The sequence below is a fragment of the Zingiber officinale genome, chromosome 7B (genome assembly GCF_018446385.1).
Source record: "Zingiber officinale cultivar Zhangliang chromosome 7B, Zo_v1.1, whole genome shotgun sequence".
NCBI lineage: Eukaryota > Viridiplantae > Streptophyta > Magnoliopsida > Zingiberales > Zingiberaceae > Zingiber > Zingiber officinale.
Genome location: NC_055999.1, coordinates 6,550,050 through 6,622,138, shown reverse-complemented (window position 1 = coordinate 6,622,138; position 72,089 = coordinate 6,550,050). Strand labels below are relative to the sequence as shown.

General features: G+C 39.5%; 2 protein-coding genes across 2 annotated transcripts; both read left to right on the top strand.

Annotated features, from left to right (window-relative positions):
- The first annotated feature begins 36,714 nt into the window (after positions 1–36,714).
- Positions 36,715–48,164, top strand: LOC122005195 (exocyst complex component SEC6-like). Its single transcript, XM_042560143.1, has 13 exons — positions 36,715–36,872; positions 36,992–37,132; positions 37,202–37,381; positions 38,472–38,555; positions 38,635–38,721; positions 38,864–38,908; positions 45,486–45,564; positions 45,984–46,053; positions 46,596–46,683; positions 46,785–46,874; positions 47,007–47,123; positions 47,290–47,352; positions 47,772–48,164. Exons 1-13 carry the CDS (start codon positions 36,783–36,785, stop codon positions 47,904–47,906), a joined length of 1,269 nt encoding a protein of 422 aa, XP_042416077.1. The 5' UTR covers positions 36,715–36,782; the 3' UTR covers positions 47,907–48,164.
- A 23,010-nt stretch (positions 48,165–71,174) lies between these two features.
- On the top strand, positions 71,175–71,825 carry LOC122003445 (the record flags this gene model as incomplete). The annotated part of the gene is made up of 1 exon (XM_042558548.1): positions 71,175–71,825. A coding segment is annotated over one exon (651 nt), but the record flags the coding sequence as incomplete, so codon positions are not given.
- Between the last annotated feature and the right edge of the window lie 264 nt (positions 71,826–72,089).

Below are 72,089 nucleotides of genomic sequence, written 5' to 3'. Positions count from 1 at the left end.
ACCCCACAATATAGCCCACATCTTCTTCCTCTAGGGTGTATATCTATTTTTTGGGACCAAGTTCTACAAGGTTTTCGATTTCCTCTTCATCCCTTTTTTCCTACTGTCAGTATCTACATTAATATTTCCCTTAATTAATTCATCTCTCAGTCTTTTTCTATCCTTATGGGTTTTGTCGGGGTGTCTAAACTACTAGATTTTCCCCTATCCCCTCGTCTTTTCCATCACTTCTTCGTTCCGCGCCAAGTAGATATCGGTGTCTTCAAATTTCAGTCTCGTCTTAAAGCTATGTTGTTCAACCAAATTCTTCCTCAAGGGGAATGACGTCACAAATTTTGCTTTATGGGTCTCCCTTTTTCTCCCCCTTTTCCTATCCAATGGATATATGATCTTCCTCCAGTTCCTGGTACTGACAATCTACTCAATGATCCCTCTATTTCTTTCGCTTTATCCAAACTGAAGGGGGCAAAATTCAGCTTACCATCCTTGATTATGGAGGGCTTGATGTTTCCCTTTGGAATAAGTAACATTGACACTCCCCTGGATGTCTCTTTTGGTATGTCTAAACATTTTGAACTGTATTTATTAATTGGTTGCTAACCGTCCTCTATGATGACACACAATTCTTATGTTTCAGCTGATGCTCTTCTTTCGGCTTTCATGTACAAGAACCCTACTATGACTAAATCTTTTTAAAATAATCTCGGAGAAAAATGGCTACAAGCTCATTGAGCTAATCTTACTTCCTCTACCTTGGGTCTGCTGTCTAAAGAAGAGCAAAAAGCAGAAGCTGTTGCAGCTATGGAAGAGGAAGAGGAAGAGGAACAACCTTTTATTACCTTAGTCAAGAAACCCAAGCTTACTTAGGATGTTCCTTTTAGCGACCTCTTTGGTACCTTTGTACAAGCTCCTCTCGTTCCAGCGCCTATTTCTTTTGAGAAAGGTAAGACACCCATGTCCCCTACCCACATTATCTCTAATCTTTCTCTTAGGATGATGAGACTGGCTCTACTCATCCCCTCCTCTTCTGTTATTGTTTCAGCTTTTTCTGCTTCTAAGATGACTGTTATCCCCTCTGTATCCTCTCAGCCTCTTGCATTGGCCTTGCCTCCTCTGGCTTCTGGGCCACGAGCTAAACGAACACCTTGCCGGAGATCTTCTCCAAGTCCAGGGCCACCAGCAATCCGTGTTTCAACAACTGAATCAACTCTTCTTGCATTACCACCTTTCGTCCCCTCTAGTTCTTCTTTTGCTGCTCTCATTTCCACTACTTCTTTCCCTTCTAGCTCATCCTCTATCATTCCTGGTTCTACTATTCCCCTTATTTCTCTTCCTTCTTCTTCCACACGACCTTCTTCTCCTTCTACCTCCACGCCTTTATTTAGATAGACTATGGGTCTTCCCTCTCAAATGGGACAAACTTCTGACCCTCCGAGTTATGGCTTTTTACAACTGCAAGGCCCACTGTCTGAGTCTTGGTTGCATAGTCAAGAATTATTGAAAGGCACTAGTATTTCCAGCCGTGCCGATCATCATAGTCGCCAAGTTGTTGCTGTAAGTATTTTTCATTATATATTGTTAACCTCTTATTGCTTTCATTAAATGTATTATTGTTTTTAGTTTCTCGCCTCAAGTCTTCATCTGGATCAGTTAGTCATTGCCTTAGAAAGGGAAAATGGCAGGTTAAAGGCTGAGGTAGAGACATTACAAGCCAATCTCCCTCCTTCTCACACTGAGCTCACTCAATTACGTAAGAAAGTAGCCTCACAAGATCAACAAATAGAGGCTATGAAAAATAATTACAGGAATTACAACAATTATTGAAAAACAAAGAGCTCGAAAGGAGAACCTTAGAGTTACAAGTGGATCGATTACACTCTGGTCTGCGGATGGAAATTACTCTAAAGGACAAAGCCCTTTTAGATGTTTCTCATAAAAGCTTTGTTTTAGAGAAAGTAGAGAGACTTCATAATGTCTGTCTTTCTGATCAGGCTCAATAATCAGCCTCAAGAGATTTTACTTTGCTAGAAGAGCAAGAACAAAGAAAAGCTCAGGATGATGAAATATCCTCGCTTCGAAAGGAACTGGAACAGCTTAAATTGGAGAAAGACACTTTTAAAGATCGAGCTGCTAAAATACAGGCTGAATTTCAAAGTTATAATGAGCATGAGGAAAACCGATGGGAAGAGAGATGCCTAACTTATCTAAGGTCTCCAGTGTTTGTTAAAGAATATGTTCGTCGAATTGTAGGGGCTTTAAATCATTCTGTGGCAGAGATTCTTCAACAACTAAGAGAGGGCGGTTATCTACCTAGAGAACCTCCTCCTCTATTCATAAACTGTCGCAGACTCAACAAAGAATTACCCGAAGATTTAACGAGTCATTTTGAGTAAGCCTGGTTATGTATTTAAAAAGACTTATAATTAAAAGACTTGCAATGAAAAGACTTGTAATGAAGAGACTGGTAATTAAAAGATCTGTAATTAAGTAGCTGCAATGTTAAGAGAAAATTTGGTACTTACCTGTTTTTCCTGGCTTGTGTTAGCTTGATATTGCTTCCCTTGAAATGCTTCTAAGAACTAAGAATAAGTACTATCTCGTTCAAGAATTCCTCCCTCATTCCTTGGAATTAAACCTTGTTTGAATAAATTCATCCAGCGGTAATATCTTAGAAGAGCATGTAATTCCTAGTGATTTTATATGAAGAACTTCATGGAATTCCTGTGCTTTAGTTGAGTATAACATTCCGAGTAATTTTAAATAAAGAGCTTCATATGATCGGGACTCCAGATAGGGAATGTAATTTGTAAGATTATATGCATATACAAAATTCCCCTCGAACCTTGAATCTTGATCTGGAGTGTAATACCAAAATTTTTATGAAGAAATCCGCATAACTCTGAATTTACATTGACAATATAATCCCAATCGATTATACTTTTATAATAGTTTAAAGTCTCTGATTCCTCCTATGAAGACCCGTCCGAGTTGCTTCATGAGATTTCCCGATCGATTGTGCTTTTCTGATAGTTTAAAGTCTCCGATTTCTCCCATGAAGACCCTTCCGAGTTACTTCATGAAATTTCTCGATCGACTATACTTTTCTGATAGTTTAAATTCTCCAATTCCTCCCATGAAGATCCTTCCGAGTTACTTCATGAGATTTTCCGATCGACTATACTTGTCTGATAGTTTAAAGTCTCTGGTTCCTCCCATGAAGACCCGTCCGAGTTACTTCATGAGATTTCCCGATCGACTGTGTTTTTCTGATAGTTTAAAGTCTCCGGTTCCTCCCATGAAGACCCGTCCGAGTTACTTCATGAGATTTCCCAATCGACTATGCTTTTTTGATAATTCAAAGTCTCCGATTCCTCCCATGAAGACCCTTCCGAGTTACTTCATGAGATTTCCCGATCGACTATGCTTTTCTGATAGTTTAAGGTCTCCGGTTCCTCCCATAAAGACCCGTCTGAGTTACTTCATGAGATTTCCTGATCGACTGTGCTTTTCTGATAGTTTAAAGTCTCTGGTTCCTCTCATGAAGACTCATCCAAGTTACTTCATGAGATTTCCCGATCGACTATGCTTTTCTAATAGTTTAAAGTCTCCAATTCCTCCCATGAAAACTCGTCCGAGTTACTTCATGAGATTTCCCGATCGACTATGCTTTTCTGATAGTTTAAAGTCTCTGATTCCTCCCATGAAGACCCGTCCGAGGTATTTCATGAGATTTCCCAATCGACTATACTTTTATGATAGTTTAAAGTCTCCGGTTCCTCCCATGAAGACCCGTTCGAGTTATTTCATGAGATTTCCTGATCGACTATATTTTGTGTAAAACTAAAATGCTTGCACTAACCTTTTGATGATTTAATGTCTTTGAGATTTTCTTAAGGAAAACTGATAGGTTCTTCCTTAAAGCACCCAATTGACGGTCGCTTGAACAAATTAGAAGTGTTTGCTTACTAATCATCATGTTGTTTGAGCCATATTTATTTCTTGGGCGATATTTGGCCTGCATTATATTTATTTAGTTGAATAAAGTACATAAACTATGAGCATACTTGTCATTTGTTCGCAGGGAAACCGCTTCAAGTAATATTGATTTGTTCTCTTAGACATATTCTTGAATGATATGAGCCTGTTAAGTTCGGTAGGGCTGTAAATGATTTGCACTCCAGGGACGCTCAAGAGTTCTTCCTTCAGTGTTCTGGAGAAAATATGAACCTGATGCCAGTTTTTCTATCACCTTGTAAGGTCCTCCCCATTGTGGTGCTAACTTGCTGACATCCCTAACAGGCTTAACACATTTCCATACTAGATCTCCCACTTGAAAAAATCTTGGGATAACTCTTCTGTTATAATTTTGTCTCATTCGTTGTCGATATGAGGTGAGATGAGTTGCAGCTTTGTCTCTGATTTCCTCTATCAAATCCAGCTCCATGAGTCGTCGTCCAACATTATCTTCATCATATAACTGTTTTGTATCAGATTCTATTCCCACCTCAATAGGAATTACTGCTTCACCCCCATAAACCAGTTGGAAAGGAGTGATCCTTGTAGTTTCTCGAGGTGTAGTACGATACGCCCAAAGAACACTGGGTAATTCATCTACCCAACTACCCCCGACGTGATCTAATTTGGTATTTAAACCTCTTATAATTTCTCTGTTGGTTACCTCTGCTTGACCATTACTCTGTGGATACGCCACAAAGGTGAATGCTTGAATAATACCATAACTTTTGCACTAATATAAGATTCGGTCTCTTTGAAATTGTCTTCCATTAATAGAAACTAATTTATGAGGAATACCAAATCTACATATGATATTTTTCCATAGGAATTTAATAACTGCATCTTCAGTAATCCTAGCAAGTGGTTCTGCTTCTACCCATTTAGAGAAATAATCCACTGCTACTAATAAAAATCTTCTTTGGGTAGTTGCCATAGGAAACGGGCCCACTATATCCATGCCCCATTGATCAAAGGGGCAGGAGGCTATAGAGGTTCTTAATAATTGCGTAGGATGATGCGGAATATTCTGATGTTTCTAACAATAAATGCAAGTTCTTACCAATTTGTTAGCATCTTCATGTAGAGTAGGCTAGAAATATCCTACTAGCAAAATTCCGCAAGCTAATGATCTCCCCCCTATATAACTACCACATGAGCCTTGATGAACCTCTTGCAAGATAAATTGTACATCTTCTGTACCAATACACTTAAGCAGAGGTCTGGAGAAAGCTCTTTTATATAACTGTTCCCCTATCATAGTGTACTGAGTCGCCCTCTTCTTAAATATCCTTGCATGTTCTGCATCATTCGGAAGAATGTCTTGCTGCAAATATAATATGATTGGTGCCTTCCAGTCATCTTGTATTTTTGCGTCAGCCTATGACTCGATACAAGATATTAACAGGGTCTGCTCCACTAGACGATCTAGATTCCATGGTGTTATAGTAGAGGCCAATTTGGTTAATTCATCAGCTACTTGATTTTCGGATCGAGGAACTTTTTGTATATTTACTTCTTGAAACTGAGACTTCAAATTTTCAAATGCCTCAGCATATAACTTGAGCCTATCATTATTAATTTCAAAGTTACCTAATAATTGCTGGGATGCTAACTGAGATTCAGAATAGATGAGAACTCGGGCTACTCCTATATGCCGAGCGGCTTGTAATCCGGCTATCAATGCTTTATACTCTGCCTCATTGATAGTGGCTCTATAATTTAGCCTGACAGAAAATTGAAGTCTATCTTCCCTTGGAGATATAAGGAGAACACCAATTCCACTACCTTGTTTGGTTGAGGATCCATCTACATAAACTTTCCAAGTATTTTCTTCTTCAGGGCCTTGAACTTCTATAATGAAATCTGCTAGTGCTTGTGCCTTGATGGCCGAGCGAGGTTGATATTGTATGTCATACTCACTAAGTTCGGTCGTCCATTTGATCAATCGACCCGATGCCTCCGGGTTAAGCAACACCCGCCCGAGAGTACTGTTAGTCAACACAATAATTGTGTGTGCTAAAAAATATGGGTGCAACCTCCGGGCGGCCAACACTAATGCATAAGTCAACTTTTCGAGGGTAGTATATCTACACTCGGCTCCTTTTAATAAATGGCTAGAAAAATATACAGGGTGTTGCTCTTTCCCTTCCTGTCTGACTAACACAGAGCCTACAACATTTTCATTAGCCGAGAGATATACCCACAAGGTCTCTCCTACTACAGGCTTAGCCAATACAGGAAGGGTAGACAGATAGTCTTTCAACTCTTGAAAAGCTTTGTCACATTCTTCATCCCATTGAAATTTGTTAGCCTTCCGAAGTATCTTGAAGAAATGGAGACTATGATCGGCCGACCTTGAAATAAATCTAGACAAGGCTATAATCCGGCCGGTGAGTCTTTGAACTTCCCTCATGTTGTGTGGTGGTTCCATGTTTTGCAGAGCTTTGACTTTACTTGGGTTGGCTTCTATTCCCTGCTCGGACACCATATAGCCCAGGAATTTTCCTCCCTTTGCTCCAAATAAACATTTGCCTGGGTTTATCTTGAGCCCATATTGCCTTAATGTCTTGCAGGTCTCCTCTACATCCCTTCTCTTGGTCCTCCTTAGCTAAGGGGACTTGATGATAACCCTGATAAGCATCCAACATAGAAATGTATTCACACCCAGATCTAAAATCTACCAATTGATCGATCTGGGACAGCGGATAATAATCTTTCGGGCAATCTTTGTTGAGATCACGGAAATCAATACACACCCACCATTTGTTATCTGGCTTAGAGACCAAGACCACATTAGCTAGCCAGCTAGGGAACTGTACCTCCCTAATGTAACCAGCCTCCATGAGTTTAGTCACTTCCTCCTTGATGATCTGATTTTGTTCTGCACTGAAATTCCTTTTTCTTTGCATGACTGGCCGGGCATCTGGGAAAACATGCAAAGAGTGCTCCATTACCGAAGGGGAAACACCCATGACTTCTTTAAGTGTCCAGGCAAAGACATCATTGTTTTTCTTCAAGCACTAAACCAGCTCGGCTTTCAATGTAGGCTCAAGATCGACCACGACATAAGTAGTGGCCTCAGGTCGACTGGTCTGTATCTGGACTTCTTCCTTTTCTTCATAAACCAGAACAGATGACTTTTCTTGAATGACATTAACTTCCATTCTTTGGATTTTTCGAGTAGCGCTAGCTTTAGTTCGGACAATCTCTACATAACATTTTTGGGTTGTCTTTTGATCACCCCGTACTTCCCCGACCTGGTCATCAACGGGAAATTTAATCTTTTGACAGAAAGTAAAAACGATCGCCCTAAACTCGTTTAAGGCCGGCCGACCTAGTATCACATTATAGGAGGAGGGAGCATCTACCACCATAAAGTAGGATCTTCTTATTCTCATAAGAGGCTCTTCCCCTAGAGATATGACCAATTTTATTTGACCTAGCGGTTGTACTTCATTACCAGTGAATCCATATAAAGGAGTTACCATCTGTTGAAGTTCGCTCGGATCAATCTGCAGCTGATCAAAAGCTTTCTTGAAGATAATATTCACAGAACTACCGGTGTCTATGAAGCTACGAGAGATAGCATAATTGGCTATCACAGCCTTGATTATTAATGCATCATCATGGGGTATTTCTACCCCCTCGAGGTCTCTAGGTCCAAAACTGATTTCGAGACCAGCTGCTCTCTCCATGCTACACCCCAAGGCATGTATCTCAAGTCTCCGTGCATGTGTTTTTCTAGCCCTTTTGGAATATCCATCAATAGGCCCACCCGCGATCATATTAATGTTGCCTCGAGTGGCATTGCTCCTGTTTTATTCTTGCCGAGCAGTCATGACGTCAGGCTGAGTTTTCTCGGGCGCCTGGCTTGTGCCGGCCAGGGTTGGTAATGCGCCTTGTTGAGGCTCGACCGGATGATATTCCAGTTTGAGCGGACTTTGCTGTCTAGGGTATTGTTGCCGATAATAATTTTGCATTTGATAACGATCCTTGTTCGCTCTCTTATTTTTCAAAACAAAATAGTCCTCTGTATGATGACTGCTGATCTTATGGTATGTGCACCACCTTCTTGGTGCTTCTTATTGCATCTCCACGTGTTGTACTGCTTGCGGACGATATTCTGGATGATGATGAGGTGGACGAATTACTCGAGGTCCCCTAGATGGAGGGACAGGAGCAGGAGCCTTCTCCTTAATAGGGGTAGGAGAAGAAGTAGTGTCTTCTTTCCTGCGAGCAGCTTGAGCTTCTTCCACGTTAATGAATTCAGTGGCATGCTCGATCAAGGAGTCAAAATTGACAGGAGGATTTCTTACCAGATCTTTAAAGAAATCATTATCATTCAGACCTTGAGAAAAAGCACTTACTAATATTTCAGTGGTAGCGTTGGGTACATCGATAGCTACCTGATTAAACCTTTTGATATAGGCTCTAATGGACTCTTTAGATGCTTGTTTAATTGAAAATAGACTTCAAGGAGTTTTATGGTACCTCTTGTTGCTAGAGAAATAGTGTAGGAAAACCTTCTTGAAGTCCTTGAACTTTCAGATAGATTTTTCTGACAATCTCTTAAACCAACGCTGCGCGGCTCCTCCGAGTGTTGTGAGGAACATCCGGCACTTCACTCCATCAGAAAATTGTTGTAGTAGTGCTATATTCTCAAATTTTAACAAGTGATCTTCCAGATCTGTAGTCCCAGTGTACTCGCCGATCTGAAGATTCTGATACGGCTTGGGAAGCGGATCATCTAGTACACTTTGAGAGAATGGAGAAATGATTCTTTCCGGCGAGCTATCACTAGCTATCATCTTAACTTTGCGCTTTTCTCTGTCTGGTGCTTCGCCAGAGGATTCTTGAAATATAGGCTTTCGTCCTCCCTATTCCAAAGGAGTACGAAGGAAAGCTCGAGGACGCCTATTCGGGGAAGCTGTAGCTGGAGGGAAATATACATATTCTTCTTCTTCTGGCTCCTTTCCCTTCCGATGCTCAGTAGTCGAAATTGCTGGATTATGAGCTATCGGTAGAGTAGCCCCAGTATGAGCTTGAAGTTATTGTTGTTGTTGTTGCAAAGCTTTCTGTACATGAGTATTAATAAGAAAATCTAGATCTTCGCGGCTAATAGTGAGTAGATTTGATTTTCAAGCCTCTTCCATCTTGTAGTCTTAGATTCAGGTGAAGTTCCCACAGACGGCGCCAAATTTGATCCTGTCTGAGAAGCTTGACAAAATGGAAAGCTGGGAGAAAAACCTACTGCTGATGAAGAATAATACCTGACTGAATACCAATCCGAGAAACCTAAAGCGGATCGGGAAGAATAGAGTAACAGAATGCCCTCCTTGTGCGAAGATCCAATGACGAGAGAGAAATCTGACTGAAGAAAATCGAGATCCGAAGCTTCCAAGGTTTCCTGCGCACAAGAGACCAACCAACACTATCGTCAGTGACCTAAGACCGGGGTGGGAATCCCTGGCTAGGCCCTCCGACGCCTAAGTCAGTGATCTCTCTTCGTGTGGGCCAAAAAAGGAAGAAGAAGAAGATAAACAGTAGTTGAAAACTAAGGTTGTGAATGTGAGCGGTAATGTGAACTTACCTGGCCAATAGAGAGGATTCCCCCTTTTATACCACTTCATATAACCTCCGTAGTCATGAAGTGGACCCCGGTTTGTTAGAGTTTGTTATGAGATGGCGTAAGCTGTGTACTTGTGGTAAATAGCTTTTAAGGAATCTTTTTTTTACCCCAGATGTACCTTCTTTGTCGTCTAGCACCTGTAGAAAAGTCTAGAAGCACATTTCCCGCCAAATAGGTAAACCTGTTATACAATCACATACAGATATCTTCATTAAATTAATTATAAGTCTACCTGTTCATCCTGTCTTTATTATGTCGTAGACAACTTGGTATTATACTATGTTTTATATTGACCGGATATTAAACCCAGACCTTGTTCGGTCGGTTTATTATTATCATTCCACTAATCGTTCAATAATATACTACCAATTCTATAAAGCCTTAGATCTTTTGATTCCCGGGCGATCATGTATACTTAACTAATACCAGTCCATGCCTAATCGTACTGCTTCAGGTCATCTTGCCTTATCTATCCTGCACGCTTAAACCTAGCCGATATTGGCCTTTCCTTCTCAGGGTATATCTCGGTCGATATTAGCCTACTCGCATTAAGGTATATATCGGTCGAGATTGACTTGCCTCCCCTAAGGTATATCTCGATCGATATTAGCTTACTTTTATTAAGGTATATATCGGTTGATATTGACCTGCCTCCCCTAAGGTATATATCGATCGATATCGACCTGCCTCCCTTAAGGTATATATCGATCGATATCGGTCTACCTCCCTTGAGGTATATATCGGTCGATATTGACTTACTTCCTTTAAGGTATATCTTGGTCGATATTGGCCTTCCTCCCTTGATGGATATCTCGATCGATGTTGGTCTTCCTTCATCAAGGTATTATCTGGCTGGGATCGGCCTTCCTCTCATAAGGTATATCCCGGCCGATATTGATCTATCTCCTTAACTCTGCTATCTCCTTTCTCTTTTTCACCAGAGATCCATTAAAGCTAACCCATATCAACTGTGATTTGGAGGTTCTTCATCTATCCCTAGAAATCCCTAAAAAATTTCAAATTAGTATTCTGACCTCTCAAGACTGTCCTCATCACCCTCCTCCTGGCTATATCACCTTTTTCAACAACCAACTTCTTGCGAGTCTACATTTTCCAATTCCCTGCTTCTTGTCTGACATAGATCGCTACTTCAACATCCCCCTCCAACAACTTAACCCCACTCCTTCCGCACCATGTGCGGAATGACCATTTTGTTCTGTCTATATGGTATTCCTTTGATCCCTCGCAACTTCCACTGCTTTTCTTATCCTAAAAAATATGAACCTAGGTCTTCATGTTCCAATCATGCCCCAAGATAGTTTTCTTCAAGAAACTTCCCTCCTCTAATAAGGGATGAAAATTCTATTTCTTATTCATTCAACTACCTGTGACTACTTCTTGGCTGACAGAATGACAATTGGACCTTCCTCCCATTCTCGATCTGGTAGACTTCAAGCGTGACTCGCCCTTTGTTTTTGCTTCAAAAAGGTTGGTCGGCCTGTAATTCAATGTTCCTCTTTGCTACACGAGGGCCTGCTCTACCTGTTCGGCCTAATCCCCGTCCTAACGACGCTTCCTTGTTCTTTTGGTAAGACTCGATAACTTAGCCTTCGTGTTATCACTAATGATACGGTGTATTGTAAGTGGACCCAGAGATGACATGTCAATCAAACTCAAGGCGAGATGGTGCTCAAAGTCAAGGTGAGGTGGTAGTCAAAGTCAGAATAGATGTATATGAATGGATTATTCTCACCAAGACTCAGCTCCTCACTCAACGTTATGGCTCTCAGAATGAAGCCAACCGGCCCAGTAACCGGTCAGACTTAAGGGACTAAGTTCCCCATTATTTGGGTATAAGTCTCTCTATATATGGTCGGTCGACCCTATAGTCGGTCAGACTGAGAGGATTTATCAATCCACTTGATGCTAAGATATATAAGATAAACTCGAATGGCCCTAATGTTGGTCGGGCAAACGGGTCTTAGCTCCCCATCCTCCAGAAGTATTCTCTCAACACACAACAAAGGTAATATCTCCTAACATACAACCGATCAAGATGATATCCGGTCGGACTTTTAGATCTCAGTATAACAGCTCAAGGGCAAGTCTTGTTACATGTGGCTGCTCAATCTAAAGTGTCGGACGGACCTAGGGCTTAGCTCCCCAATTTCCAATAAAAGCACTCTCAGTATACAGCTGGTTGGACGTAATGTCATTCATACTTAGAGGACATATCATTTCTCACTATTATAATACAGCTTAGCATATAATCTAGTCAACCTAATAGCCGGTCAGACTGGAGAACTTAGTTCTGTTGGATCGATGAGTTTCGTTAGGAGGGGAGGTGAATAGCGATTTAAAACTTTTAAACAAGTAAACAGCGGAAAAGTAAAAACAATAACAACACTAACAAGGGTTGATTTACTTGGTTCAGAGCCTTTGACGACTCCTACTCCAAGGCCCGCACTCGCTGAGTGCTTTTGTTGGGCAATCACTAATAATTCAAATAGTTATTACAAATTAAGTATACGAATTATATAGAAAAAGATAAACCCGACAATAAAAGAAAGATAGAAAAATAAATAGCACTTGTCGGAGAGTCTTCGTAGCGTCGCAGGAGCACAGGAGAGTAGATCATTAGTTGTTCCTTTGCTTCAGCCTTCACCCTCCTTATATAGGAGGTTCAGGGCACCCGGATCCCTCCAAGGCACCCTGAATGTGACATAGCCGAGCTAGTCAGTGATCTCCACGTGGCGAAGTGACGATATGGATAAAAGTTACCTTCGGGCGCCCGGACCCTTGTTTTCTACAATCTTCTTCCTGCAAGAATACGTTAGTCCGAGGCAAGTATAAATCATATCCTGCAAAACATAATGTTAGCACAATTTATAAATAAGCAGAATAGTAATTAGATTCCGTCTCCTCGAGACCGGAATCTAGTCACGATCTCAATTTAGATATCTGAAATAGATCTAAGTCGGATCAATGCCTAATGTTCCCTTCCCGGGAATGCGACCTCACAGTCACTCCCCTCCAGTGACTTACCTTCACTTACCTACCAGACGTCTGGTCAGCCCTTCGATCTGTTTGAGCTTCGTGCCAGCTATCCGGTCAGCCCGTCGACCTAGCTGGACTTTGTGCCAAACGTCCGGTAAACCCATCGACCCATTTAGATTTCGTGCCAGCTATCCGGTCGGTCCATCGACCTAGCTGGGCTTCATGCCAGACATCAGGTCAGCCCGTCGACCTGTTTAGGTTTCTCCTGCACACTCGATCAGAGTGTTAGATAACAACAAAATTAACTTAACCTATTTTGTCATTCATCAAAACTTGAGTTAGACCGTTAGTGCTAACCACATCAACAATCTCTCCCTTTTTGATGCAATGATAACCTGCTTAAGTTAGTGAAAAACATATGTAAGTAAAAGCAAGCATAAGGTTGTTAAATTAGCTTTGTTTTAAATTTTATTGTTTAACTAACTTAAACCTAACCCTTCCCCTTTGACATTCATCAAGAATAAATGCAGAGCAAATTATAACTTAAAATGCAAGGAAGTTTACAAATGTAAGTCAAATTGACTTGGGGGAGTTTTAAACTAGACACATAGAAAGATATTTTTTATTTTAAGCTTTTATCTTTTATCTTTTTCAAAAAGTGTTTTAACTTAAAAATAGTTAAATTTAAAATTTGTAATTCTAACTTAATCTTTCAAAAATAGTTTTGCAAACATAATTTTCAAATATAGTATTTTTACAATGATCCAGGGGTAAAGTGGGACCCAGATGGTAGAGGGGCTAATGACACGTGGGGGTCAGAGGCAGCACGGTCAACATCCCGGGCTCGGCCGGGCGGCCGGCGTACTGCCCGGGTGGCAGTGCGACAACCCAGCTCAACGTTGGGTTTTCGACGCTCAGGAGCTGAGCGGAGTCCCCGCTCGGCCGGACGATGGACATTGCTCGACTACGCGCGGCGCGGCGCGAGCAGGATGAAGAACTAGGGGACGAGCGGGCCTCCCACTCGGCTTGGTCACTCCCTCAGCAGTATGGGGCACAGCCGAGCGGACCCCCACTCAGTCTTGTAGACGACAAGATGAGCAGGAGGGAATATCTTCCTCGGGGCAGGCATCATCGACAAGCGGCATGGTTGGCGGCACGGTCAGGTAGAGAATCGTACGGTGGAAACTTCCACTGTCACTTCAGAGATATGCTCGTGCTGTTGAGGTATGGGGATAGACACGCTTTTCTGACACGCCCATTCCAGGTATGCTTTGAGGGTCGTGCACATCTCGGGGAGCGTGCACACGCCCCTGAGAAGCCCTATATAAGGGCCTTCAGACTCCAACGGAGGTATACGCGATTCATCACTATAGCTACAGTTCTCGTCATTCTACTTCAATTTCTTATTGCCGGAGGCTGACTTGAGCGTCGGAGGGTTGTCGTCGGGAACCCCTTCCCGACTCAGTTTTGTGTTTGCAGGTTCTCGCCGAAGGTCAACATCACTCACAGGCCTGCACGGAGTCAACGAGAGTACCACGTCCCCAACAACCGTCGACTCAGCACTCGGACAGGATCAAATTGGCGCCGTCTGTGGGAACACACTTGAATCCAAGCCAAGAAGATGGAGGAAGCTGGACGTTCACACACTGTGACGCTCTCTCCAGAAGAACTCGACGCGCTCATCCAGGCGTGAGCGGCAAAAATAGTGGAACAACAACAGAAGGCGCAAGCCGAGCGGCTTGCGCAGCAGGCCACCTCGGCATCCGGTGGCCGAGCGGTGTTGGAAGATCGACCGGAGCAGTTTTCTACCTGGGCGCAGAATAAGGGGAAGGCCAACACGCCAGGAGAGGTGCCACCTGCCCCGATTCCATTCCATCGGACTCTGTTCCAGACTCCCTCCGAGCTCGCCCAGGCCAACCAAGGATCATCCGATGAAGCTCCCGCTCGGGACGTCAAGAAAGGCAAGGCGCCTCGGACCAATTCTTCTCCCGAGCAGATCAATCGCCAGTTCTCATAGGCGATTTTGTAGGATCCGCTCTCGAGGCACTATGCCCCCTGGCGATTGGAGAATACAGTGGTGCGACTGACCCGGACGACCATCTCGATAAGTTAGATAACGCCGCTACTCTGCATCAATACACTAACGGGGTTAAGTGTCGGGTCTTCCTCACTACCCTGTCCGGCTCGGCGCAACGATGGTTCTGGAGGTTGCCAGACGGATCGATTCGGAGTTTTAAGGACTTCCGAACGGTGTTCCTCCACTACTTCGCAAGCAGCATGCACTACCAAAAGACTAGCGTCAGCCTGTTCTCCATGAAGCAAGGGCCCAAAGAAACTCTCTGAACCTACATCCAGCGATTCAACCAGCCAGCCATGGACACCCCGACAGTTTCATCCGAGACCATGATGCACGCCTTCACCTAAGGGTTGGTCGATGGGGATTTCTTCCGTTCGCTCATCCGAAAGCCGCCCTGCGATTATGACCATATGCTGAAGAAGGAGAGTGAATACATTAACGTGGAGGAAGCACAAGCGGCCAGAAGGAAGGAGGTGTCGTCAGAACCATCTGTGCCAGCTGAAAGGAGGCCACCTATCGGCCACCAACCCCCTAGAGGGCCCCAAGCTGAGGGGGCCCGACAGCATTATGAGGCCAAGTCACACGCCGTCCAACACGTGGCTGCCAAACGACCGAGGCCGAAGGGAAAGGTATAGACTCCCATGTTTTGTTCCCTACACCAGTTGGCCAGCCACAACACCCGCGATTGTAGAGGGTTCGCCCCAATTGTCTCGCTGACATCAAGAAACTATCGTCGTCGATTGCCCTTGCCCAACCAGTGGCATCGGCACCGGGACGACAGGCGACGAGAAGTTAGGCGATCATCCGAGCGGCCACATCACGGTGATCAGCCCCGGACCTCTCATGAGCAAGCTAGACCATCCGCACGGGAGGAAGAAAATAAAAGCAACGTCGCTCGGGGGGAGATCAATATCACAGTAGGAGGGCCCACCAGCGGGGATTCTAACCGGGCCCGGAAGTCGCATTCTCGGCAGTTAAGGATCCATGTTGTGGGCTGCAGCGAAGAGAATGTGAACGGACCCGAGATTAGCTTTAGTCCGAGAGACCTTTAGGGAGTCGAAGTACCGCACGACGACGCTCTCATCATCAAAGCGGTAATAGCCAATTATACTATTCACCGCATATTTATTGACACAGGCAACTCGGTCAACATCATCTTCAAGTAGGCATTCGACCAAGTCTAGATTGACAGAGCCGAGCTGTTGCCCATGACAACCCCACTGTACAGGTTCACAGGAAATGAGGTTCTGCCGATCGGACAGACCAAACTAGCCATATCACTGGGAGAAGAGCCGCTCCGAAGGATGCGGGCCACTAACTTTATCGTGGTAGACGCCCCCTCCGCCTACAACGTGATCCTGGGGTGCCCCGCCCTCAACAAGTTTCGGGTGATCGTCTCTACTTTTTGTTAGAAAATAAAATTCCCCGTCGAGGACCAGGTAGGAGAGGTCCAAAGAGACCAGCTAGCAGCTCGACGCTGCTACGTGGAAATGGTCCGCTCTGAAGCCAGATTCGCACGGAAGACACCCCGAATCGAGGTAAACGCTATAACCGAGAAACCTCCTACTTTAGTTTATGAGGAAAAGGAGGAAGTGCAGATTCATCCTTGCCGACCAGAGGCCACCACCTTCATAGCATCTGACCTGGAGGAGGAACAAAGGAAAGAGCTCATCCAATGCCTTCAACAAAACCACGATGTCTTCGCAAGGTCGATGCACTAACTGCCCGGCATTTCCCCAAGCGTAGTTCATCACGAGCTCCAAGTCCGACCGGACGCCTGGCCAATAAGGCAACGGAAAAGAGACTTCAGTGCCGAACAGAATCAAATAATCCGAGCGGAGGTTGAGAAGCTCCTAAAGGTCGGCCACATACGCGAGGTGCAATTCCCGAGCTGGCTTGTGAACGTAGTGCTCGTCTCCAAGCCAAACAATAAATGGAAAGTCTGCATCGACTTTCGGGACCTTAACAAAGCATGCCCGAAGGACTTTTATCCTCTGCCCAGAATCTATCAGATGGTAGATTCAACCGCCGGGTGCGAGCTAATATGTATGCTGGATGCATACCAGGGATACCACCAGGTGTCGCTCGCTCGTGAGGACTAGGAGAAGGTTAGCTTCATCACAGCGGATGACACCTACTGCTACAACGTGATGCCGTTCGACTTAAAGAACGCTGGGGCCACTTACCAGTGTCTTATGAACAAAGTATTCAAGCGGCAGATCGGGTGCAATATGGAGGTATATGTAGATGATATATTGATTAAATCGCTCCAGGCTGCTGATCTCTGTGCAGATATAAAGGATACCTGCCATACGCTACGGACGTACGGGATCAAGCTCAACCCCCAAAAATGTCTGTTCGACGCCAAGAGCGGACCTTTCCTGGGATATATTGTGACCGAGCGGGACATTGAGGCTAATTCCAACAAGGTTAAAGCACTACAGGATATGCTACCACCGAGAAACCTAAGGGAGGTACAGCGTCTTACCGATCGGATAACAGCTCTATCAAGGTTTATTTCAAAGTCTGCTGACCGCCTGACCAGAGCCTACCATTTTTCAAGATCCTGCGCCGAGCTACAAAGTTCCAATGGGACAAGGAGTACGATCGGGCGTTCGAGGAGCTCAAAGCCTATCTCAACCCCTACCAGTGCTAGCCAATCTGATAGCTGGTGAACCCCTCAAGATTTACCTATCCTCGACCAATCACGCGGTCGGCTCGGCCCTTGTAAGGCCGGACGGCGAGGAACAGCCTGTATACTTCTTGAGCCATATATTAAAAGACGATGAATCCCGCTACACTGGTCTTGAGAAACTCACCTTTGCACTGGTCCTCATTGCTCGGAGGCTCCGTCCGTACTTTCTCGCGCATACCATCATAGTAATGACCAACAACCCGTTGAGCAGGATCCTCCTCAATCCAGAAGCATCAGGACGGCTGATCCCTGAGCCCGAAGTCGCCTGGAAGGTGTACGTGGATGGGTCTTCTAACCGGCAAGGGAGTGGAGTGGGAATACTACTGATCTCCCCCAAAGAGGAGTGGATGCAGCTATCTGTTCGGCTGGACTACCGAGTAACCAACAATGAGGCCAAGTACGAGGCTCTTATAGCCGGGCTGCAAGCCCCTTGGCACGTAGGCGCCATCAGAGTTCTGATTCATTTGGACTCGCAGTTAGCGGCCCAACAGCTCTCCAGAACGTTCGAGATCAACGACGCTCGGCTCAGGCTTTACGCCGAGGCCTTCGAAAAGTTAAAAGTTGATTTCCAGGAGGTGGTTATAAGGAAGGTACCCCGAGCGGAGAATCAAGCGGCAAACGAACTAGCGAAACTAGCCAGCTCCATATCGTCGATCGTCATGCAGCAGCCGATCGAGCAAATGTCCCTCGTGCCCCATATCGACCGGATGGAGGGATTCATCTTTCCCAGTGACTGGAGAACGGCGCTGATAGAGTTTCTATGAGCAGGAGCTACGCCTTCTGATCGGGAAGAGGCTCACCTGCTGAGAAGGCGAGCAGGCAGATTCACATTAATTGGAGATCAGCTGTACAAGAAAGCTTTCTCCCGACCGCTTCTCAAATGCGTCGGGCTGGAAGACATCGACTACATACTGCAGGAGGTACACCAAGGCTCCTGTGGTGGACAGCCGAGCGGTCGTTCGCTAGCAAGGAAGATTTTACTGACTGGATACTTTTGGCCGACCCTTCAGGAGGACGCCGCTCGGACCGTATCCATTTGCCTGTCCTGCCAAAAGTACCACAATCTCTCACACCGTCCGACGGCAAAAATGAAGACGTCCGCGGTATCTTGCCCGTTTGACCAGTGGGGCCTGGACATAGTGGGGTCCTTCCTTATGGCAACCAGTCAACGGAAGTTTTTACTCATAGTCATTGATTACTTCTCCAAGTGGGTAGAGGTCGAGTCGCTGGCCAGGATCACCGAATAGATGGTCAAGAAGTTCATCTGGCAACACCTTATTTGTCGGTTCGGCATCCCGCGCCGGCTCATCTCAGACAACGAAAGACAGTTTGTCGGTCAGCAACTCAAAGAGTGGTGCGAAGGATACGATATCCGGCAGGTCTTCACCTCAGTGGCTTACCCCCAAAGCAATGGGCAAGTCGAAGTAGCCAATCGAGAGATCCTACGGATTCTCCGAGTTCGACTCGACCACGTCGGGGGCAGCTGGGTAGACGTGCTTCCAGATGTATTGTGGGCAATCCGAACGACGCCGAAAGAGGGGACGGGCGTTACGCCTTTCCACTTGGTGTATGTGGGCAAGGCAATCGTTCCCGTCGAAGTCGAAATAGAATCTGACCAGGTGCAGCAGTACGACGCAGACAACGCCGAACGGAGACAACGCCGAGGGGAGACAACTGGAGCTTGACTTGGTGCATGAGACGCGCGTCAAGGCGGCCGCTTGGCTAACGGCCTATCAGCAAAGAATGAGGCAAAGCTACAACCGGCGGGTAATCCCTCGATCCTTTCAGGTCGGTGACCTAGTATGGAGAAAGGTGAAACCGGTCGGTGACGTTGGTAAGCTAGAGGCTCCATGGGTTGGACCATTCAAGATTGTGGAGAAGCTCCGCTCTGGAGCTTACTATTTAGAAGATGAAGACAGGCGGCGACTGGAACGTCCATGGACTGTGAACTATCTCCAGCCGTACCGAGCTGGGTGAAAGGTTCGCTGATGTATTTAGTGTCGTGTATCTATTCTTTTTCCTACGCCTTTTGACTGCAGGGTTAAAATCGAAAAGCAAAGGATTGCAAGATCATTGCTGAACAGCTGGGCAACTCGTAAGACCATCGAGCGGCGACGTTAAATGTTAGAGCCGAATCGGCGGCTATAAATACCCGGCCTGAAGACCATTGAGCGGTGACGTTAAACGCTAGAGCCGAATTGGCGGCTATAAATACCCGGCCTGAAGACCGTCGAGCGACGACGTTAAACGCCAGAGCCGAACCGGTCACTATAAATACCCGGCCTGAAGACCATCGAGCGACGACGTTAAATGCCAGAGTCGAACCGGCGGCTATAAATACCCGGCCTGAAGGCCGTCGAGCGGCGAAGTTAAACGCCAGAGCCGAACCGCCGGCTATAAATACTCGGTCTGAAGACCGTCGAGCGGCGACGTTAAACGCAAGAGCCGAACCGGCGGCTATAAATACCCGGCCTGAAGACCGTCGAGCGACGATGTTAAACGCTAGAGCCGAACCGGCGGCTATAAATACCCGGCCTGAAGACCGTCGAGCGGCGACGTTAAACGCCAGAGTCAAACCTGTGGCTATAAATACCCGGCCTGAAGACCATCGAGCAGCGACGTTAAATGCAAAAGCCGAACCGGCAGCTATAAATACTCGGTCTGAAGACCATCGAGCGGCGACGTTAAACTCTAAAGCCGAACCGACTTCTATAAATACCCGGCATGAAGACCGTCGAGCGACAACGTTAAACGCCAGAGCTGAACTGGCGGCTATAAATACCCGGCCTGAAGACCGTCGAGCGGCGACGTTAAATGCCAGAGCCGAACCGGCGGCTATAAATACCCGACCTGAAGACCGTCAAGCGGTGACGTTAAACGCTAGAGCTGAATCGGCGGCTATAAATACCCGGCCTGAAGACCGTCGAGCGGCGATGTTAAACGCAATAGCCGAACCAACGGCTATAAATACCCGGCCTGAAGACTGTCGAGCGGCGACATTAAACGTAAGAGCCGAACCAACGGCTATAAATACCCGGCCTGAAGACCGTCGAGCGGCGACGTTAAACGCCAAAGCTGAACCAGCATCTATAAATACCTGGCCTGAACATCGTTGAGCAGCGACGTTAAACCCCAGGGTCGAGCGGCGACTATAAAGCTCCACCTTCACATCGTTTCAATCTAACATGGGTCCTCTGGAAAGGAGACGATCATAGACTCGATTGCCGAGCAGCAGCTCAAAGATCAAAAGACGAGGCTCTCACAAATTTAATAGCGATCGAGGGAACAGGTAACCCGCTCGGATATTCACAGCAAGAGAACAAGCAATGGAAGGCCTAGAAAGAGTTCATTAATCAAAATAGGCTGAACGGCGAGTACATATATTAAAATAGTACGAACGGCAAGAACATATCAACGACTTCACTCTAGATAATCAAAGACATCATCAGGGATCGTGGTAAGAAGCCCGGCATAGTCACGGACAAGAATGGTGAAGTCTTCAGGGAGGCGGCCCACTGTCTTCAGATAATTAACCATGGCAAGGACAACCAACTCAAATGCATGGACAAGCCGAGCCAAGCTTTCTCTACGAATTTCTCCGAACAGATATAGTTCTGCCGCATGACGGTGAACCGGCTAGGCTTGGCATCCTGATATTCTTTAAGGGCGGCTCGAGAGGCTTCAAGAGCATCCTAAAAGGTCTTCAGGTCACCCTGGAGAGCGATCACCTCCACCGAGCAACCAGCCTTCTCGGCGGTGAGCAGGTCAGTCAACTCCTTGACCCTCTGCGCAAGGGCCAGGGCCCGGGCCTTAGTGTTTTTTATCTCCAGATCGGAGATAGCCGTGTTTTTTCTGGTATTGACCTGCTCGATCTTTTTGTCATATGTCTTAACCTCAGTCTTGAGCCGATCCGCCATAGTCTGCAGGTCAGAAGATTTGTGTTGCTCGGCCTCCAGCAGTCTCTTAGTCTTGTCAAGGTCCGCCTTCAACTCGGCATAAGAGGGGCCTGGAGGGGGAGCCCCACCAGAAACCTTGAGCTTCTTGAACTCCTCCTCTAAAAACGCAAGGCGGTTGCTTGCCGCAATGCTTTCCACTCAATACTGCAACAAGATCAGAGGGAAAAAAGTCAGCGCCGAACGAAAATGAAAAAGTGGAGGTTATGATGAGAGTTACCCCGGTGGCCTGTTGTATGTGGTTGTTGCCGAGCAGCCCCGGGAGCATCAGAGCAATGCGCGCCCGAGCGTCCTCCCAGACCTTCGCCAGGGTTCCCCGGATGGTTATTTGGTGTTCGGGACTCGCCGGTCGTGCGGCCGCCTGCAGATATTCCTTCGTCGATAGGTGGAGTATAGCCTTGATAATCCTGCGCCCGCCCGGGGTAGATTGAGTAGACGCTGAAGGGGCAAAGGACTGGCCGACTGGATCAGAATGGATAAGAGATCGTCTGATTTTCCGTTGAGCAGGAGGGAGTGAGCTAAGGGGTTGGACAGTGATGGGATCAGAAGGCCAATCGTCCTGAGAGGGGGGCCGGTCGGAAGATAACGCTTCCACCGTCGCATGAGCCAACAGAGGGGGAATGTCTGTCTGCTCGGACACATGCACAGTTGAGGTAGCCGAGCGGGTTGGTGTGCCCGTTCGGCGGTGTTTGCGCCCAGACAACGGAATTTCATCACCAGAAGACCCGCCCTCCTCGGTCTGAATGGCCGGTTGAGTACCTGACGGGGCGGTCTCTCCCGCCGTCTCGTTAGTGGCAGTCCGAGCGATAGACGCATCGCCCGCCGTCTGCGCCTCTTCGCTCTCGCCTTCATGAGAGCCAGCCGGAGCGAGACCGAGTTTCTCCGCCTCCTTCGCTGTAGCTGCCTCTATCTCGGCAGCCTTGAGTTTTAGCATGCCGAGCGCCACTGACTTCATCATAGTGGCAGTTGCGAGAAAGAAAGAAGAAATCAGTTAGACCCAAAGAAAAAAGAAAAAAGTTATTTCTTACCAGGGCCGTCCGGAAGCCTCGTTCGGGTCGGACTTAAGTCGAACATATACACCATTCCTTCGTGGAGCAGCTTATGGATATCCAGCTTCAGCCCAGCCAGCAGGTTGGCTGCGTAGAGGTAGGCGGGCTTGGTCCTATACCGCTTCAGGTTAGGCTGGGTAGGCAGAGCAGTCTGCCATCGGGTCCGGAAGGGAGGTGGTTCGGGGAATCGCAAGAAGAAGAAGTAATCCTTCCAATGCTTATTGGAGGATGACATGTTATCAAAGAAGATGAGGCCGATTCGAGACTGAAACAAAAAGGTACCTAGTTTGGACTGCTTCGGATAATAAAAGTAATGGAAAACTTGAGGCTTTAGAGGAATGTTGTGCACTCGGAAAAGCACAACTACACTACACACTAGCCGAAAGGAGTTAGGGACAAGTTGGGCGAGCAGAATGCGAAAGTAGTTGCAGACCTCTATCATGAACGAGTGGATGGGAAATCGAAAGCCCGCTACGAATTTGTCTCGGAAAAAGGTGACAATGTCGGCCGACGGGTCGTGGGGTCGGGCAGACGGCTCGGCTAAAACTAGCTCATGGTCGGGGAAAAGATTGAAAGCACTTATCAGGTCGGTAGTATCACCCAAGTCGAACTGACTCTCCATGTTGTGGTACCAGAGGCCGGGAAAAGGGTCAGAGGAGCTGGCCATGGCCGGAAAACGAAAGGCACAGTGGTTTAACCAGTGGGATCAACGGGAAAAGGCCGACAGGGACAGAAAGAACATAGAAGAAGTGTAACAACCAAAATTTCCTCATTACGAGTCCTAATAATAATTAAAAATATTTAGAGATGCTTTATAAATATTCTAGAGATTTTTAGAAATTTTTATAAATTTTTAGAGTATTTTTATGTAATTTTTGGAGTTCATTTGGTATTTTTACGAAAAGAAATAAGTTGCAAAAATAAAGAGGTTGAGCCGAGGTTCGAACTAGAGACCTCCGGTTAAGCAAAAGCCTTAAGTTGTCTCGGTTGACCAGGAACCCAGCAGGGCCGTGCTGATTAAATATATAGCGAAATAAACTTAAGCAGTAATAGAAAACAGAAAAATATTAAGTATAAAAGAGTTTCGGCCGAAGTTCGAACCCGCGACCTCCGACCCGGTCCAAGACTTAAGCGAAGTGCGGTGGCCAAGCGCCCAAGCGGGTTGTGCTGATCAAAGAGAGGATGAAATATATTTAAGCAATAGTAGATAACAAGACACCCGAGTTATAAAGAGAGAACTTAGGTCTTCCCGTGACCTAAATTCTTTTCTCTTCTCCCGACTGCACACGTCATCTCTGCTCGGGCGAAAACGAAGCCGGGGGTTAGGGCATCGTCTCTAGCGGTCGGCGAGGGGCTAAATCCGAGAGTTCTTCACCTCCTCACAATTCTCTCGGCAAGGTGAACTCGTAGGCACAAGAAGAGGCCGGAAACTCGAGCTAACCGAAACCCTAGAAGCCCTTCTTGTTCGGTTGTGAGTCCGAGAAGCAAGGTAAGTGCTTCCTCACCTGCAGTAGAGTAGTTTCGGATTCATGTTAGCTTCTTCTTCTTGATTTTCGTAGCATGTTTGTAAGGAGGATTGGTTTGTGCTTGCTGCCGTGAACCCTAAATAAAGAAAGAAAATGATTAGTTTAGTTTAAGCATGTGGGTTGGATTTCCTTCAAGCCTTGTAGATTTCGAATTCTGTTATTAGGCAATGAACATATAATAGTTTGGATTAATTTTGAGCATGTAGTTTAGTTCTTCCTTACTGTTTGATTTGGAGCTGCTGTGTAGTTTTCTATTTGGGATCTTAACAGGTAGGATCGGTTCATGTAAGAGCCTTGTAGGTTTCAAGCTTCAGCAGGTTTAGTTTTGAATGGCTAAGTGTAACAGTTCGGGTTCTTTTGTTTCCTTACCGTAGCACTGAACAGAAGGATGCTTGGTTTCGGTTGTGCTATGTAATGGGTATGAACAACTTTAATTATGGGTGACTAGTGCCACCGCGTTTAGCGACACCCGCGAGATAGTTACTTTGTGCGGCCGGTGGCCTAGTGCAAGGTTGCAAGTACAAGGCTGCAAACTCGCGTGGCCGATGGCCCAACACGAGGCTGCAAACTTGCTCGGTTGACGACCCAACCTTGCGTGAGGCTGTGAACTTTCGTGGTCAACAGCCTTGCGCGAGGCTGCGACGTGACCGTTGCATGTGGCCCCGTTCGGTGCAGCGATCTCGCACGGCCACCAGACCAACGGGGGCGAAGTGGTGGCCTCGCGCGGCTGAGACCAGCGACTCTGCACGATATTTTTTCACCTTTTTTTTTCTCTTTTCTTTTTTCCTTTCCGTCGCTTTTGGATACTTTTCTTTCCTTTGTCTTACCATTCCCTATGTTTTTTTTTCACCATCAATTCTTTTTCATCCCCTTTCCATCTTTTAAAGTAAATAGAAGGTTAAGGTTAGAAATAGATCAATGCTCGATCCCGCAACCTAGGCGAGCCATTGAGGTTGGGGAGGGAGTATAAGAAAGTCGATCTTGCAAATTGGGCGAACTTCTGAGGTTGGGGAGATAATAATGCTACCTAGCCCATCTCAGTTTAGCCTAACCCATCTCGGTTTGACCTAGATCATCTTAGTTTTGCCTAATCCTACCTAACCCGTCTCGGTTTGATCTAATCCAGCTCGGTTTGACTCGGTTCGACTAGACCCATCTCAGTTCAACCTGACCTAGCTTGGTCCCACTTGACATAGTTCGGTTCTATGTGTACAACATGCTCTAACTCGGATTGCTTGGTCCAATCCACACACAAGTGAGCAAATGTGAGGGAGCACTAGAATGATTCATGTAAATCCTCTTTGATGCTCAAGAGAGTATATTGCATTACATGATAGAGAATAAGAATAAGAGAGAAAGTCCTCTAGCAAAAATCCATCATATATTTGCATACCAACATACTTTGGTATTTATAGGTGTAGGTTCAGAGTGACCTAGGAGATCATAGTAACATTCTCCTCGAAAGTAGATCCATTAATTATTACCGCCTCCATTAATACTAACCGCTCAACTGTTACTAGTCATTATCTACATAAATGATAAACATGGGTCACGTCTGCTAGTGGCCAATAATTGCTCGGGAATGGACCGAGCCAGGGAACTTAGAGTGCTCAGAATAGGGAGGTTGGGGAGCTACATCGGAGGGGAGAGCTCTTAGAAAGACTCAACTCGAGAGATCAACCTAATGTACCGGCCCATCTCGGGAGATTGCCTCCTTGGGTTTGGATCATGTGATATTAGTGTGGACAAGCCGTGTAGGCATAGGATATTGAATCAAGGTGAGGTCATTACTAAGGGTATCAATGACTAAACTAAATTGGAAACAATTTAACAAATAATGATGATTATATAACAATATAATGAGATAAATAGAATGGATAAAAATATGATAAAACAAATTAAAATGTAAGCAAAAGATGATTCTGATGCTATTCCTTTTGTAAGATGATGTTTAAACTAAATAAGAAACAATTTGATGGTATATATATGTCATGACTTGGAAACTTCCATCCTTATATGAGAGTTAGCCTCCCTGCTCGGACAATATTCATCCTTGCATCAAAAATCATAAATAATACTTAAGAAGGGTACAATTGACTCAATCATGAATATAAAACACTATTAAATGGAATGTTAACAAAATGTTTGTCTCAAAACAATGACTCTACTATACCCATGGCATGACTAACAAATTGACTTCATGCATACAAAATACCAAAATGTATAAGTAACCAATTATGCTGTAAAGGAAAATAAATTGAATGGACTATGTAGAAATCGTCTCCATAACTATCGCTGAGCATCTTTGAGCAACCATCCGTAATATTAACCAAATTTATAAATCGCCTCAAGTCTCCGAATGTGGAGGTCAAAGGAAAAGGAGAGTGAGCACAATGTACAAAGTGGAGTTAGGAGAGATGTGCATGAAAATATAATTAAAGAGGGTAACAATATAATTTATATTTCCATGTCATTCATCTTTTATTCTCTTAATTAATTTCGAGTCATGTCGGTTAACATGGGTGAAAACATAGCTCAACGCAATATTTCAATTCTTACCTATGGCACCCATCTATAAATATATGTTTTTGAAATCTCATAAAACTAAAGATTTCTCAATTGTAGCACCTTGCACTCGAGCCTTCTCTCTTCCTTTCGTTATATAGATGTAGATTTTGCTAGCTCTCACATGTAGGAGAGAGCTATTTTGGGCTACTGTGTCTTACTTGGAAGTAATTTGCTATGTTGGAAGAGAGTAAATTATAGTAGCTAGGTTGAGTGTAGAAATAAAATATCTACGGTCGATTTACATATGAGCTTATCTAGTTTAAATAGTTGATGACTAAGTTTGTGATACTCTTACTTAACATGCATTTTGTTCTTTAATCCTGATTCTTTATTTCATAGAGAATGAAACGTGTAAAGCTTGATTTTTTCTAGTTTATCAATATACTATCTAAAGAGAATAACTCTCATTTTTAAATTCTAAGTCTGATAGAAGTTTTAAAATTGAAGCTATTTGCAATAAGGGGTTTTACATTTTCTGTAAAATCAATTTGAAGGGAGTTTTTAGGATCTAATTTTGAAAATATATAGGGAAAGGAGTCTTTATCCATGGTTAGTTCATCCTACATGCTTAGCTCATTAGATCTCTAGCCACATAGTCTCTCAAGCTTGCCTAGTCCCTCTTGCCTGCTTAGTCGACTTTGCACATTCCACACAACAGGTTGATTTAGCTCATTTGGCCACATTGTGCTTTTGATCCGGGTAACCAATTCAACACTTAGTTCGCATGACATGCCTCAGCCTTTTAGTTCGTTCAACTTGCTCAACCCCTTGACTTGTTTATTCTGCCTATCTAGTTGACCAATCTAGCCATCTGACTACTCCAACCTTCCAGCAGTTCACTTTGTCTACCGAGCCCCTTTGTTTGTGCAATTCGTCTTGCTTATCTAACTCACTCGAGTTTTGTAACTCACATAACTTGATCAATTTGACCAAGTGGTCTAGTTTGTCCAATCTGCATAGCTTCTCCAGTTGTGTCAATAGGCCACAATTGCACATCTCCAACCTATTAGGCCCGCTAGAGGTTTATGCCGCGTTGAGCCGAACATGATTTATTATGTCGTGCTTGTACCAAAACAAAATTGCAAAACCTTGACCTGATTGTAGCTATATCCCAGAGACAACTATGCCAATCTTGCCTTGGCTTGTTGGATTTTTAGTGTTTAATTATTAAATCATTTTTACTTATTTAAAATAAAAATATATTTCACCCCCTTTTGTTTGAAGAAACCCTCTACTTGAACTTGTTCTTTTTTATGAAAAGCAAATATGAGATAAGAAATTAAGTCTTTTCCTAAGCTTATAAATAGTTATCTTGTTGATTATATTTATCTTTTTTCTCAAAGAAAGACAATTAAACAATTCTCAATCATGGACATGGTTCTTGCAGATTCAATTTGATTAGATTTCTTACAACTAGATTTTATTTTTTTTAATTTACTTCCCCTACCTCTACACCTTGGATTGTGGCTAGGGCAGCTTGATACACTTGATTTATTAGGAGAAACCAAGCACTTTCTTGGGGATCCATAAATAACTCTTAAAGATTTTTTCCCCCTTTGGAAGATAATAGATAAGTGAAACCTATTGAGATTGGAAGATCAAAGAGATTTTTCTAACTTCTTATTTCTCAATCTCTGTAGAATTCATAAGTGCAAGAAGAAGTCCCATGACAAATATGCATATTAATTGAGGAAGAGGGAGAAAATAAAAATATTTGGTTAGAAATGTTAAAATAGGATAAAACTCATTTAAATATAGATGAGAATATAGTTGGGGATGAAATACGTAGAAGAATCGAGCTGACCCCACTTACTAGGATAAAGGCTTCGTTGTTGTTTACCATCTTTCGATTGTTAATACGAGATAAAAAATGCTACTACTGCAAGCAATAGTGCACCTTTAGTCATGAATCTGCCAACCACGTGAAGGTAGGATACTCTAAATTTAGAGGCCTAAAAGTTTTTAAAGCTTTTTTGATGGGAAAAAATGAGTGAAATTTCTATTGAATTCAATTTGAATTTGATATGTGAATTTAAGAAATAATGAGGTTTTTGGATCTCTCAGTCTCTGTCAATTAACGTTATGAGATTTGAATTGATCTCTTCTCTCTCTCTCCCTCTCACACACACACAAGTTATGTTGCGCACTGCGTAATTTTTTTTTTGTTTATTTTTTTAGCTTGCAGTTATTTCATTTAGGGTTTTGCTTTTAGGGTTTAGGGGTTGTGTTATAATGTTAAATCTAAACAAATTTTTAAATGAAAAAAATATTTTACGTGCTCAAAACATATACTCTCTATCTCTCTCTCTCTCTCTATATCAATTTTCTTACGGAGATTGTATTTGAAGTGGAATTTGCTTATTCACACAAAAAAAATTGTCCAAGACTAATCATTGTAGATGTTCCTTCTCAATAATTGTGATGGAGAAAAAAATACCAGCATCGATCATATTATAAATCCTCCTATTTTTATCTATTAAAAGGGAGTTATGTACTTTAAGTACCAAAAAATTGCCAAGTACTAACTATTTCTTGAATAGGATTCGACTATATAGTATATAATGGCAAAGTGAATATAAATTTATTATTTTAGGGGCAATAGTTCCATGCGACTCAACAAATCCTTATTTGAGATTATTACATTTTATCATGCTATATTTTAACCCATTGAATGAATCCATTCAAGAAAAATTGGATGATGACCAAATTATTAAGGATTGCCATTCTTATTTTGATTTTACAATATGATAAACCCAATTAGCCTCATTGACTAGTCCTGGGATGACCAGTTTAGTCCCATGGAATTTTTCCATTGGCCATTAGGGTAAATTGGGAAGCGCACACGGCGCGGAGCCTATAAGCCCAACATCCTTTGGTTACGCGCTCCATTTAGAGGAAAAATTCTTACAAATACGCCATAGCTGAGGATCAAACTGCGAATGCTTGGGTGACAACCTAGATGTCTTACCGCAGCACCATAGCCCTGGGGACTTATTTTGATTTTACAATGCACCTATAGTATCTTGATGTTGTGTAAGTAATTGAATGATAACATTGTAGTAAAAAGGATTGATATTTGTACTATCTCATCCATTAATCAATACTGACTTTTTCTTATCATATCTTTCTTAGATATATGAAATGTTGGACTTCTCAAATGATATCATTTCACTTTACCTCAATCAAGGAAGCACAAATTTCTTTTAGAGAACTATTCTTTTCTAGATCCCAATTTAATATTAAACAAGTGTGAACTAATTGAATACTTGTGTGAGAAATTTCTTTAATTGACTTGCCATTTCCATAGAAGATATAATTCACAGCTCTAAGATGGACATTATCCCTTTCCTACAAGAGATCTTGAGGAAAAATGTTACTAAATTTATGCCATCAATTGTTTCATATGTGAATAAGAATGAAATATTTTTCCTTCATGGGTGTGATCCATTGGACATATATCTAAATTTTCATTTTTTTATTGTTTAGAGTTTTACTGCTTTAGATGGTATAAAAATACCTCAATGCCTAGATATCTTATCTACCTCTCCAGGAAAATAAGTATCTTTAGAGAATATTTTTAATTCATTTTTTTCTCTATATTTATTCTAATTTGCCTAGTTGTCTTCTTGTATTTCAAGAAAGTTGTGTATGTACTCCAATGATACATAGTGATCTAGATCCAAGTAAAATATGTACTTTTTTGAGAATTAAAAAAAAAGATTTACTTTCACTTGGTATTTCAGAATAAATTGTTTTTACATTCCCATGATTTGTAATTTCCATATTATCTCTTATGTATCTTGGATCATAAAAAAGTGAGAATATTATTTCTACGTAAAATACCCAATTTTGGTAATTGAATCAAAAAATATTTTAAGAATATATTTTATATTGATAGTTAATAAGAATTTTTATTAAAATATTATTACAAATTTAATTAAGTTGTAAAAAGGCTGTGGACTAAGCACGACTCTACCTAGACCCCATGCATGCTTGATCTATGCCTAATGACCTGGTTGGGGTTGGGCCATCCTAGCATTACCCAAACCATGCCATGTGCTAGGCCACCCATGACTTGACTCATCTGAAACCTCTAGGCTTTATGAAGTCTACTATCTTGTATATTTTTATTTTATATTTAAAATGATATGTAATATTGTAGTAAAAGGTGGTTACGTACACCTCAGATGCCCCTCATAGGCCGTCCTAGGTTATGTGAAGGGAGGTAAATCACGGAGTTAACTTATAGTCGATCGTCAAGTGGCTAAGGGGGTGGGAGGAGTTTTTTCCCTGAGGGCATACACTCGCTGAGAATTGATCCCTGCCTCATTGTAGCAAATCTGTCACCCACTACCATGGGGACAAATGATATGTAATATTGTATATATGTTTCATAATAATTTATTTAGTAGAGGATGAAGATTTTCCCCTCTTAAACTTTGGAATATGTAAAATGAAAATTGTTAGTCCTTTGAATGAATATTTCTGTCACGCCCCGAGAGTAAGGTTGTCCGACGAAAATCGGACAGCACCTCCTCTGTAGCAGTGACAAATGGAACCGGTATACATCACCAACAGATAATACATATGCAAATTAAATCACAACCACGCAGATAATATACAACCCACACGGCTGCAAAATCAAACACAGCGGAAAACAAGAATAACAAGTATAAGGTAACGAAAACTCACCGCGGGCCGGCCCGGCTTGACTCCTCGACAAAACAACCAAATACAAAATAACAAGTCCACAGCCCAATTATTACAATGCTAAATTCAAAGGTTTAACACACAATAAAATGAAAACCAAAAATCATAGTATCGTCCTCGAATGTGACGTGGAACTGGCGGACAGGATCTCCAGGCGACTCCATAAATCCTTTACCTGCTACCTGGTGAAATTACCAATATACGGGGTGGTGAGTATAAAGACTCAGCGGGTAATAGACAGATAGTGCATGAGTATAGTAAAGAACTAGAGATGCAAAGGTATACAGTCTCGTAAAGAAATAGCAGATACTACAGTGATAACATAATAAGTGTCCATACCTGAAACCATATCCTAGGCTAGTAATGGAAGGTAGGTGTAGTAAAATCCTGATACAGTACTGCTCATAACGACAGGGTATCATGTGAGGTAATACATGTCAATAGTAAGTAAGCTAGTGTCTGGTCACATACCACAAGTATATATCTCAACCTATGTAAGCATATCAGCATAAATAAACAACAACAGCATAAGCTAATAACAGCAGCATAGATAAGCAACAACAGCATAAGTAAGCAACCAGCAGATATAGTAACAACAGCGTATGTACGGATGGTCACCCCGCCCACCTCTCTGCACCATGACCCCTGTATGGTCGAGAGGCCGGAAAAGGAAGGTGCACCTTGGTGATATGGATAGTACCATCTAACCTTTTAAGTCATACTTAACCAGAATCTCAGAACCGGGGTATTATAATTTCCCTTTAAATTGTCACATCCATCGTTAAAATGGAATTACGAAGGAACCGAATCAGATCACATTTTAATGGAAAATTTTCCCCATTCCATTCTGCCCAAACATGCTTTTAGGGAATAATACTATTAATATTTATTTCCAAGAGACAAAATGGGTAGGAGAGAATGTAAAGTTGATAGAAAATTCAGGTTTTAAATTATGGTACACAAGAAAGAGTAAAACAAAAAATGAAGTGGGTATCATTGTCGATAGTTCGCTAAAAGATGTAGTAGAAGTAGCTAGAAAAGGGATAGGATTATAGTTTTGTGGTGAAAAAAATTATTAATATAATTATCATATATACATAGGATTAGATGAACATACCAAATCTAATTTTGGAGCACTTATATAAGGTATTACAAAATATTCCGCTAACCAAAATGATATTAATAGATCTAAATGGTTATGTAGTGGTGAAAAATATGGAATATGATAGGGTCCCCTATGAGTTTGGAACAAGAAATGAAAAGGGGAAAACGATATTGGATTTTGTAATATCATATGACCGTATATTAGCTAATACATTTTTTTAAGAAAAAGAGAAGAACACTTGGTCAAGTTCAAAAATGAGAATAATAAATCACAAATTGATTTTCTTATGATTAGATAAAATGATACAAAGATTTGTAAAGATTGTATGATCATCTCTAGAGAAAATTTAATTATCCAACATAAGTTAATAGTATTAGATATACACTTCAAGCATACTATTAATAGAAAGAAAATATGCACGACTCTTAAAATTAAGTGGTGAAAGTTAAAAGATGGAAATAAAATATATTTAAGGAGAGAACAAAAGTACAAATATTTGGAGAAATATACGACGACTCGAATATGACACGGGATAAGATGATATCAAAGTTGAAAATAGTAGCTAAGAGTACTCGGTGAGTCAAAGGGACGTATACCATTTAGTAAAAAATCTTAGTGGTGGAATGAGAAACTACATGAGAAAGTGAAGAAAAAATAAACAACCAATAATGAATTATATATTTGTAAGACCGAGAGAAGCTTAAAAAAATATATACTACCCAAGAAAAATGCTTAACAAGTAGAGAATAAAGCTAAGAATGAAACTTTTGAACACTTATATCGAAATTGAATACAAAAGAAGGGAAAGATATTTACAAAATAGCTAAAGTGAGAGAGACGAAGACAAGAAATTTTATCCAAATAAGATGTATTAAAGATGAATGCAATTGGGTACTAGTAAACGATGATGAAATAAAAGACTTTTTAATAAAGGTTTAGATGACCAACTTAACTTAAGTAATTTAAGTAAGTCAAATGAGTATATACATTTAATTTTTTAATATAGAATTTAAACTTCAAAAGTAGAGCAAACTTTAAATGGGATGAAAAATGGAAAAGCGGTTAAACCATATGGGTATGGAAGTGTCTTGGAAAACAAAGTATTAAATGACTTACAAAGTTATTCAACTTGATATTGAAAACTAAAAAAATGTCTAATAGTGGAGGGTAATTACTCTAGTTCCTCATATATAAGAATAAAAGAGATGTACAAAATTATACAAACTATAGGGATATTAAACTAATGAGTCATACTATGAAATTTTGAGAAAGAGTAATAGAAAAGACTAAGGAAGGAGACCATGGTTACCGAAAATCAATTTGGATTTATGCTTGGAAGGTCGATAATAGAAGCTATACATCTTTTCAAGCAATTAATTACAAATATCGAGAATAAAAGCAAGACTTACACATGATATTTGTCGATCTAGAAAAAACTTATTATAGAGTTCCAAGGAAAATTATATGGAGAATTCTAGAAAAGAGAGGTGTTAGCATATCGTATATTGAACTAATTAAAGATATTTATAAGAATGTAGTGACAAGAGTGAAGACTTCGGGCGGATTAACCGAAACATTTCCTATAAAAATAGGATTACATATAAACTCTAAGTCTGTCTTTTTACACTAATCATGGATGAATTCACTGAACACATCTAAGATACAGTACCACGGTGCATGTTGTTTGCAGATAATATTATTTTGGTAAATGAAGCACGTGAAAGAGTAAATGCTAAACTTTAGTCTTGATGGGAAATGTTAGAAGTGAAAGATTTTAGGCTTAATAGAGTAAACACAATATATGAAATTTTAGCAACATTAGATATAATGAGACAATTGTTATGATATGAGATGACGAGTTGTGTAACTGAGAGTTTTAAGTATTTATAATTATTTTTGTAAAAGGATGGAGGGATTGAGAGAGATGCCCGATGTGATAAATTCGTAACTACACGGGAGTGTCGTCAAGTAATAATAAGAACGAATCCACAGAACTATTGATTAAGTACTAGCTAAGTTCATAAAGCAAGTTATCTAGACGATCATGGGGGTGTGTGGTGACAAGAACAAGAGAGAAAGAGAATAAGAGAAAGAGGGAGAGAGTGAGAGCTGAGCACGAGAGAATTGAGGGAGAGGCAGAGAGTCAAGGGAAGGCAAGTAGTCAAAGGGAGTAGGCAGAAAGATCACATAAGGTTCAGTGGTGAAGGCAATTCTAGGACTTTGGTTTCACCCAAATGATTGTAAACACCTAATCTATGTTTAGTTTCCTATCCTCAATGAATATTTATGTAGATAGACCATCCTATGGTATCCGATGTGAACTTTTGCTTCTACAACAGCGTATCAACCCTAATCATTGTTTACAACGGATTATGTTTGATTCATTAAGCTCTATGACGGCCTAGGGCCCCTCGCAGCAAACTGGGTTGCACTTTCATATCCGACTCTCCGCGTCTCGATTTTCTACGGGTTGGAGGGTTTAGTTCTCCTTTCGGTTCATACCCAAATCCTCGTGGGATACGAATCTCATGCTTTAGGCGTCGAGATCAGGTTAATACGGTAGATCGGGACCATAAACACACATTTCATCAAACAAGAAACATACAAACATATAGATTAATCGAAAAGATGTTCACATAACAAAATGACTACTCCTTACATCCTAGAACCATGAGAACTACTCCATACCAAAGGAATTACAATCCAAAGACACAAATTAAAGCATTCATATAGTTGAAAACAATGAATAGAGATAGAGAGATGCTTAGGGAGAAAATTTCCAGTGTTTTTGGAGTGGTTCCCTTGCGCCGGAGGTCAACTAATTGCCAGTGGATGAAGATGATGGCTCTAGGTTTCCCCTAGAGGGGAAACCCTCTCTCAAGGAGGACGAAGTTCTCTTGTCCAAGAATGGTCAAGCAAGGGTTTGCTTGACCCTTTTATGCCTCCCCTCAAGTGATCCAGATCTGCAGGTTTACATCGCTCCACTAAAATGGGATTTTCGACCCTTGGATCCGGTTTTCTTGAGCTGACCTTGAATCAAAGTTGTAGAGATTGAAAATATCTACATTTTGATATATGGTTTGATTCCTGGCTCCAACCGAGTCGAAAGTTATGACCATTTGAAGTTAAGTCAGTTTGGGTCGAGCAGGGTAGATCTGTCAGATTTACAAGGCTCCACTAAACTGTTTTTTTTACCATTAGATTTGGTTTTCTCGGATTGGACTCTAAAGCAAAGTTGTAGATCTTGAAATTATCTACATTTCAATATATGGTACGAACCGTGGTTCAAACCGAGCTAAAAGTTATGATCGTTCGAAATTCGGTCGGCAGTGTAGGTAGAGCCCGCCATGGGCGCCTATGTTCGGCTCGGGAAAACACCCATTTCCGCCACGAGCCATGCCCAATAGCACGAGTGCCCGTGGTGGGTTCTGTTGGGAGGTGTTTTGGGGTTGTTTTGCATCCGTTTTCTTCCGTATGAGCACATTTATGTCATGGGACATTGCCGAAACGTGTTCCTTGCTCAAAACTTCATTTGATGGCCTTTTGAATCCTTTTTCTTTGTGGACGCATTGTGTGTTTGGCTTGATAATGATGCTTGATGTTCAATGCTCTATTTTAGCTCCAAATTCACATCCTATAAGTGAAAACAAGCATAGAGCAGCTCTCCGAACTAAAAGTAACAAAATGAAGCACACAAAGATGAAAACATGAAATATTTACATATAAAATGGGATAGGATATGTGCCAAATTATGATAAAAAACCTATATGAAATGCACACATCTATGTGTTACATAGAATATAAGCGAGACGGTAGAAATGGATATGTTCTTTGTGATTGTAAAGTACCTCTAAGATTTAATGGTAAATTTTATAAAACGACGATTAAACTTACTATGTTATATAAAGTTGAATGTTGGACTATAACTCGAGCACATGAATAAAAAATGAGAGTTGTAGAGATAAGGATGTTAAAGTGGATGTGCGGACATGCAAGGATAGACAGGATAAGAAATGAAAATATTAGAGAGAGTCGGGTTGCATCTATTGTGGGAAAATTCCAGAAGACATGTTTAAGATGGTACAATTATGTATTTAGACGATCAATAATACTCCAATTAGGTGATGTGAAATTATGATAAATTTGCAATCAAACGAGGAAGGGGAAGACAAAAAAAGACTTGGTTAACAATAATAAAATAAGATAAAATTTATTTAAATACAAATGAAGATATAGTAGGAGATAGAGCCCAATGACGTAGAATGATCCATATAGCCGATCCCACCTAGTGAGATTATGCTTGATTGTTGTTGTATACCATCTCTCTTTTCCATCAAATCTATTAGCCATATCCATTGGTTATTAATTTTATTCATCACTGTCTTCAGTTGATTTAATTTCTAACCTAATATCTTGATGTATCATTTTTTTTCTTTCCAGATATGAAATATTCCAACTCATGGTCAATCTTTACACTGAAAGATTTATTCAAATGCTTAGATTGCTTAGTGACAGAACAAATACATTGACAAATTTGGAGATATTGAAGGTACAAAGCTTGATGAGATTACATCTACTTCTAATGTATAGGCCTGTTGCCAAATGTTTGTGGTTCCTTCAGTTTCATATATAATTGATTAAATGTCTATTTGAATTGCCTTCTTGCAGGTAACTGGGTGGGTTGTTGAGTATCAAGATAATCTGATTGGCCTTGGTGTTGATGAATCCCTTTCTCAAGTATGCTCTGAAAGTGGTGCAATGGATCCACTAATGAATGCATACATTGAAAGGACACAGCAAACAACAAAGGTGCACTTTTCTGCTTATTGGGTGAATACTATTCTTGGGAGAAATTTAGTAATGATTTTTCTTCTATAGAAATGGTACACAAATATTCTCGAGGCAGATAAGGTACAACCACCAAAGAAGACAGACGATGGTCGATTGTATACACCAGCCGCTGTTGATTTATTTAGAATCTTGGGGGAGCAAGTGCAGGTTGTTCGTGAAAATAGCACTGATATCATGTTGTACCGTACAGGGCTTGCAATTATTCAGGCAAGTAGTTTAAATCATTAGATTGGTCAGATTTCGATTTATATCCCATATTTGTATTAATACATAAAGAAGTCATACGATGTGTACATATATATACAAATTTATATATCTATCTGTCTGTGTATATTACTAGAAAATTCTATATATCATGTAAGGAAACAAAAGAGCGAATTGTTTTAAAATATTAAATTAACTAACTCAAGCTTCTAACTAAATTGTCGTTTTAGAATTTACTGTTAGAATTGTTGATAACAATTAGAGTTATGATTAGTTATAGGGTGTTACGGATTATATGCTAGATTTTCATTTAATATTTAGTTATACGGCATTATGGATTAAGGTTCAAAATCTCTAGCCATGCTAGAGCTTCTTGTCTTTTGAACATGCCATCACTGCAGTTGAATCATAACTGTTTCACTAACGAAATATGATGATCATTGTTTTTTGACTTCTCTAAGAACTTTTGTTCTTTGCCACTATTTTCTCTAGAAATAATTTAGGAAAACACTTTTTTTTTTAAAAAAAAAGTTAATGCATTTAATTTTTTTTTAAAGGAAATAGGAAAATCAGGAAAAAAATGCTGGATAATTTCATCCTAATTAAATGATACAGTATAATTGTAGGTGAAAACTTGTGTGAAAATAAACGATATTACATATAGCTTATTTTAGAAGCATGGAAAGCAGAATATATACGGGATAGAAAGGAATAATTTAGTTTACGAGGGAAATTAACCAATGCTCATTTTTATGTTCATTTTATCACAATTAATAAATAGGTTTTAGTTTTTACAATTGCCTTGACTGAAATAAGAGCTCGGACAATAAGACAAATAGTTCTCATGGGCCTATTATGAAATATGAGCGCATTATTATAATGCTAAATTAGATGTGATAGAATTTTATTAGATTTGCTTTTGTCAGTCACCTTAGAGGATGAAAATGATGGAGATTATATTTGGTTTGCCCTGTAGAAGGTTTTGACTGTTTTTCCATGTTCTTTTGATATACTCCTTTCATCTCCATGCTCTTTATTTTTTCTTGTATTACTTCTGTAAAAAATCTGATTTTATCTTTTTCTTTATGATTAGGTTATGCTTGATTTTCAAGCAGCAGAAAGGCATAGGCTTGAAGAACCAGCTTCTGAGATTGGTTTGGAACCCATATGTGCCATGGTTTGTGTTGCTTAAATATCTTATCTTTCTTCTTAATTGTCAGTAGAACTGACGTATCCTAGGTTTTGGTCATTTGCAGATCAACAACAACCTGCGATGCCATGAACTTTCGATGGAACTCAGTAATAGCATAATTGAAGCTCTTCCACAGAACTATGCTGAACAGGTTAGCATGAGTAAATTTTACTTACTCCACTGAAATAATTATTTATATTGTTTTTGCATGATCTGATGATCCTTTCATGTAATTGCATTAAAACTAACTTGTTGGTATATATATTGTTTTGAAAATTGTGCTTGTCCTGCAGGTGAATTTTGAAGACACTTGTAAGGGCTTCCTCGATGTTGCCAAGGTCTGTGAATTTAAGTTATGCAATTCCATGATTTTTTTCTCTAATTTTATATTTGAAATATCATATGGATCATTCTGAAATATTTGTTGTGAATTTCAATTAACCACAATTAATTGAGCTTCAATGTTATGCATCGTAGCTTATGATTAAAAGGGTCTCATTTTTGTTTTTAACCATCTATTCGACGACACGTGCAAGTATTCAGATAATTAACATATGAATGAGGCAAGCCATACAACCAATCATATTACTTAAATTGATAGAGTTTTCTCACAATTTTCTGTACAAGCAAGAACTTACTGGTAGAAAATAATTTTTTTTATTAGTTGTGGCATCCAATAACCTATGATTCATGTTTCTTGAATTCTATAATTTCGCAGAGATATCTTGGTTAGTTTTATAATGATTCGGTGCATTTTTCACGATGAAATTTAATTAAATTCTTTTCTACCTTGCTATTTCCATCAATCTTCAAGAAACATGTAATTCCACCCACCACCCACACACGTGTGAGACTCTTCCTTACCTACCTCATGTGGTTCATCTTACCTCCATTTTGAGACTAGATGCATTGAATAGCGAGTCATTTTTCATTTATCACGTGCTTGAATTTCTTTGAGTGCTCAGTGGGAATGATAATAACAGTCAGATCACACAATAACGACACCATAATTTACTTGGTTCATAGTCTCCAAGATTGCTAATCCAAGGCCTAGAGTCTTAGCGATACCAGCATTAATTTTCTCTTTATTGGACACCTTTCGGAGGTAGAAAACCCTCTTTCAACGGAAATCTTTTATAGATTTTGAGAAGAACAGCATCAAAGACAAGAAAAATCTCTTAGGAAAAAAACCCTCCTTTCTTCTTGCATGAATCAAGGAGAAGGGGAGGTGTTCTTCTCGAAGCTCTCTGCTTCAAAACGAAGGCTGATGCAACATTTATAGGATCTTCAAACGAGTATGGTTGCTTCAAACTTGCAATATATAAGTCGACTGCGTACTATATTTGACAATTAATTGACTGTTGAACAAAATTTGAAACTTTGAATATTTGATTAATACCTGCCTAAAACTGAACATCAGTCGATTGTTACACACTTACCAATCTAGTGATAGCGAGCAATCGACCGCCCAAAAAGATGGGGAGACTATTGTGTAATTGTGCCCTTAGTGATTGGAATCATGAATTTTGATATTTGGCTAAAGAGTTTAAGTTAGGATTTTTTATGTATTTGATGTGTATGAAGTTGTGTTGGACTTGGTTGAAATAGACATGGAGACGACTTGGTGTGACAAACGTTGATGATGATTTGATAGCTTGAGGTCTATAAGATATCAATTATAGGTCATCTAAGGAACTATGAGAGGAGTAGTATTGAGATGCTGTGGAGCTGGCGGAGACAAACTACGTAGGTGAACTGTTAAGGATGACATGTGAAGCCAAGCTCAGTTTATGCAAGGGATGAGCAACCTAATGGGTGATGGAAGATGACCTTGTGGTAAAGACAAAGCTGAAAGGTACCTCTTAAGTGATTTGAGAGTAACCTGACGAGTTAACATATTTGTAGCTGGGATAGGGCAAAAACTTAGGCAAAGACTTGACCATTAGGATTGTAATAGTAGACGATCTAGCTGATTAAAGTTAGTCTTCAATAGACCAATGATTGAGTGAACCAAGTAAACAACTCAAGTTGATTAGCCAACAAGCAGAATGTTTAAGTTCATGGTTGAATCAACTGGACAATTGACCAACCAATCTAGAGTTGGTTAACTCATAGTGTCGAAAAGCAGGAGAAAGTCGTTAATCGGACTAGGTAAAGCGGAATGATCTAGTGACCCATGGGGTACAATAAATCGATTAATAGTGGAAGTAGTCAATTGAGGTAGGACTTGATATAGAGCCACAGGATAATAAGTGAAGTTGAAGATGAATAAAACCTATAAAAGGACTAAGGGGAGCACTTGAAGGTTAACACTTACTACTTACTGCATATCTTTCTCTTTCTGATGTCTTGAGCTCTCTTGTTTACTCATTATTTAACTCTTTAGCTTCTACTTATTTGATCGATCACTTTTAACATTTACTACTTGCTGCATATCTTTCTATGTCTACAATTATTTTAGTATGCAGTGGAATATCAAACAAAACACAAACATGGAGCAATGCTAACACTAATCTTTTATGTGATTCAGAATCTCTAGTTTCTACTTCACAATGTATGATTCGTCGATAAGTCACTCCTAAAATCTCTCTATTTTTTCACTTTCTCAAATGCCTTCTGAAGATGGAAAAACCTATTACAATCTCCTATTATTTGTGAACAAGAAAAAGAAAATACAAAGATAATGCAATGAATTACAATAAGAACAATCATAAGATTGGAGCTCTTCTTTTGGCTTGCTTTCATTTGTTACTTGTTTTACATTGCATTCAATTATTTAAGAATATTGTCAAAATCTCCTCATATCTGCCTTCTTGTTCTGAACAATTACATGTTATTTTCAGCCTAATTAGTCGATTGCCAATTTACCCCAATCTAATGATGTTGTGACGACTGCTCCAACCTTTTGTGTATTAATAGATAGCTAAGTCGGCTATACTTGCATCTATTCAACTTTACTTCTCAACTGATACTTGAGGAGTCAGTAGCTTAACTTAGTAGACCATCTGACAGCTTCTTCAAATCTTTGTTAGATCAATGGTCTTCTTTTAACTTCTTAAATAACTACCAATTAACTATTCTTGCCTTAGTTGATTATTTAGTCGACTAACCTGTGAATAAAAACATTCTATTTGTTGGCAAAGTAGCTTGATTCAACTTTCTAATCCAACCTTCGGTAGACTAGATCAATTCTAATCAACTCTAAGGCTGAGTCATTTCTTAGTGAAGTCTACCTAAGACCCAAACTATAAGTTATTCATACACTCTCATCTAACACAAACTTTCCTCACAAGAAGTGACACATCTAGGGCTTCCTCATCTTGCCATGACACTTTGCCTCTAGGACTGTTCGTGCCAAGAGACCTTGTCTCAAGAACTTCCTCTAGGCCTAGTAGCAGCAACCATGACCTATTAAGACTTCCCCTTGCTAAGAGGCCTACACTCTAGTATTTCATCCTAGGTGTCGATCAACCTTAATTTACTAGGACTTACACTTACCAAACCTTAAATCAACTTTAAACCGTCAAAACTTTCACTTACCAAGCATTAAATCCAACTTAACCTGCTAGGACTTCCACATGCCTAGCCTTAGGTTAATTGTGACTCGCTAAGACTTTCACTCACCCAGTGTTATGCCCACTTTCATCCACCAAGATTTCAACGTCTGCCAACACCTATTGAACTTTCTTTGGCTAACACTTGTTAAACTTCATCCATGCTAACACCTATTAAATTTCTCAACTACAAAGTGTCTATCAAACCTTGACAGACTAAGACTTTATCCATTGTTAAGTAACATTCACTCGACACCTACTTAACACAACATATAGGTTTAACACATTGTCTTAATTGTTAGGATAGGATTGAGTAGATTATAGACATGCTAGAGAGGGCCAATAACATCAAAGGTACATAATCGCTAACAGATTTTACGTGGTTCAGTAGCTGTCCATAGTCCTAATCCATAGTCTATGTTTTGTAGTGATCACTCCCAAAAAGTACCACTAACTTTCTCCTTCTTGGCCAAATTTCAAAGGTGAAGAACCTATTTATTACAAGAAAAGGATTATAAAAATATTAGAAAGGAGAAAATATATTTAATCATTCTAAGAATCGCTAGCCTTGAAGCCTCCCCGAGTAACTCCTTTTTAGTTGAGCGTGTTGTGAAAATAATTAATCAATAGTACTTACATCGAGCGTTGAGTGTGTTATGAATCCCCATTTAAATTTTCATCTTCAATGCTATAAATTCATGTTCAAACTCTTTGTATCCAGCATGCATTTGAGCTACCTTTTCTCTTTCTTGCATTGTGAAGGTGCTCAATTGATTTCATAGTAGTCTTTCCTTGCAAGCTTGACTTTTAAGGTTCCTTCATGCATTGTTGGCACTTTCTCCCATAATTCTTTAGCACTTGCGTACTTCTGATTTTGTGTATTTCTTGCTCTGGCTCAAAACATGCATTCTCAAGCGACAATTTTTCTTTTCTATCAAAGACTAGCTTTTTTTTCCTTTGCTTCTTTGTTAACCTAGACACAACACTTATCCATCATTGTCTAAAGGAAAAAATACCTTTCTTCTATAGTTATTGCCATGCTGTCATCGAGTCAGAAATAGAAAGTCATCTTCCTCTTTCATGAGCTAAAGTTCCCTTGAAGCTATGAAATTGAAAATTTTTCTCCAATCAATTGCTTTGTCAACAGTTTGAGAGCGTTCTTACTCTGCTTCCACTTGTTAAGACAGTAGGTTTGTCAGACGACTAGAAACAGCAGGTAAATAGCATTTATTCTTGCAATTAACATTTAAGAATTTTCTATTGACTTAGCAAGGACAATTAAATACAAAATGCAACAGAAATAAACAAGACAAGAAATCAAATAATAACACCTTGATGTAATATGGTTAATAACCCTTGTTCTTACTCTACGGCCGATAACTCTTCGGCAAGTTACTTCTGAAAGCCTACTAGCTCTTTCTCTTTATCAAACTTCTTTTGGATGTGGAGAAACCTCTTAAAATTCTCTTCACAAGATGAATGCAAGTAGAAGCTAAAGAGTTAACAGAATGAATGCACAAAAAAGCCTAAACGATGAGAAAAATATATAGTTAGCCTTCAACTACATTCATCTTCAACTTCATTGACTGTTCTGTTGTTCGGTCATCGATTAGTTGATTGGATTCACTATCAATTTAGTTGACTATTTTTCCAATTGCAACAGTTCTCAATCTGCGGTGACTACCTTAGTGAGACTGTTTTCCACCATTAGTCGACTAGTTTAGTGTAGCCCTTGGATCATGAGACCATTGTTGTTCTCCATTGTCAGATTAATGGTTATCTCCACCTTTTCGACTGAGTCAACAATTGACTGGAATTCCACTATCAGTGACAAACTATTTTGTTGACTCAGTCACAAACTGATACATTGAAACATTCTGTTTGTTAGCTAATCAAGATCAGCTTGAGTTGACTACTTGATCGACTTAGCCATCAGTCGACTAAAGACTATCTTTAGTTAACTAGATCATTAAATACCCTCTCCTAGATGCAAGTCTTTCAACTCTTAACTCATTTAAGAGTTACCTTGCGGCTTGTCTTTACCACTAGAACATCTTCCAGCGGCAGCAGATTATTTGTCCCTCAAATGCACAAAATCCTCAGCTCACTCCATGTGTCATCCTTTCTGCTTCGTTTGCCTCGTCTAGCCTGATGCTCTTCATCCCGCAGTCCCTCAAATATTCTATTATATCTTCTCAGATTTGTTACAAATCTTGATCCATCGAGTCATCACCAAGCTTACCCACGCCAAGTTGTCTCCATGTGTATTTCAACCAAGTCCTCCACGACTTCATATGTATATTAGATACATAAGTAATATTAATCCTAACTTAAAACGCTTTACCTAAACATCAAAAACTTACATTAACATGAGTGGTGTGCTCATGAGTGGTGTGTGAGAGGTGCTTGGCATGCGTCAAAGAATGGTGCAGTGGATTGTTGCCCAAGCTGCTCAGTGTAAGCGAGTGCTGCTTGATGGCAATTCATTTGGTGCATGGGACAAAAGTGGAATTATTGGCAATAGATAAGCCCTACTCTTTCATGTGAGGTGATGAATTTGGTCACATGTGAGAATCCAATGCGGAGCATAGGGTAATTGAGACATGGACAAAGGGAAAATGATCAAGACATGTAAGGGGGAAGATGATCAAGACATTTCTAAAAACCCTAACATAAAAGGGTGGCTCTAATAATAGGCTGCGTTTGGGGATAGGAAAGATCGTATTGCTTCTATCTTAGATCACTATATACCATTATATAGGATTAATGGCAATCTAACCCTATATATGCCAACGTGTGACTAAATCCACTATACAATAACCCTATTATTTATTACTCATGCTCTTATTATTGTCGAGATAAGTTAACATCACATCTTTATGAGCTGTGCTGCACTGTGTAAGAAATGATACACTACCTGGGATCTCGAGTTTTGTTTATTTTATATGGGTATGTGTTGACTTTTTATGTCCCCATTTACACGCTACTGAGCAAGTAGGGACATGTATGTGGAAGACAATATAATATTTTTAAGTTTGTGTATAAAAGATGATGATAGAATAAAAATGTAAATGCTTTGCATTATTAGATGATGGCTGGTTCTCAAAGAAATTAGCTAGTCTAATGTTTTTAAGTTTGTGTATAAAAGATGAAGACAGCATAAAAATGTATACCCTTGGCATTATTAGATGATGGTTCTCAAAGGGATTAATTAGTCTAAATAGACTGAACAATTGGTATGGCCTTTTCGACTTACTATTTTTTTTTTCATTATACATGTTGATGGATTGTTAATTGTATGATAGTCGTTGGAGTATCTTGCATTTACATGTTTGCTTTCTTCTTATTGGTAACACTGAAGGAAGCCATCATTCAAACTGTTAGTGTAATATTTGAAGATCCTGGTGTAAAAGAGTTGCTTGTTAAGCTTTACCAGAAAGGTATGTTTTGTTGTCTTTTGTAACATATGAACTCATCTTTCTTAATGTACATTGTATTAGTTTGGAGATATGGCCCGTCACTCTTGCCACCATCATTCAATGCGCCTTAATGTCATTAAAATTTATGGTGTATAGTTGATTTTTGGTTGTCCTTTCATATCTTGCTTTCAAGACATTATTGCATACAATCTACATATAGTTTACTTCAATTATTACGCATCATTTCTTTTAAGTTGTCTGAGTTTTTAGAAAATTGATCTTGTATAGTCACATAATTCTCAGATTTCATTGAACAAGTGACACCTTTGATAATCTGTGATATGATCCTAATTTGGTGTTTGTTTTCATAACTTTCTAGTCAACTCTCTTTTATTAGCTGATTGATATGCCCACCACAAAGTTGCTTTTGTCAATTCCAGATTGGTATGAAGGCCTGGTAACAGAGTATTTAGTCGCAACATTTGGTGATTATTTTGGAGACATCAAAATGTATGCCTTCTTTTTCTTGCGGATTATTTAGGTGGTATGGTTCACTGAATTATTATTTTTATTGTTTAACCTATTCCTGACTTCTTTTCCGCTGCATCTGTACAGCTTTATGTCAGTTTAACAATTTTATTTGTTTATTCCTATCCAACTATTGAATTTCAAGGAAACTTTCTATGGCATATCTGAGTCATGCCTTTTTCTTTATGCAAACTAGTTCCATTACTTAGCTAAATTCTCTAGCCAGTATTATTTATCGTACAATATTCACAGAATGCTATTTTTCATGATGCTGTTTCCTACTATGGCTCACAAACAATACCTCAGTATTGCCCATGAATGATAGCCAATCATCATTTCTGATCATATCTATGTGATTCTTTTTGGAGCACCTCAGGTGCAAATACGTACCTTTTGACTTTGTCCACTTTGATGCAGTAGAACTTGTTTTGACTTTGATTATGCACAAAAACAAATTCTTCATGTTTTATATGTGCTTACTCTAGAGTTTGCTCCCTTTTTAAAATTAAGCTTGTCTTTGTTAGGTATATTGAAGACAGATCATTTAGGAGGTTTGGGGAAGCTTGCCTAGAGGAAACAATTGTGATTTATGTTGATCATTTGCTTACACAGGTTGCACCAATATGCTCTATTAGATTACTTACCATAGTACTTTTTGTTAAATTAGATGTGATCACACTAATATCTTACAAGTATTATGATTGCCTTGATAGAAAAATTATATTAGAGAGGAAACTATTGAGAGGATGAGACTAGATGAAGAGGTCCTTATGGATTTTTTCAGGGAGTATCTCAGTTTAACAGTATGTATTCTGTTTCTATGTACTTTATTTAGTTTGTTCAATAATAATCTGTCACCTTTCATGTAAACTTTTTTTTACATGTTATCATTTTGGTTTATCTGATTTTGTCTAATCATACTTATTTCTCTGCAGAAAGTTGAAAACAGAGTGAGGATTCTGAGTGATCTTAGAGAGCTGGCTTCAGCTGAAAGCCTGGATAGTTTTACCCTTATATACACAAATATTCTTGAGCATCAGGCAGATTGCCCAGTAATATTCTCATCTAATCATTTTTATCTTAAAATTTCGTACTTGAATTGGCAATTGTTATGCCATTTATTAGTAGTTCAAACTAAGAGCTTCTTGGAGTTTTGAAGTTAGAATTGTGTCCTCCATGTAGCTATATATTTCTTGTACTTATATACATTTCATGCAGGCTGAAGTTGTGGAAAAACTTGTTGCATTACGAGAGGGTATTCCACGGAAGGAAGCCAAGGAGGTAATAATCTTTTTCATTTTTATTCTGATTATTTACTTAGTCAAAAATTGTGCACTCATTGTAATGACTCTGTAGACAACCAGAATGAACTATTTGTCTCATGAGCAACCTATAATTTCAAGTTTGTTATCTATCGGTTCAATCTATATAGCATAATTGTAATATTGAAAAGTATCAGTGCTGGTTCTGTCTAACTTTGTTAGATATGAAAATCCTGATATATCCATATATAGCTGGTTATCCAAAATATGTCACAATCTGCTAGCCCTAAACGTGCATTCGGTTTTTACTAGCTAGAGCTTTGAAAATATAATACAAGTTCCATACCAGAATAAGATTTCAGGATCATTTGTCAAGATTCACATGTTAAATATATATAATGATTCAAGGTGGTAAGATGTGTTTGCTTATTTGTCTAGGTGGTGCAAGAGTGCAAAGAAATATATGAGAACTCACTTGTAAACGGTAACCCTCCGAAGACAGGATTCCTCTTCGGTAGGGTCAAGTGCCTGGCAGCACCCAAAGGCTCAATATGGAGGAAGCTTGGTCAATAAGCATTAATGGTTGCATGGAGCCACTTCACCATTCAACTTAATAGCTACTGTAGTATTCTTTTATGCTAATTCTTCTCAATCTTTTTACACTTCATTCTATGCAATTTTCCGATGGCATCTCATCTGAATATTTGAATGTCTGCTGCAAATAGAAATATTAGTGACAGTTGTAATATTTCATTGACCAAAGTTTGTTGTACCTTGTAAACTGTGGATATTTAGAAATCCAAAGATGATGCATGCGTATTTTTATTGATAGATTAACTGATCTAGTCTGTTGGTCACTGGCTTCATATTGAAGTAAATTTAAATCCAAATATAGAGAAGTTATTATTCTCTCATGCTTCTAAGTTTAGTAAACTTTGTTGTTATAAAAAAGCTTACTTGAAATCTAGCTTTATGACTTGTACATTTCTACTTAGTCAACAAGGGCGTGGAGAAAAGTGTTCTCTTTTAGCTTTGTTGGTCTTACAATCATGACACACAAACCCTCGGGCTCTAGGGAGGTTTACCAAGTGCCAAAGGTGTGACGCTCGGATGCATGACACATGGTGGGGCTGATCTCACCAAGGCATCAATGGTTATTAGGGTTTCAGGGCATTCTGGTCGATCACATTGACTAATCTGGTCTACCAAATCTGATATTTTGATTAAATGATCAATTTGATCAAGTCTGATAGGTCAAAATTAAGGTTAAATGCGTCTTTTGCTTAACTTAATTTGTCAACTTTGGTCAGTTAACTAAGTTAGGCCAAATTTGGTTAAATCAAGTGTCCAATTGAGTATTATATAGAATACAATAGCGAATATAGCAAAGATAGTTTTTACAAAATATTTCTTTTGAAAACTTCCAATTGACTCAAACTTGTTGTTCATGAATTAAGCAAAACTTCTGGTCAAGGTTAGTCATCCTAGTGATCAATGTTTGTTTATATCTTGGTTCATGTCGATGAACAATGATAAGCATCTAGAACCAAGGGTGATTCCTAGCATCTCACCTCATCTACATGTCTTAGTATACAATCAAGTTAGCCTTAGGTTTTTATGAGATGCAAATGACTTGTCTAAATCTTTAAAGATCATGTTGTTCTATAGTAATTCCTACTCTTAAGTACATAATAAAAAAAAAAAATGAATCTATAAATATTAAAAAAAGGAAGAAGTAGAATCCCTAGCCTATTAAGTTCATTCCTAGTTCTTTTCAAGTATACTTAAATCAAACTTAGTTAATGATTTTGTAAAAATGTCTGATAGGTTAGATTTAGATTTGACATAGTCAAATGCAATATCTCTTCTTATAACATGGTCTTGAACAAAATGATATTTAACTTCTTTATGTTTTGTATGTACTAAATTTTTTATTTAGTTAATTATGCTAATGTTATCATATAACACTTTGATATTTTTGTAATTAAGTTCATAATTTTTAAAAATTTACATCATCCATAATTGTTGAGTTACACACTCATCCATTATAACATATTCAACTTTCATAGTGTCCCCTCGGGGCGGTGCGATGGTTAAGACATGGGGAGTTGCCACATGAGGTCTTGGGGTCGAAACTCGACGTGACCGAGCATAACCTCCCCCATGTCTTGGCCATTTGCACTAATGGCTAGTAGTCACCCGTGATTTACCTCCTCCGTGTTGGTCTAGAGACGGGTTGGCGGGGGCGCTGGGGGCGAGCGAATCGTCTTTTGCCACATATTCAACTTTCATAGTCGATGGAGCAACGTAGTATTGCTTATGACTACTTTAATTAACTAGTGAAGAGCCTTGCAATTAGAAGCTCCTATTAGTATTTTTTTTTTATTCAACTTGCAGCACATATAGTCAATTAAAATACCCAATTAAGTTAAAGATTTAGTCCTAATGTACCATAATCCAACATTAAGAGTACCCTTGAGATATTTCAAAATTCTGTTAATGATAGATAAGTGGAACTCTTTGGCATAAGATTGAAATCTTACAAACTTATATACTATAAATAATATATTTGGTCGGCTAGTAAAAAGGTGTAATAGACTATCAATTGCATTTCTATAATACTTAAAATCTATAGGTTTTCCTTTAAGTTCATGGTTTAATTTTAAGTTTATAGTCATAGGTGTACTAATTTTTTTTAGCATTTTCCATATTAAATATTTTACTTAGTTCTTTAGCATACTTAAATTGGTGAACATGGTTACCTTGTTTAGTTTGTTTAATTGGGATTTCTAAGAAGAAATTCAATTCACATACCTAACACATTTTAAATTCACTTTTCATTAAGTTAATAAATTCTTATAAGAATTTGGTGTTAGTTAAATTAAAAAGTATGTCATTTCTATATACTTGTGCTATAAAAATATTATCATTACGAGTTTTAATAAATAAGGTTGGGTCAACTTATCCATACTTAAATTCTTTAGAAATTAAGTATATTAACAACCTTTCATACTATTTTAGAGAGATGATTAGGATAATCAAAATTTTTAAATTCTAATGGTTGTTCAACATACACTTTCTCTTCAATGAATCCATTTAAGAATGTTAACTTGACATCCATTTGGTATAAATTAAATTCATTTTGGGATTTATTAGCTAATTACGTTTTAATAGACTCAAATCTAACTATTAAGCATAACTCTCATCATAGTCTAACCCTTGACCTAACTAAAACCACAAGTTGCTAATCAAACTTTATTTTTAATTACATTTTCTTTAACATCTAATTTATTTCTAAAAACTCGCTCAGTGTCAACTATGGTTTGATTTTTAGGTTTTGATACTAAGCCTCGGAGTGGGTTTCTGTCAAATTATACTAATTCTTCTTGCATAGTTATCACACAATTAAGATCAAGTAATGCTTCATCTATAATTGTAGGTTTAATTTTTAAAATTAAAGTAATTTGACTTAGATTTTTTATAGAATGAGCTAGTTCTAACTTCTTGATTTATATCTCCTAAAATTTATTTAGATGGATGATTGAAACTGACTTTGTGTCCTAGTAGATTGAGATTCAAATTGAGTTGATTCTTCATTTCATTGATATTTAGGTTCAATTTTATTATCTAGTTTGATTTCGTCCAAGTCATCCCCTAAATTTGTGCTTCATAGGGTTAGTTTTTCAAAGTCTAAAAATTTTAGTTGGTTTATCTAAGTCTTGGTCTACTAGAGATTTTTTATGGGTAAGTCTTGGTGTGTTAAATTATAGTTTTTTTTCTCCAACTTTTGAGGTTTTTTTTGTTGTATCTCTCTACTGGTGGTTGAGTATCAAATGAAGATTCCTTCATCAGACTTTATAGAAAAGTTACTTAAGTATTTAACATATATGGTCCTTTGTTGTAATAAATTTCATAAGTTATTTTTAATTAAAGTTTGTTGTACATAACACGTAACACTAATTATCTAGTCCAAAAGTAATCAGGAAATATATATTGAATAAGCATGGTTTTAGCTCAATTTTTTCCTTTCTAGAACTCCATTTTAAAATTCATAATTATACCAATTTCTAAATAGAATTTATTGAACCTTCGTTTTTAAATTCTAATAAAATTATCACTTCTTATCCTTTTAATTTTAATTTTTTTTCTCATTTTCAACTAGTTTGTAAAATTTGGTAAATTCATCTAAGGTTTTATTTTTATGTTTTAAGAATTGAATTAAAGTGAAATGTGAAAAATTATTGATTATCACTAAGCAATATTGACTACCACTCAATGATTTAACTCCATGATTATCAAATAAATCTAAGTGTAGGAATTCTACAGTATAAGTGGTTCTATTTTAATTAGTAAATTTATATATTGATATGATTTGCTTGCTTTCTTGGTATGTGTCACAAATCTTGTCCTTAGGATAAACGAATTTAGGTAAACCTCTAACTAAGCTCTTCTTATTTACTTTTGAAAAATGTTTAATGTGGATGTGAGTCAATCTCATGTACCACAAGAACACTTCCTTATGTTATTAGATACTTGAGTGAGGAACTAGGTAGATTGATAGAGTAAATATATTCTTTCTTAACTTCTATCAATGCCACATTAGATAATTTGAAAGAGGGGCATTTGATGATAACTAAATTTATTCTGAAATATGGATATGTTCTTCAATGACAGAAATGCTTCCCTTCAAACAACTTATGCCAAGATCCACCCAGCAATATGCCAAGGTCCTCAGTGCAATATGTCAAGGTCCTCCGAGTAATGTAGGAAAGTTTCTCCGGATAATCAAATTAAGTCCTTTCAAGCCATATGGGATTTGTCACGCGGTAAAAATTACGCATTTGTTTGTAAAGAACATGAATGAGGTATCCAAGGAGATAAAAGCTTCTAGTTATTGATACGTAGCAGTCATTGAATGAAGAACATGAATGAGGTATCCAAGGCGATTCCCTTGATTCCCTTCTCACCACGCGACGATCAGTAACTGGAGAATGCGAAGTGGATCAAAACTGATTCTCTTAATTTCTTCTCCTCACCACGTGGCGAGTGGCAACCGGAAAAACTGATGTGGATGTCAGAGGTACTCCCCTGATTCTTTCCTATCTTACGTGGCAACCTTTGAGTGGAGGAATGATAACAGATCGCCAACAAACTCACCTTCGTTCACTTGGGTGGGAAGTGGTCAAAGAGTACCCAAAGGCAAATGACGTAAGAGCCCCCTTCGGAGATCTGTATAAGCATCGAGAAGGTATGGTATAGGTTGGTTGGTTCTCTATTCTTCTACTGACGAAGATGGCTCCTTTTCATTAGTTTTTTTCATCATCTTTTTCTTTAGTATTTTTCTTTTTTTCTCTAATCGATAATTAATTTGAGCATCGGAAAGACTATACTGATGAACTAGCCCAAGCCTTAACTTATGTTAATCTCTCAGAACATCGGATCTCAAAAGAGAGTGTGTTCATTTAAAGCATGAAAAACTGAATTCATGAATCTGTAAATAAAACTTACAGTGCTCTTTGGAGAAGAAATCGGAAAAGATTTTGTCGTCAGAAGAACAATCACGGATGAAACTGAAAAGCCATTTAAATTTCACGAACCAAATTCCGAATTGAACCTTACTCGCTCGTTTGTCTTCTCTACTTTTTGTCTTCTTCTTCTTTTATAATTTGGATGCTATAACTGTTACGATATGAAGTTATTGGCATTAATCGCCTTACGTTACTGGCACAGCAGTGATTTCTTGGAGGCGGTTTACGGTGAGAGCCATTTCTAGCACAGTAACGCTAACATCTTCCACTCGTCTAAGTTAAACCATAAAGGCAAATGATCACAAAGATCATGAAGAATAAAGACCAATAATCACAAAAATCATAGATCATGAAGAATAAAGGCCAATAGTCACAAAAATCATGTAAGAACATTCAATTCATACGTCAAGGACAATGGTTCGTGTGATAATAAGCACAATAAGCAATTACTGCTAAGGAAGTTATTAAGCTTAACTTAGCTGCTCTTATAGAACGAATTTGAGACATCAACATCTTACCTTTACCCTATATTAAATCATTTATATCATTATAAATATCTCTAATCCCTCATAATGACTATTATGTGAAGAGCATGTTCAACATCTCCAATCAAAACAATTATTCACAATTTCATTTTATGTACTAAAAAAAAATGTAACTGGTACTAGTAAATAAATGCCAAAAATGTAAATCGATATTAATCTTCCTTTTTAATTAGAATCTATTCATTCTAATCAGTTGTTTTCCTAGTTATGCTCCATAGACCGAATCACCCATAGCTAATAAAAAATATGTTAAAGTATGAGACATTGATTAGAACTTCAAGTAGACATCTAAATAGTCACTTAGGGTAAAATTGATATTAACTTATAATCTCAAGGGTCTCACATAGTAGAGAAATAGGGATTTATTCTCCTATTATCCTTCTTATCACCATTGCCCACATGGTATGAATTACATGCTATAATATTTTTTCTTTACTAAAAAGAGCACATGTTTTTCTCAAAAAAATTAACATCGTACAGATTTTGATCTAGACATGCATGCATAATATCTAATCCTAAATTCAACATATGAATTCCAATCTGACCTTAAGCAGATTTAGTAAATGATGAATTCATTTACTGAAATCATTATATAAATGATCTTATCTTGATACAATTATCAAGATGACCTTAATTTATGGGTATGTCTTTATTCACAACTACATAAGTTTTCTCATAAGTAACGATATTACCTCTATTTATACTTAACAAATAAATATGATTATCTATGTGAGTGGACTAATTTAAATCTACCAATATGCTTATCGAGACTTTATTTAAATGTAAAAAGGACATATACATTGAATAGATCATGACTTTTTCATATATCTAAATGTCTTTATAATATGTTATATTCTTCGAAGTCCCAAAGACTTCATATGTCCTTGAAATGACATTTTAGTCAATGACTTAGTAAAAGAATCTGTAAGCATATTACGTGTAGGGATGCACTCAAGAACTACATTTTTCTTATCAACAATATCTCTTACAAAATTATACTTAATTTCTATATGTTTGTCTTTGTTATGATATTTGAGATCTTTGAAAAAAGTTATTGTACCTTGACTATCACAGTATACTGTAAAAGGACTCCCACTATCCTAAGTAAATTTTAAATGCTTCAGGAACCTTCTTAACCAGACAACCCCTTGCACAACCGTTGCACAAGCCACATGCTCAACTTCCATTGTTGACAGGGCTACACAAGCCTATTTCTTGTTGTTCCATGAGATGACACCACCATTCAGTAAGAAGGTATAGGCTGATGTGAATTTTCTGTTATCAAGGTCTCCTGCCCAATCTGCATCTATGTAGCCACTCAGACTCATATTTGATCCTTAGAAACATAGACAATAATCCACTATCCCTATAAGATATTTGTATCATCTTCACCACTTTCCAGTGTCTTGATCTTGTGTTTTAACTAAGCCATCAGCATAGCTTATATCAGAATGAGTACACAACATAGTGTATATTAAACTGGCAATAGCACTGACATATGATTTTTCTTCATTTCGATTATTTCTTCAGGAGTTTTGGGATACATACTTTTACTTAGAATAGTACATCTTACTACAGGTGTCTGTTCAATGTTACAATCTAACATATTGAAGTGTAGTAGCATTTTAGTAATATAAGCCTCTTGAGACAAATCCAAAAGTCTTTTTGATCGATCTTTAATGATCTTCACTCCTAAGATGTACTCAGCTTCTCCCATATCTATTATGTCAAATTATGATAAAAGCCATGATTTAACTTCTATCACACATTTTATGTCACTTCCAACTATTAGCATATCATCAATATATAATAATAATATAACAAACTTTATTTTTTCTATTCTTAAGTAAACACAATGATCCTCATTGATTATTTTAAAATCATACGATAAAATGACTTCATTAAATCTTATGTTCCATTGTCTTGACGTTTGCTTTAGCCCATATATAGATTTCTTAAGTCTACAAACTCTATTCTCTTGGCTTTCAACAATGTAACTTTCTAGTTGTGCTATAAAGATTTTCTCGTCAAGATTACCATTAAGGACAACTACTTTTATATTCATTTAATGAAATTTAATGTCAAATTGTGCTACTATAGTTAGGATGACACATATTGACATAAACTTCACAACTGGAGAGAACGTATCTTTAAAATCAATACCTTCCATTTGAGTATATCCTTTTGCAACTAAACGAGCTTTGTATCAATTAATCGATCTATCTGCTTTGCTCTTAATTTTGAGAATCAGAGAATCCATTTATCCCCATAGTCCTTTGATTCGGAGGAAGATCGACTAAATCTTAAACTTGATTCTTTCTCATGAACTCAATCTCCTCATCTATTGTAATTTTCCATTTTCTCTTATTGAACATCTCAAAACTTCCTCAACTGTTCGAGATTCCTCATTATCAACTGAAAAAATCATCAATGCCTCATTCTCAATGTCAAACTTTCTCCGATGAATAATCTGATGACTACTTCTTCGTAAGTTAGATGGTTGAGAAATTGACTCATTCATCGGCAAGTCACTCCTACTAAGTTGACTAGATTTAGACATCTCTCGTGATACTTGATTTGTTAATAAACGAACATTATTCTCTTCCTCTATCGCAAATAGAGGAATTATTTTATTAACTTCACCTCTTGTTGGGAACTCAGTTTCGAGAAAAGTAGCTGTTACGAACCGCAAGTGCACAGTTACGTCGTTAGTAATACAAAAGATTATTGATTCCACAGGGATTGTTGATTAAGCACTAGTTAACTTTGCACAACGAATTATCTAGACAATCTAAAATTGTTCACAAATGCTAGAGAGAAAGAAAAGAGAGGAGAGATAGTAAAAAGCGTAAGTGAATGAAGGGGAATAGATACTAGGATTTGAGTTTCGTTGCGATGCTAGTTAATGTCCCTATGCATTGTTCATCTCCCTAACTCCATGCTTACACTCGTGTAAGAGTTTTAACTAGAGTTCGATACAACCCAGCGAAGATTGCACCGAAGAGTCTACCCAAGTACTAACACCATTAAGTAGAAGAGTTAATTTAAGAAGTCCGATTATAGGACTATCCTTCTGTCACAAGGGCCCTCAGTCCACGTTCCTAGATTACACAAATTACTTTCTAACGGTAGATTAATGCAATTAAGTAGAAGAGGTAATTTACGAAGTCTGATTATAGGGTTATCCTTCTATCACCAAGGCCCTCGGTCCACGTTCCTAGATTACACGGATCACTTCCTAACATTAATTTGGAAGAACCCTCTAAACTCTAATTAATTTTCCTAATAAGGATCAGTCCCTATGTTAAGATCTTTTGACTCTAGAAATTGGGTAAATATCGATGTCCTCTATTACGAAGGGTATAATATGTCCGGTTGAATGGGTATCCTTCTGTCACAAGGATCCCCTGATTATCTAATCTAGTAGCGACCTTAACATAAAGATAAATCCCTTATATGTACATGAATTGTCCTCACACATATTTCGTCAAACACATACAAGCAACGATACACAATAGAATCTTATATAAACACTTCATAGAATAGGAAAATATCCAAATACATAGTTCATACATCACAACTACTTCATACATTCTAGATCTGAAGATCTACTCCATTACAAGGGAATTACAACCAAAGACAATAAGTAAAGTAATCTACAACTCAATACATGGAGATAGAGAGAAGAGAATGCTTATCTTTGAGGCGTAGCGTCCTTGGAAGCGCTCCCTTGCACCGAAGGAGGACGGATTAGCGAAGAAGGAAGATCTAGGGCCTTCCCAAAGGGTACAAACCTTCTCCAAGCAATGGGGAAGAGCCCCAAGACAAAGATTAATGAAAAGGGGAGAAAACCCCCCTTTTATAGGCTTAGACACGGGTCATGACATGGCCCGTCCACACGGCCATGTCTTGTTTCTTCTCTAGACTAGTGACACGACCATGTGGCTCACACGGCCATGTTCTACTTTAGTTCTAGATGGGCTACACGGTCATGTAGCTCACACAGCCTAACTCTTTTTGACATCTGGAATGTTGCACGACCATGTGGCTCGCATGGCCTAGTTGTTCTTGCTCTCTGGAAATGTTGCACGGTCGTGTAGTTCACACACCCCTTGTATGGCCCTTGGCATGGCTCTGCACAACTAATAGCTATGTCTTATTGCAATGTCTTTTAGACCATGAAGATGGGGGTTTTCTAGTTGAAGTCTTCAGCAAAGTTGTAGATCTTGAAGTTATCCACATTTTGATATAAAGAACAACCCGTAACTCCAACCGACTACAAAGTTATGGTCATTGTTGTTTTAGTTTGCAATGTTGAAAATTCCACACAGCCTTCACACGACCGTGTGGATTCCACACGACCTCCACACGACCGTGTGATTTCCACACGGCCAGAACATGGAAAAACGTAGTTTTCGCATGCCCGTGTGAGTTCCATACGACCCAGACACTTTGGAAGCTCTAGACTTCATTTAAACTCCGTTTTTGCTCCAAATCATGTCCTATCAATCAAAACAAGCAAAGAACATATCTCTGAATAGAATATAATGGAAGTATGACATTATAATAAAATATGGTGCAATAAATATAAATTATGTTAATGAAATATGTTGACCTCCGTAAGTGTACGGAAATGTCGCAAGTAATATAAAAGATTATCGTATCCACAGGGGCTGGAATAAGCACTAGAAATGTTTCAACACGAGTTAGCTAAATAACTAATCAATTGGTTTCCAAAAGCTAAATGTAACTGATGAAAAGTAAACATAGAAATGAAAGATCAACAAACAAGATTATGGGCTATGATAAAGGAATGTTCTAGGAGTTTTGGTTTCTTTATAGACTCCTCAATGTAAATGATCTACCAAATCCTATTTCTCAATTGTCCAACATTTATAGAAGGTTGCCGGTTCTCTCTTGCAATAGACAATCGGCCTAGGACTGAAATTTATACCTAAATGTGATCAATTAGATATGAACTTATGTTGTCCTTACACGGGCATGTTCCTGTCACGAAGATCCCTCGGATAATCAACACAAAGATCATACTTCTCAACCCATAAGATATAAAGATTAATCCGTAAATCTATCCTACCCTCTTGAATTATCCTATTTTTCCCTAAATCTTATCCCTCAAACGTCCTTACACGGGCTTGCACCTTTCGCGTGCTTCCCTCGGAAAATCGAATGGGAGATAATCTCTACAAGATCCATAGGGCATTCAAACAATCAATCAAGAATGTGAATTAGGTCAACATCACAACAATTCATTCAAAATTGAATTGATACAAACAAGACAATATCATAGAAACAAGGAAATGACAAATCCACAAGAGTTTACATCAATTCATCATACAAATACTCCCTCCATCCTAAAACAAAGAGATCTACTCCATGAATCGAAGAGAGAAATCCGAAAATACAAATATTACAAGCATTTCTTTGATCCCCAATCCAAGAAGAGGAGAGAAAGAAAACTTATCTAAGATGAAGCTTGGTCTTCGGATCCAATCCACGCTCTCGGAGTCGAATTCATTGAAGATCTTCCTTAGATCGCCTAGAAATCCTCCCAAGATTGGAAGGAAAGACCCAAATTTTACTTTCTCCCAAAGGGGAGAAGATCCCCTTTCAAATCAAGAAGAAGGGCTTATATAGAGGTGAGTTTTGGGCGCCACATGGCCCCGTGGCATGGCCGTGTGAGATCCACACGGCCAGAGCCACTCTCCTCTCTGCCAACTTCATACGGCCGTGTGGTGTACACGACCGTGGCCTTCACCTTCCATAATCCGCAAGCATGGCCGTGTAGATCTACACGGCCTGGACTGCTCCTGCCTCTAGAAACCTGGCATGGTCGTGTGGTGCACACGGCCATGTCATGTTCTTCTTCTGTTTTCTTTACACGGTCGTGTAGATCTACACGGTCATGTAAGGTTTCAACACTGGATGACCTACACGGTCATGTGCCACATACGACCATGTTGTTCTCCTTCTCTGTTAAGGTTATATGGTCGTGTGGATTCACACAGCCATGTCATACTTCTCCTCTAGAAACATTACACGGTCATGCGGCTCACACGGCCATGTGGAGTTCACACCCCCTTACATCACATGGCCATGTGGCTCACCCCCCCCCCCCCCTTTGCATAGCTATATCTTATTGCAACGTCTTTTACTCCATCAAGATGGGATTTTCTCTGGTTGATGTCTTCTTCAAAGTTGTATAGATTGAAGTTATCTACAAATTTGTTCAAAGAACTTCCCAAAACACCAAAGGAGCACAAAGTTATGCCTGTTTTACTCTTGGTGTGCAATGCAGGAATTCCATACGGTCGTGTGCTAAGGCCGTGTCTCATAGAAACGCATTTTAGACCTTCAGGACGTAGTTTTCTCTGGTTGAAGTCTTCATAAGAGTTGTAGATATTAAAGTTATCTACATTTTAATATCTGGAACGGCACATAAATCCAACCTAGAAGAAAGTTATGATCATTTTACTTTTGGTCTGCAGTGCTGAATTTTCACACGGCAGTGTGATGTTCACACGGCTTTCACACGGCCGTGTAATGTTCACATGGCCTTCACACGGTCGTGTGAAGTTCACACGGCCTAAACTTTGGAAAATAATATTTTTGCATGCCCGTGACACTCCGAAAGCTCTAGACTTCATTTAAGCTCCGTTTTTGCTCCAAAGTTGTATCCTATCAATCAAAACAAGCAAAGAGTAGATCTCCGAACAAAATATGATAAAAATATGACATTATAATGAAATAGGGTACAATAAACATAGATTATGCTAATGAAATATAAGTAGATGTGCGTCAAAGTATGCATAAAAGTATATATAATCTATGCACATCACACCCTCAGACTTAAACCTTTGCTTGTCCTCAAGCAAAATGCTGCAATCTACATTCATATGTTCTACAACACATTCATAAACCCTAATGTACTTTCCTAACTCTATCAAAAAGTTTCACTAACAAGCATGATCATGAAAACAAAGTCAAGTATGACTCAAGTGTTGGAGTGTATACTGAAAGCCTAAGCTTTGTAAACATTCATTATGAATAAAGAATCACATTTGGTCAAATTGTCTACATTTAGTTGTAGTTGTTCAATTAATTTATATTATAGATAACATAGTATGTGGTGTCACATGCAGAAGATAATGTTATCAATACCTTATAAATTATAAACAGTAGCTCATGACCAAAATGGAAAGGAACAAACCATTAGAAGGTCGTAGTGTAATTAGGTATTAGTTTATCTTGACTATATAATTACACTAGTACACTCAGAGTGTATTGAGTAGGACCATTTGAGGTCGTTTCTTTTATACTGACTTTATAAAGGAACAAAGACCTCAGTTATTATGGAAGTGTGTGCTCTTAATCCTAATATAATAACAAGCACATATATTTGATATTTATTTCTTTAATTTATCAATGGGTGAGATTTAGTTCGATGAATCAATAAACCCGATAAGTTGGGAAATGATATCACTTATAGTGTGTGTTGTTGATTATAGAAGGAAACTGTGTCCTAGAGATACTAGGTTGATAATGTCCTCAAGAGGAGCTCATAAGGATTGTCATGTTAAACCCTGCAGGTGGACTTAGTCCGACATGATGATAAGGTTGAGTGGTACTACTCTTGGACTAAGATATTAATTAAATGAGTTGTCAGTAACTCACTTAATTAGTGGACATTCGATATCTTAAACACAGGGAGACTAACACACTCATAATAAGAAGGAGCCCAAAAATGTAATTTGGGATTGGTGCGGTAGTTCAATAATAGTTCTCTAGTGGAATGAATTATTATTGATAAAATTAAGTGTTGGGACCAAAAGTAGCTAGAGGGGGGGTGAATAGCTCGTCGCGTTCGCTCGGTGCTCGGCGGTGCTTGTTTCTTCAAAGATGTGCAGCGGAAATACAAAGAAACAATCACACAACGCTAACACGGTTGGTTTACTTGGTATCCACCTCACAAGAGGTGACTAATCCAAGGATCCACACCAACACACACACCCTCCACTAATAAAACTCTCCTTTATGGTAACTACCAAGGGCGGAGAAGCCCTACAAGACTCAATACAAGAAGAGAGGGAAAGGATACAAGAAATACAAGCTTACAAGCTTACAATGAGTATAAACCCTAACCCTAGCTTCCCTTCTTGGCTTTGATCCGCCTCTTGACTTGGAGAACTTTCAAGATCCTTCAAGAACTGGCGATCTGAGCTTTGTGAGTGCTGTGGAGGAGCTGGCGAGAGATCTGGAGTGAATCGGAGAAGAGATTTTTGAAGACAACGTTCGCCTGCGGCTATAAACCCGACGCAACGGTCGGATCCCGATCGATTCGAATGTTCCCAATCGATCGGGGAGGCTTTGGATCGATCCACGGATCGATCCAGAGCGCCTCTGTGCTCTGGGAAAAACGCCTGGATCGATCCATGGATCGATCCAACGCTTATCGCGCGAAGCAGCCGCGTCCCAATCGATCCACTGATCGATTGGGACATCTGGATCGATCCACGGATCGATCCAGAGGCTCTCTGTTCGCTTAGGAAAGGTCTGGATCGATCCACTGATCGATCCATCTCCTGGATCGATCCAGCACTTGGTTTTTGCCCAAAACCAAGTCCCAAGCCTCTCAAACCAACATCCGGTCAACCTTGACCTGTTGGTACATCATGCCTAGCATCTGGTCACTCCTTTGACTTACTAGGACTTCCCACCAAGTGTCTGGTCAATCCCTTTGACCCACTTGGACTTTTCTATTCATGCCAAGTATCTGGTCACTCCCTTGACCTACTTGGACTTCCATCAGATGTCTGGTCAATCCCTTTGACCTATCTGTATTTTCTCGTGCCAAGTATCCAGTCAATCCTTTGACCTACTTGGACTTCCCAACACCAGATGTCCGATCATCCTTGATCCATCTGGATTTTTCCTTGCCTGGCTTCACTCACCAGGACTTTCACCTAGCTTCACTCACTAGGGTTTTCCATCTGCCTAGCTTCACTCACTAGGGCTTTCACCTGGTTTCACTCACCAGGACTTTCACCTAGCTTCACTCACTAGGGTTTTCCATCTGCCTAGCTTCACTCACTAGGGCTTTCCTTCTGCCTGACTTCACTCACCAAGACTTCCATTCTACCTAACATCCCAGTTAGGACTTCCCAGTCAAGTATCCGGTCAACCTTGACCTACTTGACTCATCTTCAATCAATTTCTTATTTGTCAAACATCTAAACTCAAACCAAGACTCAGCTTGGTCAACCAGGTCAACCTTGACCTGAGGGATGTTGCACCAACAATCTCCCCCTTTTTGATGTTTGACAATAACACAATAACACTTACAATATCACATGTAAGTTAGGCTAATCCTATAGCCTCAATCTTCATGCCACTAGGTAATGAACACATAAATTAAGCTCTTCATTCTCCCCCTAAGAGGGCACACTCCCTCTAGGTAATGAAAGCCTAACTTACACCCATTCACAGGTCCTTTCATTCTCCCCCTATTGGCACACATCAACCCATCTTTGGGCATACATCAACTCATGCCCCAATTTTGGATACACATCAACAAATCCATTTGTTGACGACTCTCCCTCTGAAGAGTTGCTCATCGTTGTTCACAACATCACTCGTTGTGATCAACACGATAAAGAAGGTCCCATACCCTTCATTTATCCTTAACTTCTCCCTCATTGTAGACAAATACTCAACCTTGAGCATTTTCTAACCACGTGAGTTCCCACTTGAAATAATGAGGATATCCACTCCCCATTTCAAGTTCAAAAGCCCATACATGAGTATTTTCTTTAAAGAAGGTTAACCACCTTCCAAGGTTTATGAAAAATAATTGTTCATGTCTTTAAAGAGTCCCTCCCCCTAAAGACATGGTGGTAACTTCTGTCATTGTACCAACAATGACTTGGAATCCCTAAACCTTTAGGAAACCCAAATTTAGAAGTTTTGAGGTTAAATACTCAAAATTTGAAGCAAACCTCAACCTAAACTTCAATGAAGCCTTCCTTAACCAATCCATCCTTGTTTTCACATGAAAACACCCTTTGTATGTATACAAATGTATTTTAGGGGTTTGGAATGGTTACTTAGACTCAAAGAGGTTCAAAGATGCTGAAATCAGGCCTTCCCAGCCAAAATCAGCAACATAGATCGATTGGAGTTGGGTTCCAATCGATTGAACCTTTCTGAATCGATCCACTGATCGATTCAGACTACCTGGATCGATCGGCTGATCGATCCGGCGAGCTTCTGCTCGCGGGAGAATTGCCTTCTGAATCGATCCACGGATCGATTCGGGCACTCCAATCGATCCATGGATCGATCGAAGTTCTGATAGTTGCTGAAATTCCATTTCAGTCAACTTCAGAAACCCCTAGAAAATTCTACAAAAATCCAAAAATCATAAAATTTAGTGTAGACATTATTTAGGGCATACTTAATCATGGAAAAATAGTTTCCTATGAAAATACATCATACTTTCAAAAATTGACACAAGCTTGAAAACTTGCTAAAACTTTAGCGTTTTCTTCAAGTTTGTGTCTAACTATTCAATGGTGATTACTATCAAAAGATAGCCTTCACCATGGTTTTCCAAAAGCATTTTAAAAACATTTTTAAAACCAATATCCCATCATATTCCTTGGGCATAATGCACATGACTTGTACATTAGCTTTCCCAATGATGGGAATACACATAACTATGTGTTTTGATGAACCTAAAACTCAAAAGAATGCACTAAATCAACATCTTGAGTTTTGTTCATCTTCCTAACATCTCACTTGTATCTAATGTGCACTAAAGCACATACAAGTCACCTTATAGTCTTTGTGAGATGTAGATTTTGGTTTTGCCCTAATCTGGGGATCATGCATGTCTATCTAGGCATTTTAAAGATATTAGACATCCACCTAGGATGTCACTTGTTAATAAGTGTTGTTAAACGCCATTTGTCCTTAATTACAAGGAAATAAACTAATGCATGATAATGTTATGGCATACATCAAAATAAAATAACTTTCAAAAGAAAGATTCCTATAACTACATGATGTATGAATGTCATGACATGATATTTTTGGATTTTGCATAATAAAACATGAATGCAAAAATAGACATGATGTCATGGCATATGATGGGCAAACAATCATGGCAAGATTTAGCATAAATAAAGTATACCTAGATTAACTATCTAAGTATCCTTAAAATCTTAGCTAAACTTACAACTTAAACCTAGATTGCCCTAAAGTGCTTCAAGAAAATGCTAAAGCCTAAATTGGCATTTCTAATTCCCTTGATTAATGTATGCCAATTGAAAGTAAGCATATCCTCAAATGTTGACATATTTCATTTTTCCACAAGAGTAGCACTTTTAAATTAAGGCCCGGATTGCCTTAAATTTCCTAAAAACATACCAAAATCCCAACTTGGTAGTTCTTATGAATTTCCCAATATGTGCCATTTAAGATTAAAATCAATTCTTCCACCATTAGACACATTTTACTCTTTCAAGGAGTAAATAATAATTCCATTTCATTTTCAAAGGTTAACAAAAACCTTGAAAATGCTCCTTGAGTGTCAATTTCCTCAAAGTTGGGTTAACTACCCTTCTAATTGGAGTTGACACTCTCTAACCCATTTATGGGGTAGAGAAAATGCTCCTCGGAACCCAACACCTATTGGTGCTCCTTGGATGCTCTAGGTATTCACTAGGGATAACTTCCCTAGATACCTTCCTAGTGACCTTGTTGGGCTTCTTAGAAGCCTTGGTCACATTTTCTAGGTCAACTCTAGGGATAGCCTCTCTTGTGACCTTGTTAGTGACTTTCTTAGACTTCTTAGAAGTCTTAGTCACTTTGGTTGCAAAGATACTTCTAGGGATATCTTCCCTTGTATCTTGGACTTGACCTCTAGACTTAGGGTTTGTTCCATAGCTATATGGAACTCTATGATAACTAGGCACATCCTTTTTAGCTTTGGGTTTGTATCCCAAATCTCTATGACCATTGGATGACCTTTGTGCTCCTAGACCTAGGCTATGCTCATTTTGGCCTAATAGGATATTTTCCATCCTTCTTAGGGTCTTTTCCATTTTATCAAGTCTTGACCTCAAGACTTGATTTTCCATCACTAAGTCCTTATTTTTTGATTTTCCATTAAGTCCATGAGCATTTTTGTTTCTAGGCTTGTAGCTACAATCCTTAGAGTTCTTGCCTAGACTTTTACCTACATTCCTAGCCTTAGGTGTGGTGGTTTTAGCATGTAGGGCCATATGTTTTTCCTTAACACTATCATGCTTCCTATTTTCATGGTAAATAGCATTAAAATGATATAAGTTAGAACTATCATGCTTTTTACCATTATTTAACGGGGTAGGCTCAATAAAAGTTACCTTCCTTTTTACCTTAGAGACTCCCCCTTGACTTGAGCTTCCTCCTTGAGCCTTGACCATCTTCTTCCCCTTAGGGCATTGACTCCGATAATGCCCCTTTTTATTGCAAGAGAAGCATATGATATGCTTCTTGCTCTTCTTTGTTCCGGGAATGGTCTCCTCGGGCTTCTCCTTGCCCTTTTGCGTCACTTGACCCTTCTTCTTGGCCAAGTTGGGACACTTGCTCTTGTAGTGCCCACTTTCCCTACACTCAAAACATATTATATGATTTTTATTTTTAATTGAAACATTTATACCTTCTTGTGTAGGGATGGCACTTGCTCCTCCATTTGCTATTTCTTGAATTTCGGAGGTGGCACCATCTTCTTCTTCTTCACTTGACCCGGATGTAGAAGCTTCTCCTTCTTCTTGATCCGGCGTCACCAAAGATTGCTCCCCCTCAATCCTAGAGGTGGAGGCTTCATCATCTTGAACATGACACAAGGAGTATGCTCCCTCCTTGTTCCCTTCGTTGCATTCCCTTGAGGATGAAGCTTCTTGGATTTCCTCTTCTTCGGAGGTTGAGCATCTCTCAACCTCGGAGTCCTCCTCTTGGTCTTGCTCCAAAGAGTCATCCTCTCTGGATTCTTCATGATCTTGTACAGTGGAGGGGATCTCTTCATGAAGCTTGGCCAATTTGCTCCATAGCTCCTTTGCATCTTCAAACTCTCCAATTTTGCAAAGGATGGTGCTTGGCAATAAATTGACCAAAAGCTTGGTCACTTTGTCATTGGCCTCGCACCTTTGGACTTGCTCCGGGCTCCATTTGCTTTTCTTTAGAACTTTGCCCTTTGAATTTCTTGGAGCCTTGAAGCCTTTCATTAGAGCAAACCATTGCTCTATCTCCATCATAAGAAAATTTTCGATTCTTGATTTCCAAGAATCGAAACTCGTAGAAGTGTATGGTGGAGCCACCCTGTGTCAAATCCAAGCCCATCTTGGAATTGCATCTTGAAGTTGAGTTTGATAAAGTCTTGAACTTGAAGAATTTGCTCCAACTTCTTCACCCTCTAGCTTTTCTTGTTATACTTGACCCTTCCGGCGATGATTCCGGTGAAGAGCGGCCTCGCTCTGATACCACTTGTTGGGATCAAAAGTAGCTAGAGGGGGGGGGGGTGAATAGCTCGTCGCGTTCGCTCGGTGCTCGGCGGTGCTTGTTTCTTCAAAGATGTGCAGAGGAAATACAAAGAAACAATCACACAACGCTAACACGGTTGGTTTACTTGGTATCCACCTCACAAGAGGTGACTAATCCAAGGATCCACACCAACACACACACCCTCCACTAATAAAACTCTCCTTTATGGTAACTACCAAGGGCGGAGAAGCCCTACAAGACTCAATACAAGAAGAGAGGGAAAGGATACAAGAAATACAAGCTTACAAGCTTACAATGAGTATAAACCCTAACCCTAGCTTCCCTTCTTGGCTTTGATTCACCTCTTGACTTGGAGAACTTCCAAGATCCTTCAAGAACTGGCGATCTGAGCTTTGTGAGTGCTGTGGAGGAGCTGGCGAGAGATCTGGAGTGAATCGGAGAAGAGATTTTTGAAGACAACGTTCGCCTGCGGCTATAAACCCGACGCAACGGTCGGATCCCGATCGATTCGAATGTTCCCAATCGATCGGGAAGGCTTTGGATCGATCCACGGATCGATCCAGAGTGCCTCTGTGCTCTGGAAAAACGCCTGGATCGATCCATGGATCGATCCAGCGCTTATCGCGCGAAGCAGCCGCGTCCCAATCGATCCACTGATCGATTGGGACATCTAGATCGATCCACGGATCGATCCAGAGGCTCTCTGTTCGCTTAGGAAAGGCCTGGATCGATCCACTGATCGATCCATCTCCTGGATCGATCCACTGATCGATCCAGCACTTGGTTTTTGCCCAAAAACAAGTCCCAAGCCTCTCAAACCAACATCCGGTCAACCTTGACCTGTTGGTACATCATGCCTAGCATCTGGTCACTCCTTTGACTTACTAGGACTTCCCACCAAGTGTCTGGTCAATCCCTTTGACCCACTTGAACTTTTCTATTCATGCCAAGTATCTGGTCACTCCCTTGACCTACTTGGACTTCCATAAGATGTCTGGTCAATCCCTTTGACCTATCTGTATTTTCTCGTGCCAAGTATCCAGTCAATCCTTTGACCTACTTGGACTTCCCAACACCAGATGTCCGATCATCCTTGATCCATCTGGATTTTCCCTTGCCTGGCTTCACTCACCAGGACTTTCACCTAACTTCACTCACTAGGGTTTTCCATCTGCCTAGCTTCACTCACTAGGGCTTTCACCTGGTTTCACTCACCAGGACTTTCACCTAGCTTCACTCACTAGGGTTTTCCATCTGCCTAGCTTCACTCACTAGGGCTTTCCTTCTGCCTGGCTTCACTCACCAAGACTTCCATTCTACCTAACATCCCAGTTAGGACTTCCCAGTCAAGTATCCGGTCAACCTTGACCTACTTGACTCATCTTCAATCAATTTCTTATTTGTCAAACATCTAAACTCAAACCAAGACTCAGCTTGGTCAACCAGGTCAACCTTGACCTGAGGGATGTTGCACCAACATTAAGTTGTGTGTTCGGGGCGAACACGGGATGCTTAATTTTATCGGGAGACCAAAACCAATTTCTCCTCTCGGTCCCTATCGTAGCCTCTTATTTATAGAGTACTATACCCACCTATACCCACCTTCTATACCCACCAATAGGGGGCCGACCAAGCTAGCTTGGGAACCAAGCTAGGGCCGGCCTAGGTATAAATTGGGTGGTCGACCCTAGCTTGAACCCAAGCTAGTGGGGGCCGGCCAAATTAAATTTAAAAAGAATTTTAATTTTAATTTTTATTATGTGGAAGAAATAATTTATTAAAGAGAATTAAATTAAAATATCTCTCTTGTAAAAGATCTATAAAAGATTAAAGAAAGAGATTAGATCTCTTTCCTTATTTGTAGATGGGTGAAATGCTTTATTTTCTCTTTAAAATTATTCACATGTTGATAAAATTAAAATTATGGAAATTTCTTTTTATCAACCATGAAGAGATTTTAAAAGGAAATTTTATTTTTTTAAAATTTCCAAAGACAAATAAGGAAGTTTTAATTGTTGATTAAAATTATCCTATTTGCTCTACATGAGGTGGCCGGCCATTGGAGATTAATTGGGGAAATATTATTTTATTTTTCTCAATTAAATCATGTCAAGGGAATTAAGGAAATTTTATTGTAATTAAATTTCCTAATTTGCCTAGGCCAAGGAATATAAAAGAAGGGGTGAGGGTGCCTTCACAAGACACAACCTCTATTATTTTCTCTCCCTCTTTTCCTTGGTGTTGTGGCCGGCCATCATCCTCTCCCTCTCTTCCTCTTGTGGTGGCCGAATACTTCATCCCTCTTGGAGTTCTTGTGGTGGCCGGATACTACTTGGAGAAGAAGAAGAAGAAGGAGAGAAAGCTAACATCTCTTGGAGCTTGGTTGGTGTTTTGATCTTCTTCCTTGGTGAAGCTTCCTTATTGTTGGCCGAACCTAGCTAGGAGGAGAAGAAGGTGGTTGGTGATTTCTCATCTCGGAAGATCGTTGCCCACACAACGTCCGAGGTTAGAAGAGGAATACGGTAGAAGATCAAGAGGTCTTTCTAAAAGGTATAACTAGTAATTTTTCTTTCCGCATCATACTAGTTATTTATGGAAATAATACCAAATACAAGAGGCTTACGATTCTAGAATTTTGAATATGTTTTTCGATGTTGTGTTCTTTTGTTTTTTCTTTTCCTTGTGATTTGATTGTTCTTTTCGGTTAACCTAAAGTTATTTTAGGAAATTAAATATTAGCTTTCCATAAGAGGTTTTGTCTAGTCGGTGGTGGTTGCTCCCATATCCAAGAAGGTCATGTGCCTCGCCACGTCAGTACTGGAAACCAATTATGGAAATTAATATTTAATGGAATTAATAACTTAAGGTAACTTGGGTCGAACGTGTTAAGTTCCGCAGGAGATCCAAGTCAAAACCTAAAAGAACAAATAGATTAAGTTTTGGATCAAACGTGTTAAGTTCCGTAGGCAATCCAAAATTTAATTTAAAAGAACACATGGTAGCTAGGAAAAGGTTCAGACCTTTGTACAAAATTTTTGTACAGTGGAACCTCTAGGTTTTCCGAGTAGCAACCAACAATTGGTATCAGAGCTAGGGTTTTGCCTCTGTGTATTTGGTATTAGTTTAATTATGCACATGTCATACATAATTTAGGCAGATTAATAGTAGGATGTGCTAACTTTGTGGATGCAGGATCCAACTATTATGGCTTTTAGTTATTATGTGTGTGATTGGACCCTTGGACATGTCAAGGGCATTTATATGTGTGTGCATGATTGTATTTAAATACAGCAGGAGCTGTATTTAGTTTTATTAGGATTTTATTTTTGATCTAGATACATGTACATTCCTTTTATGGAATATAGGATCAAAATGTAAAATTCTATTTATGTCGCGGATCGAATCTTGCAACGCGTGGAACCTTCTAAGGACCAGAGGCGCAGCGGAACTAGGAGCAAGATGGATGCGACAGCTAGACCCGGTGGCGGTGGCCAAATATGGCAGCAGCTTGGGATGACAACACACGGAGGACAACTAGAGACAAAAGCCATAATAGTTGAAAATTAGATTTTCTATTTATTGCTTTTATATTGTGCTGTGTGTGCATGTTAGTTTACAAGTTTAGTAGGCTAGCATAGTTAAAATTCCTCATTTATAAATAACTAAGTGGGAGAGGGATTTTTAAGTAAATCCCATGGTCTCCATTACTGGTTTGTAAGTGATGCAAACAAGCTTGCGCGTTGGCTCTGAGTGCCTTCCTCCATAACGGATGAGCTTGTTTGCGGATCACTAGAACAGACTTCCATTTTTGGATGACTATAGGAAGTTAATTAAGAGCGTGTGATCTTCCCCAACGGAAGGGGCATAATCTTATTAATGGACTTAGTGTCAAGTAGTGGTATACACTTAGACACATCTAATAGTATCCTCTCCATCGGAGTCACTGCTATTATTTGTGTGACCAAATGATACCAACTATTAATTTTATTTGTCAAAAAGTTAGGTTGACAAGATAATAAAATTAATGGGTTAAAACCCTCCTTTTACAAATGTTGAATTAGTATACATCCACACTAACGTGGCATACAAAATTCACGGTATTTTGAGGTGTTGGTTAATTTAAAATAGTATTGTTTGAGGAATCAATATTATTCTAAATTTAGAGTTCTGACCAAAAGTTATTTGTGATTCTTAGGATGACTTTCAACCCACTGTCCATCATACTTCAACAGAATAGACTTACTGGACATAATTACATAGATTGGAAAAGGAACCTGGACATTGTCCTTACTGCTGAAAGCTATAAATTTGTACTGCCTGAGCAGTGCCCTGAAGCACCTACTGGTGAATCTACCCAAGAGGAGATTGAATATCATAGGAAATGGGTAAAAGCAGATGAGATGGCGCGGTGTTACATTTTGGCTTCAATGTCAAATGTATTGCAACATCAGCATCAAGATTTACCAACAGCCTATGATATTATGAACAATCTCAAGGAACTCTTTGGTCATCAGGATAGGGCTTCTAGGCAAGAAGCCATGAGAAAGATAATGACAGCCACCATGCAAGAGGGTACTCCTGTGAGGGATCATATCCTAAAGATGATGGCTTATCTGAACGAGATACAGATCCTTGGAGGAGAAATTGATGGGGAAACCCAGATCGATATGATCCTCCAAACGCTACCTAGAAGTTTTGAGCAGTTCCGCCTGAACTATAATATGAATAAGAGGATTTATTCATTAGCGGAACTACTGACAGAACTTCAAGCAGCAGAAGGATTATTTCGTCACAATGCTCAAATTCACTATGCTGAAAATGGTTCTACTTCTAAACCGAGAGGAAAGAAGAAGAAGAAACAAGCTGGTTCAGCAAAGAAAGTGAATAAATCTCAGAGTACGGGATTTAAAGCTGGAGTGAAGAAGCCGAAGGGCAAGTGCTTCATCTGCAAGCAGGCAGGACATTGGAAGGCGGACTGTCCTCGTAGGAACCAAAACAAAGGTATATCTCATGCTCTAGTTGTTGAAACATGTTTAGCGGTGTTATCTACCAGCACCTGGTGTGTAGATACGGGAGCCACTGATCATGTCTGCAATTCCTTGCAGGGGTTCCAGGAAACCCGA

Bases quoted from the DNA above. Each gene is read 5' to 3' on its own strand.
- LOC122005195 (XM_042560143.1), top strand. From the start codon at position 36,783: ATGGTCAATCTTTACACTGAAAGATTTATTCAAATGCTTAGATTGCTT. The intron at 38,909-45,485 runs GTCTGTGAATTT...GTAACACTGAAG, and splicing joins GCTTCCTCGATGTTGCCAAG to GAAGCCATCATTCAAACTGT. The intron at 47,353-47,771 runs GTAATAATCTTT...TTATTTGTCTAG, and splicing joins CACGGAAGGAAGCCAAGGAG to GTGGTGCAAGAGTGCAAAGA.